The sequence below is a fragment of the Semicossyphus pulcher genome, unplaced genomic scaffold (assembly GCF_022749685.1).
Source record: "Semicossyphus pulcher isolate SPU_LCO1_2020_fin unplaced genomic scaffold, fSemPul1.0.p SCAF_3, whole genome shotgun sequence".
Taxonomy (NCBI): Eukaryota; Metazoa; Chordata; class Actinopteri; order Labriformes; family Labridae; genus Semicossyphus; species Semicossyphus pulcher.
Genome location: NW_027211704.1, coordinates 4,248,846 through 4,320,652, shown reverse-complemented (window position 1 = coordinate 4,320,652; position 71,807 = coordinate 4,248,846). Strand labels below are relative to the sequence as shown.

The following is a 71,807-nucleotide window of genomic DNA, read 5'->3' as shown; positions in this document are numbered from 1 at the left end:
GCTGATCCATACTTCCATGCAAACATCTGGCTTTTAACAATGTCCACCGCAAAACTCATGTAGTGTTATCAGCTCTGCAACACACAGCTCATGCTGTTGTGTAGCATCTGACGCAAGCAATATACCTCTAATGTGCTTCAGAATGCAAAATGCTGGGGCACCATGCGCATCTCTACTTACTTAAACTACATATTCTTTAGTTTATATTCTGCCTGTTACAGGTCTTTCTTGCCAAGAGAAAATAATTAAAGACCAGGGATCCCTGGACCAGCTGAACCCCTGTGATCAGCATTCAGTGAGGCCCCCTCGAGATTACTGTTGGTTAGTCCATATTGGTTTTCTCGGGGGTTTTGGGGACGTATGAAACACTTCAACCTGCATTGATGCGTCATTCTGAAGTCTTAAATAGTTTAAAGAGTTAACTAAGTAGGACTTGTATCATTTCAACCCAGACACACTCTGGAACAAGTGAGGACATTGTGTCCTCAAATTTTCTCTGTCTTGGGTGCTCAAAATGTTCACTGTGCTAGAGAATAAAACTGCCGTTACAATGCAGTTGTCAAATGTCATGACTATACAAAAGTAAAATATATTTCCTAGTTATATATTTATCATAAACAAAGTGCCTTGTTTCAAGTATACAGCTGCATTACAAATACAGGCCTTTCTTAAGCTTGAATCCAAGCGTCTCATAAAAGCAGAGAAGTAGAAACATGTAATCTTGTAATGTTTATCCAAAATAATTTATTTCTTTTAAAATAAACAGTGCTCTGTATGTATCGACTAAGCCAGAGATGAAACTTTGTGTCAACTACTATCTTAAAGAAACCACATTAAAGTTAAAGAGGACCTATTATGCTCGTCTTTGTTTACAGTCATACTGTTAACCGACAGTATTCTTGATACATGTTTGTGCACCTACTTTCAAAACAGTCAACTTGAGGAGTAGTAGGCATGTAATTTACTCAAAGCTACAAATAACCAATGAGGCAGCGTCAGAACATTTCCGCTCCAGTTGAAGATTTGGCCCCATAACAGGGGAAATATAGAAAACGTTTAAAAACAAAATCCACTGTTTTGTCACATATGTAGTTTTGATGTTTATTGTTAATGAATCACAGCAAATTCTGTTGAGTCTATAGTTGGTTTGTACCTCAGAAATCCTGGTACTGACCCTGACCAGCTCACAGATCACTAGTTAAGTTAATCCATAAACAGTTCCTGAAGAAGGCTGTGAAAATTAACCGGAATACCCGGAAGGGGTAATATTTGTGGGTTGCCAATAAACAAAATGATCCATACTTCAATTGCACAAAGAAAGAAAAAATGTTCTTCCCTTTCAGTCTGCAAACAGCATTAAAACGAGGATGACTTGAGGGGCTGCATTAAGAGCCAGTATAAGAGTCCCAGAATAAAGCTTGGAAACAGCATAATAGGTCCTCTTTCAATATGAATTGTCCAATATTCAAATTGGTATTAACCACTTATGTTTTCAACATGACATAAACATCAATGTTTATGTCAAGAGTTTTGGATTTATTACAACACAGACTATGAGCTTATCACGTCTGATACTTACGTTTATGAAGTCACTTGTGGGTGCATGTTCACATTGTTATTGAACTCTCAGTACTAATATCAAGAGGCCCATGAGGAGGGAAAGGATGTTCATAGATAACTTCTTTTACATACGTCTTCATTAAGAAAGTTGCTTCAAAATGTACTTCAAACACAGACTTTTGACCCTACAGCTGTTTCTACAGTACACTGCTCAGTGTGAACACCGCTGTGAGGGTTAAGTTTCCCAGCGAAACACGGGCGATGTAATCTGACTCGCCAGCATTTTGTTAGTGCAAGAAAAACAAACCTTTGGCAGGGTCAGATATGAGGTTGCAGGAAAGTTATGCTAATTTGGTTTAGAACTTTTGCAATTGCTTGTGTTATTCCAATTTGGATGTCACTCTTTGTACAGAATATGCTGCATATGCATAAATAATCACACATTTAATGGTGTAAGTTTTACTTTAGGTTGTTATTTTGTAAAAACATGTTGCTTATTACAGATATACACTTAAGTTAAGTCTAAGTTTCACTGACTTATTGGGTCCTTTGCCTTGGTTTAAGATGTGCAGACGTTTTAACTGAATCTGACGACTGTCTTAGTGAGCCCTTCAAGAAAGTCTTTTTTGCCATTTCATGTCTTCATGAGTATGTTGTGTCTTTAAGTTGTTCCCTTTATATGCTGGTCTAATTGTACATCTTTTCTCTTGATTTGATCAGGCATCAAGAAGAAGTCGAAGGTGCCCGGTGTCATGATAACACAGTTTAAGGAGGAACTTCCAGAGGGAATGTCAACCCCAGATTTCACCCGCAAACCCATCGCTCTGACTATTCAAGAGGGTAAGTCTTCTTGTCTTTGAGAGATGACTGTTTAAAAAAGAACTTTCTGTTTCACATTCATTTCACAATTCTCAGACAGTCACATAAATACCTTGACCTAAGTCACCAAATGCAATAAGCATGATGTAGAGCGGATGAGCAGCCGTCCATACCATAAACTGCATGTTGACAACATTATCATGATTATTATTTGACATGATATGCATGCTTACGTAGTGTAGTATGAGAGCAAGATTCGTCCTACACAAGTTCCACTTTCTAATTAAGGACAAGAGCTAAATAATTCACACAGTTAGTTAAAAACAAAAGAAGCAAAACGCAGGGGGACATACTTACTCATTAAGAATCATGGAAAACACATCATTATGCTTTTTCAATTATGTGCATTTTGGTTGAGTTTGAATGTAAATGCAACATTGCTGTCTTAACAAAAGATATTATCCTTTAATAAAGAAATACTATTTTTTTTTCCCATTCCAGGTAAATTGGCAGTCTTTAAAGCCATTGTGGTGGGCACCCCAACACCTGTCATAACATGGAGCAGAGCAAACGGAGAAATCCATTTTCACCCCGACATGTGTCTGCAAAAGTATGATGACGTAACCCACGAGCACACTATTGAGGTGAGCTTTACATGTAGTCATGCATGTATAAATTATGAATTATCTACAACAAAGGCTAAAGGCATGGTCACTTAACATTTATATTCAATGTAATTAAAGTCGAGGTAAAATGAAACATGTCTTTTTAATCCTTTTAGTTCACCCCGGTAATATTGAGCATCTATTTGACGATATAGGCCAAAAAAAAATACAGAAAATCCATTTCTTCATATTCTTATATCAAAATCCGATCATTTTTTCTTCTGGTAAAACTAAATTCCACGCGTGCTTACGTAAGTTAGCACCAAACAATTTCAACCAATCAATCTGCAACATTTAGCCGCAGAGCACCAAGAACGCTCGGTCAGTTAGCTAGCTACTGCGCTGTGGAGAACGTCTGTCTACGCCCACTTCTCAACGATCAAATCAAATCCCTCTAATGATATGTCCCGCCTGCACGTCCTGTTTCACTTGGAAATACGTCACGATACGGAAGCCAGATACTCTCGAAATGCCCTTTCAGCTCGACTTTAACATGCACATCCATTGGGCCAAAATAGAACAGAAACAGGAAACAGACACTTGTAATGTAACAGCTTGACTTAACATAACTCAAACTGCTCTCAGTGACAATAAAATGCCGTTAACCCTGTGTTTGCACTTCAATAGTTTCCTAAGGTGGCTCCGGAGGATGCTGACACCTACAAGTGTTTTGCAACAAATGAATATGGAAGGGCTATGTGCACTGTGGTCCTGAATGTTATTGAAGGTACCATTATTTTATTCACCATGTCTCTTAAGTGTGTTAAATACTGTAGCATTATTTACCCTCATGCTAAGTTGGCACATTTGTATTGAATTGTGAAACACGAAGAACTTAAATGAAGCTGCTTTTGTTTTTTACAGTTGGATTCTCAAAGACTAAGGAACTTCAAAAGAAACAAGGAGAAGGTGAGGTTTTGAATAAAGACCCTTTAAGAGTTTTTGAAGAGACCGCCTATTTTCAGGCCAAAGTTATCACAAAAAGAGATATAATATACACCGCCCTTGCCCCCGTCAGACACAATTAGCTCTCAATATCAGACGAGCGAAACTGCAATTAAAAACACATTTTTACAAAAGAACTCTTCAGGGAATCGGGCAACCAGCCGTGAACAAAGATAGACAGAGGTTGATGGTTTTCATCTCAGCTATCAATATTAGGGAAGATGCAGCAGCTCGGTTTCTGTGTGCTTTAATCTGGGGAATCTATTCTCATAGCAACATGACATTTTATTCATTAATTGGAATTATTAGGAAAAATCTGCCTGTTGTGGTGCATCTGTCACAACACAGCATTGCCACCGTGTGTTGACACTTGACACATAATTAGCTCTAAAAAAAATTGCCTGAAAAATGGGAACATGAGCAGCCAGAATCCTGTTAGGCAGTAAAAACCCAACACAACGTGCTCGGGCTGCATGGTTTGCATAATGGCTTCCTCTTGCCCAAGAATATCAAAGGAACTTCAGGCATTAGTAAAATCAGGCCGGTATGTAAGGTTTCTCTGGCCTGTTAATGAGACAGCTTAACATAATGTTTGATCATTCAGATAACGTGTGTGAGGAGCAGCACTTTTTTTTCTTGCTGCCTTCTTTGACTTTGCAGCAGCCTTAAATGGGATACTCTGTAGGGTGCCTATTAGATAAGATTGGACCCTTTCCTATTTTAGCCATTAAACAGAAGACATAGTTTGATATATAGAAAAAAGAAACCAACTCCTATGAAGCTTTGATAAAACTCTTAAAAAAAAAAAAAAGTTAGATTTTGTGGGGTCAGGATGGATTTTTGTTTAGCTTGTGAATGCTAGATGTCTTCATTTTAACAATCACAAGCATGAACTGTTTCTCTTGCAATACCATTTTTGTTTCTTTAAATTGTTTTAGTTGTATAATACATGTGCACTTTAAATAAAGTTAAATAGAACCTGCTCATTTGTATACTATGTTTAAAGACAAAGCATGACATTCAGTGATGGACTGCTGTTTATTATTATGGTTCCCAGATGTAACAGACTTCAGGAAAAAACTTAAAAAACGGTGAGTGAAATTTTGTAACTTTCACTTTTGTAAATATAAAATATATAAATATATAGTATAAGCCTTTTTTCATCATCAACACGTTGGTGTGGCTGAATACATTGACAGTAATGCTGATGGAACACGTGAGGAAAAGCCGATGGAGCCAGAGGAGAAGGTCTGGGAAATTCTCCTTAGTGCAGAGAAGAAAGACTACGAGCACATCTGTAGCGATTACGGTATCACAGACTTCCGCGGTATGCTGAAGAAACTCACGGAAATGAAAAAGGAGAGAGAGGAGGAAATTGCAGAGGTATGTGACATTCTGGTTCTTCTCTGATTCCAACAATGCTGCTCTCTTCATTTCTTTAAGTAGCCCATTTTTCGTAAGAGTTTGGTGTCTATTCTGTAGTATCATTAAGTATTAGAATTTCTTGTGTCTTTTGTCTACTGTAGTTTGTATCACATATCAGTACACTGAAGCATATTGAGGTCAATGACGATGACATGGCAACAATCGAGATAGACATGGACATCAAGGATCCTATGAGCAAAATCTTCTTGTACAAGGTGAGGCAAGAAAAACTGTCTTCAAATATCGTGCTTCGCTGTATTTTATCATCTTTTATTAAAAAAGTAACAATTTCTTAAAACTCTGCAGGATGGTGTCATGGTTCCCTTCACCCAAGAGTTAGGGGATGAACAGAAGCACAGTCTGAAACAAATTGGCAAGAAATATGTCTTCCAAATTAAAAAACTAGGTTCAGAAGATGCTGGACTTTACTCTGTGGATGTTGGGGGTGTCAATGTTTTCTCCACAAATTTTAAAGGTATGTCCTCTATGAAGTGATTATGATTGCATTAGGTTTAAGTATATTCATTTACCATCCAAGGACTGCTGATGTAATAGTGCTAGAAAAAACGAAGAAACAGATTTGTGTTATAAAAAGTCTGATTATCCCCCCCCCCCCCCCCCGCCCCCTTTTCTGTAACCCCACAGTACCGGAAGTTGACTTTGCGGTCAAAATACAAGAGGTCAAGGCAGAAGAAAGACAGGATGCCATCTTCCAATGCGTCCTTTCTGCACCTATGAATGAGCTCAAATGGTATGGCAAAAGCAGCCCTCTGTCAAATAGTGAGAAACATGAAATCACTGTATCTGAAGATATGCTTATCCACAAGTTGGTTGTGCGGGACTGTATGCCTCTGGATGGCGGTATATATGCTGCTGTAGCAGGAATCAAATCCTGCAATGCCTGGCTCGTAGTTGAAGGTGAGAAAATGATTCTCTCACTTCCTGTTTCGTATTTTCATTTTGTGGTACCAATTCAGATTGCATACATCAAAACAGATACATAAAATGATTACTTGAGGCTTAATGTAAGTTAAAACTTATGTAAACTTTTATATTCTTTTTTTAATAGTTGACAAAGATCCTGCCAACAAAGGCAAGAAGGCAGCCCGCAAAACTACAGTTGCGGGAGGCGGTAACGATGAAGATCTTTTAAAGATAGCGAAGGAACAGCAGGAAAAATATCAGAAAGAAATGGAAGAAAAATTGGAAATGGCCAAGAAGGCTCAAGCTGAGAAAGAAATTGCAGATGCAGCTGCCAAAGTAGAGGCTGAAGCTGCTAAAAAGGCTGCAGCAGAAGCTAAAGCTGCGGCTAAGGCTGCTGCAAGAGCAAAGAAGGCAGCAGCTGGCAAGGATGCAGCTGCAAGAAGAGCTAAAAAAGGTGCTGCTGGTGGTGCCGACTCAGCTGTAGATGGTGCTGGAGGCGCTGGTGGGGCTGGAGGCGCTGGAGGGGCTGGAGGTGCTGGAGGGGCTGGAGGCGCTGGAGGGGCTGGTGGTGCAGGTGCTGGAAAAGGAATTGGAGCTGGTGTAGGTGGGGTGGGAGCAGATGGAAGTGGAGCTGGAGCTAAAGGAGGAGCTGGCGGCAGAGCTGGGGGCGCTGAAGGTGAAGATTTTGAGGGAGAAGATGATTATGATTCATTTGAAGATTCCGATGAATACTCAGATGATGAAGAAGGAGGAGGAAAAGGAAGACGAAAGGGAAAAGGAAGACGAAGGGGAGAAGGAGGAGAAGGAGGAGAGGGTGGAGAAGGTGGAGAAGATGGAGAAGATGGAGAGGGAGGAGAAGGAGGGGAAGGAGGTGGAAAACGCAAGAAACGTGTCAGAGATGGTCCACTTGTTCCAGACAAAGTAGAAGGTAAGACATTCATTTCTGCTGCATTGTATGTTGCCCTCCTAACATGTAACTGTTGTTCTCTTCTTCTGAAGGCTTATTGGGTTGCAATATGTAGCTGTCTCAGTAAAAGCAGTTCATATGTTGTTGTTTATGTCTTCTGTGTTTTGACATTAGTCTCTTCAATTCTTTTGTCTACATTTTACATTTCTCTTAATGTCTATCATGTTATTGTTTTCTGTCTTTTCCATGTGCATTGAGTTTCACGTTCACCAAAGTCTTTAATCCATGAATTTTTACTTAAATTTCTTACTTTTGACGAATTTTGAATGAGTAAATACATCACATTTAAGTGAGATTCAAGTCATAATTAAGTACAATAGAAGTAAATGAAGACAATGAAGTATGCATCATTACAGTCTGTATAAAATGGCTATTTATTATCACTAATAGGAGATTATAGTGATGAGGAAACCACAAATCAACAAGATCAGAAATCTGGGAAAAAAGGAAAACGTGCCAAAAAGAAAATTGTGGAGGTTGAAGAAGCTGTTGTTGGTAAGAGATGTCAGAGGTTGCATGCTGCAGACAATCTACTGACTCGTAAAGTCATTTGGGAATGAAAATGACTTTGACATCACAGCTGTAGGAAATTGTAGATGCAGCTGTATTAACAACAAATGTATACGCTGCTCCTTTGACTGACAATTCACAGCTCTACACTGCATCGCTGTGTAAATCATGCAATTAGCAAAATGTCCTTAGTCAATTCAAAAATCTCAGAAATGTCTTGTCAAGCCACAACGACATAACTTACTTTATCCCAGAAGTGTATGACTGTAACAAGGCTTTAGAGTTATGTTTAGTAACAAAGCTTCAGAACTCTTTCTGCCCCTTATTTAGCCTACATTAACCCCCTAATCCTTTACCCACATCAATAGAGATTCATTCCAGATATTTCTTGTGTATAACATGTGTGCTTTTGTGTTTTGATATTAGTCTCTTCAATTCTTTTGTCTACATTTTACATTTCTCTTAATGTCTATCATGTTATTGTTTTCTGTCTTTTCCATGTGCATTGAGTTTCACGTTCACCAAAGTCTTTAATCCATGAATTTTTACTTAAATTTCTTACTTTTGACGAATTTTTAATGAGTAAATACATCACATTTAAGTGAGATTCAAGTCATAATTAATTACAATAGAAGTAAATGAAGACAATGAAGTATGCATCATTACAGTCTGTATAAAATGGCTATTTATTATCACTAATAGGAGATTATAGTGATGAGGAAGCCACAAATCAACAAGATCAGAAATCTGGGAAAAAAGGAAAACGTGCCAAAAAGAAAATTGTGGAGGTTGAAGAAGCTGTTGTTGGTAAGAGATGTCAGAGGTTGCATGCTGCAGACAATCTACTGACTCGTAAAGTCATTTGGGAATGAAAATGACTTTGACATCACAGCTGTAGGAAATTGTAGATGCAGCTGTATTAACAACAAATGTATACGCCGCTCCTTTGACTGACAATTTACAGCTCTACACTGCATCGCTGTGCAAATCATGCAATTAGCAAAATGTCCTTAGTCAATTCAAAAATCTCAGAAATGTCTTGTCAAGCCACAACGACATAACTTACTTTATCCCAGAAGTGTGTGACTGTAACGAGGCTTTAGAGTTATGTTTAGTAACAAAGCTTCAGAACTCTTTCTGCCCCTTATTTAGCCTACATTAACCCCCTAATCCTTTACCCACATCAATAGAGATTCATTCCAGATATTTCTTGTGTATAACATGTGTGCTTTTGTGTTTTGATATTAGTCTCTTCAATTCTTTTGTCTACATTTTACATTTCTCTTAATGTCTATCATGTTATTGTTTTCTGTCTTTTCCATGTGCATTGAGTTTCACGTTCACCAAAGTCTTTAATCCATGAATTCTTACTTTAAATTCTTACTTTTGACGAATTTTTAATGAGTAAATACATCACATTTAAGTGAGATTCAAGTCATAATTAATTACAATAGAAGTAAATGAAGACAATGAAGTATGCATCATTACAGTCTGTATAAAATGGCTATTTATTATCACTAATAGGAGATTATAGTGATGAGGAAACCACAAATCAACAAGATCAGAAATCTGGGAAAAAAGGAAAACGTGCCAAAAAGAAAATTGTGGAGGTTGAAGAAGCTGTTGTTGGTAAGAGATGTCAGAGGTTGCATGCTGCAGACAATCTACTGACTCGTAAAGTCATTTGGGAATGAAAATGACTTTGACATCACAGCTGTAGGAAATTCTAGATGCAGCTGTATTAACAACAAATGTATACGCCGCTCCTTTGACTGACAATTTACAGCTCTACACTGCATCGCTGTGCAAATCATGCAATTAGCAAAATGTCCTTAGTCAATTCAAAAATCTCAGAAATGTCTTGTCAAGCCACAACGACATAACTTACTTTATCCCAGAAGTGTATGACTGTAACAAGGCTTTAGAGTTATGTTTAGTAACAAAGCTTCAGAACTCTTTCTGCCCCTTATTTAGCCTACATTAACCCCCTAATCCTTTACCCACATCAATAGAGATTCATTCCATATATTTCTTGTGTATAACATGTGTGCTTTTGTGTTTTGATATTAGTCTCTTCAATTCTTTTGTCTACATTTTACATTTCTCTTAATGTCTATCATGTTATTGTTTTCTGTCTTTTCCATGTGCATTGAGTTTCACGTTCACCAAAGTCTTTAATCCATGAATTCTTACTTTAAATTCTTACTTTTGACGAATTTTGAATGAGTAAATACATCGCATTTAAGTGAGATTCAAGTCATAATTAATTACAATAGAAGTAAATGAAGACAATGAAGTATGCATCATTACAGTCTGTATAAAATGGCTATTTATTATCACTAATAGGAGATTATAGTGATGAGGAAACCACAAATCAACAAGATCAGAAATCTGGGAAAAAAGGAAAACGTGCCAAAAAGAAAATTGTGGAGGTTGAAGAAGCTGTTGTTGGTAAGAGATGTCAGAGGTTGCATGCTGCAGACAATCTACTGACTCGTAAAGTCATTTGGGAATGAAAATGACTTTGACATCACAGCTGTAGGAAATTCTAGATGCAGCTGTATTAACAACAAATGTATACGCTGCTCCTTTGACTGACAATTTGCAAAGCTCTACACTGCATCGCTGTGCAAATCATGCAATTAGCAAAATGTCCTTAGTCAATTCAAAAATCTCAGAAATGTCTTGTCAAGCCACAACGACATAACTTACTTTATCCCAGAAGTGTATGACTGTAACGAGGCTTTAGAGTTAGGTTTAGTAACAAAGCTTCAGAACTCTTTCTGCCCCTTATTTAGCCTACATTAACCCCCTAATCCTTTACCCACATCAATAGAGATTCATTCCAGATATTTCTTGTGTATAACATGTGTGCTTTTGTGTTTGTAGACATGTTTGTCATCCGTGGTTACGGATACCCTCTGCAGTTCATGTACAAGTTTGTCATGTTGGAGGGTTAAAAAGGTGAAAAGCAATGGATGCTGAAATCATGAAACACGTGCATATACTGTATGTATATGCATTTATATACATACATACAATACTGTATATAGTAAATATATATATACACATGTATATATATATATACATTTATACATGTGTTACTATAGTAAATATATATATACACACACATATATATATATATATATATACAGATATATATACACACACACACACTATAAGACTTCATTGTGTAGAATTCTAAAATGTAAAAGCATCAGCATCTTGGCAGTTTGTTACTGATGTTCCTCCTGCTACTGATGCATAATAGCAAAGTAGTCTTAATCCCTAAAGCCTTTAGGTTTCTTAAGTCACTTCACAGTGGGCCTCATTCACAAACAGTGTGTACGCACAAATCTGTGCTTTAACCGCACGAAAGATCAATATGCTCTTACTTGAGTTTGTTCGTACTCAGCGAACAAATTTAGAACTTCCTCAGAACATGATTATGCACAAAGGAAGGACCGGCTTTCTCAGAAAATGTCACCACACACCCTTATAACTTAATGCACGGCATATTAAAACTATTAATCTAAAAAAACAAGCCTTTAATAGACAACAACAAATAAAACCGTGAATTTACTAATTCATTGACCAAATTTAATTGTTAATTCTATGAGCATTGCTATTTTCATTTGAATACAATTTTTTTTTTTTTCCGGATTGACTTCCACTCATTAATTACAAAACAACACTTTACAGTTATGAAATTAATTTCCTTTAGGAGACGGTTCTTGTTTAATATCATCACTTTAGCCCTCAGTGCGTGGACAGATTCCAGATATGAATGAATGTCCAATTATTGCAGCCAGTCTCTCATCCTGCACTGTCAAATCAGGTGGTCGTTGTCCTCCACCTGTTTCCTTCCTTTTTTTATACTCAGCGATTCTTTTGTTTTTGCGCCCACCTTGATGTCGAACCACTTTTTATTTACCTCGGTCCGAACCTCAGGACACACAGCATTTACAGCCTCAGTTATTGAAGCCCAAGCTTGATTTTTTTTAACATGGTGTCCTCATGACTCCTGAGGACACGCTTCAGAAAAGTGTGTTTTTTCTTGCTTCCACCTCCGACACAATTGCCTCAATTTCCGCAGTGCTCACTTTTTTCTCTTTTAACACGTCTTCACCTCACCGCTCTCTTCCTGATACACAGAGAGGATGTCCTTACATAGAGAAATGGGGGCATGGTAGTGTACAGATTGCAGACTGTGGACGGGTGCTTGTCAATTTAGAATGATTCTGATTCACTAACAAACGCAAGGTGGTGAGAGCAAAATTGGCCGTTGCGCATGTGTCATGAATCCGCCGGTGATTTTGCGTATGCACTTATTTTGTGCGCAGAGTAAGAACATTTCTACACATATATTAGCGAATGAGGCCCAACGACACCATAATGACACCTAAATAGCGACTATGATATCACCTTTTCCACCACCCTCCTTTTTTGCATAAATGTTTGTTATTTATGTTGTTGCTGTTGATCTTGTTTCATGCTCTTTGTTGACTTTGTAATTGTTATTGTAACTGTTTCATTGATATCATTTGTAAGGCATATCCAACATCAAATGAGAAACATTGGATTGATGGTAATTAAGATGATATCCCCTAAAACTGACAAACAAAAAACACAGAAGCGAGTGGTGCCAGTGGTGATAATGGCACCAGGCCAACAGCTGAAAATGGTGAGAGTGCAGACGGCGGTGAGCCAGCAGCAGCTGGCAAGCGTTCAGGCCGTGCAAGGCAAGGCCCATTGATCGTGGAGACAGTTAGTGGTAAGATTACTGGCGCTGCATTAATTGCTGCATGGGAAGCACCGACACTGACCAAAGTCATTTGATGTGCAAATGACTTTCCATTGATTTAAGCGTTAACATTAAACGTGTGTGACCACTGAGTAGAATGCTTCATATGATCTCTAACTGGTTAAATGGGCTCTTAGAGGGATCGGGTACAGAGAGAGTGGATTTAACCTTGAGAGTTGCTTTATGCAATGCTGATCACATTCTTTGCACTAATGGCTTTTGTTTGAATCAAACAATTATTTCTTCAAATAAAAGTGATATTAATCAAATCACACTTTCTGTTTGACAATAAAACAGCATTTTCTATCCCTTTTAATTTATAGGTTGGATATCAGCAGGCAATTTTTTTGTTCAATATTTTTGTGTCTGCCTCCGTCTCTCCTGTATTGTGTTTGCAGACTGAGTGTGTGTGTGAGTGTGTGTGTCTAAGTAATGTTTAACTTGCTTTGCTTGCTGTGCTTAATGTAAACACTCTTGCTTGCCTTTTGTAATGTCAATTCAGGATGAGTCAGTGCATTGAGGTTAATTATTTAAATGACCACCTGGAAAAAGGGTCGTTTTCTTGATTTAACATCTGTACCACTGTGTAGACACACTCTTACTGTACAGCATTGGAGGATAGAAGACAACCAAAGCTGACTTTTGAGGATGACTTTGCTCTTCATGACTTTCTCCACATTGAAGACAGAGTTTTGTTCAAACAGAAAAAGCCAAGAGGGATATTTTATGTTTTAAGAACATCTATTTCTTTCAAGAGAAAGCTGAGTAAACATTGGCAAACAAGAGCCCTGATGATGTTATTCTTACGGACTGTGCCAAGATTTCAACTCTGCAATCTTTCAAGTTGAAGAAGGCCACTCCCAAACAAGACAGTCAAGCTTCTCGTTAATCAAGAAGACATCTTCGTCAAGTTTCATATAATTGAAATTTCTGCTCTTCTTAAATCCCCAAAATCTCTTCAATTATTTCTGACATCAAATCAAATCAATGAATTGCATTATCAAATACATGATATCAAAAGCAGAAAGAAAATGTGTGATATTTGACTGTTCAAAAAGAAAGGTAAGTTTGTACACATCCGAACATGGATGGTTAATTCTTTGTAATTGTGGATCCACAATTACAAAAACTTGAAACAACTGAACAACAACTTGCAAAGAGATTTCAGCATTTGATTTTGTTAATTGACTAATTAATTGGTTAATAAATCCTCAGACCCAGGAGTTCACTTCCATGCCGGGCTTTCTGACTGCAAAGCCATTATGGGAGAAGCAGCAGAGCTGGAGTGTAAAGTGAGCAGTGAAGACTGTGAGGGAATCTGGTACAGGGATGGAGAGGAGGTAAGCCCAGGTTCTAAATGTTGTCACTGTGTCGCATAAAGGCTTTTAAGTTATAACTGTGATATAGCCAATTGGAGATGTGGATGTGAGACAGGGTTGCCAGGTCTGTGTGACAAAACCAGCCCAACGGCCAATCAAAACCAGCCCAAAAACCAGCCCAATGCTAAAACTCAAAATGTACCCCTGTCAAACCATATACAATGCTTTTATAGTCTAACAGGATCGCTATCATTGCCAAATGCATTATAAAATACAGATTCATTTAACTCTGACGGTCATAGAGGTGGGTGAGAGGGGGAATCTATCAAAACTGGCATCCATCATGGACAACTCCTCTCACCCCCTGCGATCTTGGTTGTACAGTACCGACAAAAAGCTTTTGTATTATCTCCAGCCACACGTCCGATCCATTCTTTGATCCCATTTTCACTTTACCAGTCCCTTGTGTATTTCTTCCCGTATTTTTCCCACTTACCGGGCGTCATGTTTCTCGCCAGCCGTAGTTGCTAGCTTGAATTGTCCGGCGTGTTCACGGATTCCGCTGCAGGTGTCACTGCTGACAATAGCTGGCTAGCTGACAGCACACAGTGCACCGAATGGATACGGACTGTGTGCAGTTTAAGTTCGCTAACTGTGTGGCAAAGTAGAGTGTGTGGGTTTGTTATGTGGGCATGCAGGACCCATGCCCATTATGTGTAGTGCTGAATGATCTGGAGTCCGTTTGGTAGGATTTGGGTATAAATAAATTATTTAATCTAAAATAATACTAAAAGGATTTCTATTTATAGACAGCCTTTTATTCATGTAATTTGCATGCTAAACAGGTCTACCCAACCAGCTCGGAAAACCGCGGACCTGGCAACCCTAATGTGAGACATCACAGCTACAGTTGAGTCGTTAAATTGTTTTTGTGTTACAATGTTTTTTTTCATAGATTAAATCGTCTGACGGCATAACCATTTCAAAAGAAGGAAGCTTCCACAGGCTGAAAATTCACAAAGTCACAGAGGAATTTGGTGGAAAATATAAATTTGAAGCAGATGGAAGGAAGACAGAAGCCTTGATTCTTGTTGAAGGTAAAAACATTTACCTAAAATTAAAAAAAGGGGTTGCATTATTCAGTAGAAATTGCACACTGTTTTAATGGTTCTGCATATTACTCCAAAGTTTCTCTAAAGTACATAACTTGATAGCTTGACACTGCTTAAAATATCTGTCTGTATTGCTTTACCAATCATTGTAGATCCACCACGATTTGATGCTGAGGAACTGGAAGCCTTTAAAACCCCTGTAACAGTGAAAAAAGGACACAAAGCTACCTTTAAATTACCTTATGTTGGACGAGAGCCTTTTAAAATTCAGTGGTACCTTGAGGGTGAAGAGCTTTCAGACGAGTCAAACATCAAGCTGGAGCACACAGATGGTTGTACCCGCCTTCTTCTAACCAAGCTGCAACGCAAGGACAGTGGTGAAATCAAGATCAAACTGAAAAATGAGTTTGGCACTACTGAGGCCATCAGCCAGCTTCTTGTTCTCGGTGAGTACACATTCATTTTATACAGTTATTTGTATGTAGTTAGGCAGTTAGTAGCCTCAAAACTTTAATACACTTCCTGTAACATGATCTACTTTTCTTCTTCTCTCATCGACAGATAAACCCACTCCTCCAATGGGACCTTTGGAGATTGTTGAAGCCTCCTCCTCTACAATTGAATTCAAGTGGAGGCCTCCAAAAGACAATGGCGGCTGCAAGATAGGCAACTATATCCTTGAACGACAACAAGTTGGCCGCAACACCTGGAAGAAGTTGGGGCCAATTGGTCCAGATGCCACATATAAAGACTCTGATGTAGACCATGGCAGGAGGTACTGCTATCGCATCAGAGTGGAGACTGAAATGGGCACCAGTGAGCTGATGGAAACAGAGGACATCCAAGCGGGTACAAAAGGTAAACTCAGACTTGTGGTATTTCAAACACTGAAATTCAAAAGTAATAACAATGGAATTAACATAATGGGTAGTTAAACTTGCCATGGAATCAAGGGAAATTGTTACAGAGCTTTGAAATTAAGTAGCACTTTAGTTAGCAGAAAAAAATCTGTGTTGTTGTCGAATAGCAACTTGTGATGACCAAGTTGACCTTGGAAAGCGAGTGAAACGGAGTATCAGAGTACAACATTTAAGTCATTTGGCACCATCCAGTTTTATTATTTTGCCACTTTCTTTTGCAACTAGGTTTTGATTCTTTGGATCACAATTTTGTGACTCCTACATTATGATCAATTCACACACAAAAATAATCTACCTCTAATAGGAAATGATTTTCAAAGATTCCAATCTGTTGTACAGCATACCCTGGACCTCCATCAGCTCCAAAAGTTGTCACGGCCTTCAAGGACTGCATCAACCTCTCTTGGTCTCCTCCTTCCAACACCGGAGGAACCAATATTCTTGGATACAACCTTGAGAAACGCAAGAAGGGCAGCAACCTGTGGGGTCAAGTCAATCCACCCGAGGACATGATCAAAGGTTTTTTCTCATTTATACATTTAAAATCTTTGGCCTATTACCACACAAAGGTAAAGATCCCATGATGTATTAATGTGATTCCTATATTGCATATGTACTTAACTCATTCAGGAAAGGGACATGGAGTTAAAGATGTGGTTGAAGGCATGGAGTATGAATTCCGTGTGTCAGCCATCAATAATTCTGGAGCGGGTGAATTCAGTACGCCATCTGAGTTTGTGTTTGCGAGAGACCCTAAAAGTAGGTGGACATTTAAAAATATTATTGTAGTCATTGTTCTATCAATACTTAATACAGTCTATGAATTGTAGCACTGAATATGTATCATGTGTTTCAGAGCCTCCTGGTCAAGTCATAGACTTCAAAGTAACAGATTCCTCCTACACAACTCTGTCCCTGTCTTGGACCAAACCCAAGGACATTGAGGGGGTTGAGGATGAAGCCAAGGGATATTTTGTGGAGATCAGGCCTGCAGAAAACACAGAATGGGATCGCTGCAATACAAATGCAATAACCCTGAATTTCTATACTGTGAAAGGCATGAAGTCAATGGCAATGTACTGGGTGAGAGTCATTGCTACTAATGATGGAGGGGAGGGAGAGCCAAAGGACCTGGATAACTACATCCTTGCTATGCCCCCTCCTGGTAAGAATATTCCCTCTCAAGTTACTTTTGCTAAACAGTTTTATTTAATACTAGAGGGTCCAGTGAAACAATACTTGTTATTATAACACCAACTTATATTTTATTGTATACATTAAAGCTGTATTATTGATTATTTAAAATTACTGATGAAAAATAATTAACTTTTAAAAACTTCTAATCTGATAATGTAGATGTAGGGAGAAAAGAATAGCTAATCAGATTATTAGATTTTCCACAAAACCAACTAGGTGTTACTGATACCTACAAATAATATACAGAAATGCATTCGTAAATACATTCATGAACTTGATTACGTGGTGAACAAAAAGGGTGTTAAACACCCAGCAATCAACTTGGATTGTCCATCTTATTACATGTGATAGAAAAGGAGAGCAGTAACAGACTTTCATGGTCAGTATTGCGATTGAAAATAAAAATTAAGTCATTAAATGTTTTGAGTCTAAGTATCATGTCTAAAGATTTGCATCAATTAGATTTTATTATGGTGAAGCGGCTATGTTTAGATCAGTATGAATTGCAGTTTCACGATTAATAACACAAATGATACTTTCATGATTTGTCTGATTAAGCCTGTATCCCAAGTAGCAATTTTCAACATCAAATTAATGATAATAAACAATTTTCATTCTGCTTTTTACCTAGTGAGACCACGATTCACGGATGTCAAAATGAAGAGTTTCATGGTGGTGAGAGCAGGAAATTCAGCACGATTCAATATCAACTTTGAGGTACTTTATGAAGCTACGAGGATGTCTTACATTCTTGTCAATGCATACGATCTTATGATCTTATTCAGTCTACAAAATTTGATAATATATTTTTTCTTTGTAGGCCTCTCCTTGGCCTGATGTCATCTGGCTGAAAGATGGAGTGCCAGTGTCTAAAAAGGTGACAGTCAGCAATGCTGAGGGCACATCCCAGCTTCTGATTCCTTCATCTGAACGCTCCGATACCGGAATCTACACAATCGTTGTCAAGAATATTGTGGGTCAAGAAACATTTAGTATTGAAATTAGAGTCACAGGTGAGATCTGAACCTCCTCATATATAAATTATTTCCTTCTATTCCATGTACTCAAGATAAAAAAGATGTTTTATATTTGAACTTCAGATGAGCCTAAGCCACCAGGCCCTGTGGACATTGATGAAAACGTGCCCGGCACAGTGACCATCTCATGGGCGGCATCTGCAGATGAAAAGCGCGACGACAGGCTGCACTATATGGTGACAAAGCGTGATTCAAGTAAAAGAACCTGGCACACTGTTGCAGACCACATCTTCAACAATAAATTCACAGCCTGCAACATTATGCCTGGTAGAGAGTACCAGTTCAGAGTCTACGCTAAGAATGACATGGGCTTATCCAAACCCTCTGAATCACCAAAGTGGCTGATTTCTACCAAAAAAGGTAAATATTTATGACATTGGGTCTTACATTGAACGTGCTACTGTACTTAATTGTGTCTGTATGATTTTAATACTTTTTTTTTGTGCAATGCAATGTCTCTATTGAAGCCCTCATAAAACTGGTCAGTACAAAAAATGCAGGTATATATTTTGGATCAGTTACAACAGTCCTTGAATTCTAACTATCACTCTTAAAATCAGCTGGGTCGTGCCTGTAACACTTTAGTGCATCACCACATTTCCATTATCAGTCTCAAGAGTTTACTACTACAGTCCGTTGATATTCAGCTATCTTTTTGAATCTACCAGAATGTAGTTGGTTAAAATGTCCAATCAAAATTTACCTGTACCAATATCAGGCCAATGTTGAAACATGTTCTCTTGTTAGAAAATTACAATTCTATTTGATCCAATTTTTACCCTCTCTCTTCCAGAAAAGTTCACTTTGAACCTGCCAGAAGCAAAGGCCTGTGATCTACAGTGTCCTCCCAAGTTCCTTGTCCCATTGAAAATGCACACTGCCCCTCAAGGGTATGAATGCTACATGAGCTGTGCTGTAAAAGGGGATCCCACACCTCATGTGACATGGCTCCGCAACAACATCAGCCTGAACACCAACACTAACTACTTCATCTCTAACACCTGTGGCGTCTGTTCTCTGCTCATATTGCGGGTCGGACCTAAAGACACCGGGGAGTACAAGGTTGTTGTAGAAAATACTATGGGGAGGGCTGAGTGCTCCACCAAGCTGACAGTCAGAGGTAAATTTTTACCAGAGTTTGCCTGTATTTTAAACATGGTGCTACTGTGTTCTGCCTTTTTGATCTTTTTATCTGATTTCTGTTTTCTTTTTCCCCCAGAATAAATGAACACCCTGAAGATGGTAGAATTGCTCTAAAACCCAAACAAAAACCAAGTTGTTGCTTATTAACATCTTTAGAGTTAGGCAAACCCTTTCAGATATATAATGTGATGTTACTTAATATTGCCCTTGATACCATCCTTTTAGGTTTGCTTACTATTTGATGGACGATGGTCTGCATTTATTCACAGTAAAACTAACACTAGGATCTGTACACAAATATTAATAAAAATACAGCCATACATGTGTTTTGTTTGTCTCAAAAAATAAAGGTTGAAATACTAATGAAATGTATTTATTACACATTTTAAATGTAAAAAAAATGAGCATGAAGGATCTTGCTTATCAGCGCTTAATTAAACTAAATAGATTTTAATGTTTTTAACATGTTTTTATTTGGTTTGTGCAACTTTTTGCCTTTCACTTAATATTTAGATGCAGGTTATGAATTATGCTCATAGTGATTAAATTAAAACTGAGATAATTGGCTTACTGACATGAAACATTTAGGACACTGTCTGCTTTTTAAAGGCTGTTCTAAATATGCAAATGCATGTGGATTTGATGTAAATAAACATTTCATTCTTCTGTTGTGATGTGGAATTTTTAATCTGACCTGCATTTCACTTTGAAAACAGTCAACAAGTGTGTAAAGAAAATATTTGACTAAAAATGTCTGTTCGTATGGTGATAGAAGTGGACATATATTGTGACCCTGGGTCAAACCCCGACATAGCAAGCAGGTATCAAAATTCAAACCACTTGTCCACCTACATGAAGGTTTATGTGAATAATTTATGTCCTGTCTTCTTGTATTACCGCTCTGAACATATCTGTGGAGTCAGATTTTAGCCAAGTTTAGAGTCACTGAAGAAGAAAGGGTCAACAGTTGCTCCCAGGGCCTGAACATGACTGACTAGGGCAGAGTGACACTTCTCAGTTTCAAAGACAAGTACACAAGTTGGGATACAAGTATTACAATGCTAAAATAAATGCTACTCTAAAACTACTGTCTTTTCTCTTTAGCAAGACACTGTCATTATTGCTCATTGGTAATACTATTAGGTTTAGCTTGTTTTGTTTGACTTTGTCTGATATTTAAAGACTAGTGTAAATATGAGAAAGTAAACAGTCATGCAAATTGCCAAGGTTTTAGTAAAGGGTTGTAAACTTTGGGTCATACATTTTAGAATTTCAAGACACATTTTATAAAAAACTAACTAACAAATGAGAGGAGATGAGAAAAATCTTAATTTAATTTACACTTACCATTTTGTTAAATGTTGGTTGGAAGATCAGGCAGCTTACATGCACAATTAAGCTACTGGAGAGGCAGCTCGGTACTTGGCACTTCTGTGCCACTTCACGAGACTTTTTTTTAAAAGAGCAGTCAAAAGCCCCCTGCTGCCGGACTGTGGCTGAAATTCCAGTTTTGAGGGAGGGATTAGGGAGCTTCACGGCTGCATTTCCTCTGGTGCTCCCTTTTCAAGAACCTATAGCACTTTGGGGCCAAAGTGCATGTCAGTAAACCTATCCCCAAGAGCCCCAGTGAAAAAGCAGTGGGTAAGGTTGCTCTGAGTGTCTCTGAAAGGCTTTATTGCTTCTCAAAACCAAGAGCTCACACTCAAGAATCAGCAGCAACCTGCCTTGCAACAGACAGCAGAGAACCACAATTTACTTGACAGAAATAGTAAGTACTGTGGAAATTCCTAGTTCTGTTGATATTTCATGAAAAATGTCTGATTCTGAAATACTTATAAGTTATGTACTAATAAGACACTGGTTTGCATGTTATGGTATATTAGCCTTTGATTGAAGTGGTAAAGAGATCTAATTTATTACCCAGAATAATATGAATTGCTTGCAGAATTTCGCTGACAGCAATTTATATTACCTGAGTATGTCTTGAGGTTAATATGATAAAAAACCCAAACGTTAACATCATTCATTATATTGCATGTTTTCAGGCAAAGATAATTGTCCAAGCTAGAAGAGAAAAAAAACACAAAAGTTGGTAATTGTTAAAGAAGGGCAAATAATTGCGCAACACAGTCCTAAAACTGTACTATAGTGACATACTCTAATTACTCCTACACTTCCCTCATGTAAAGAGATAACAGTTGTAGTACCTTGCCAAACTTTAATGTAAAGTGTTATCAAATATTTTATGACTAAGAAGTGAAATTCTGCACTCTGTCACTGAATGCAGCTCTGAGATTTAGGTCACAGACCTGACAAGTTATTCATCAATAAGTTCACTCATATCACCCTTGGCAAAGCTATTTTCTCCCTCTGACAAATATAGCTTCCCAGTGGCAAACCAAGTGTGCAAACCTGCTTAATATACTGGTACTTCAACAACTGAGAGAATACAGCACAATTAATTTTAACTTAATCTAATATTAATCGTTTAAGTGGCTATAAACTGAAATCTGAGAACTAAGGGCCTGTTAAAGGAGGATTAACAGAAGCATTGTGAAGTGCCAGCAAAAGTTTTTACTTAAACAAGATATAATAAAACTTTTAAGTCACATATGTAACAATGATTTTAGAATAAGATTTAATGTAACTGAGATCCCAAACTCCATAATTAATTCCTAATTAAAAATATACTTTAAGTATGAGTGAAGCCCTCTGTGTTAAAAATATGATGCTAAATCATAATATAATTTATCGCTTTGTCAGTGTTACCAATTTTCATTTCTAGAGTCAGTATGTGATAATAATTAAATCGTGAATATAAAGTATCAGTGATTTTTTTTTTTACCATACTTACAGATTATTTCATTTTGTCACTTACACTGTTTTGACAAGTAGTGAAGTTTGCTCCTAAATATTACATATGAAGTCTCAAGGAATCTGACTAACTACTCACTTTTTAGAGGAGTTATTTGGATTGATTAATGTGGTCATGATAATACTTAATTGTCAAAATGATTCTCTTACAATTATATAGATTATTAGAAAATAATAAAGCAATTTTATTTTATTTTATTTAGCCTGCGTTTACCTTTTTTATATTTTATCTTTTCATCTATTTCTTTAGATTATTCAAGCCTTAAAAGTAGGCAATGTGTGTCAACCCCGTATGCCACTTCCTGAGTCATGATAGATAGTTTCATGAGGTATGTGACCTGCTGCCTGCAAAATTAGGCCAGTCACTCGCAGGAATCTTCAGAGGGCAAGAAAAGTATTTTGTGATCCCAGGAATTCCTCCATTCACTGCACGGATAGAGTTACTAACTCAAGGATCCTAACACTATTTGTGATATCGATGTTACCCACATTGTTTAACACTGAAAGCACAAAATGCAACAAATTAGTTATTATTTAGCTTTTTTTTGTAATTTGAGGGAGGGGAAAAAGTGTATAATTTGATTTAAACTGCCTCTCTAAGGAGAGGTTTTACTTAAGAATGCATAATCATAATGTAAAAGCGGGCATAGTGCCTTCAGCCATTACTTTAAACGATAAGTGATACCCAGTGCAAATTACGACCATCTGGTAGAGATGAACTGCATGACAGACAGGCATCTAGTGGTAAACAACAGTCAAACAATGCTAACAGCTCCAGACTACAGTGGAATAATAAGACATTTTGTGCATGGGAACAAATTCATCTATAATATAATCCAAATAAGTTTTACTTTAACAACTAATGATTAAGTAATTTGTTTCCTTTTTCGTGTGCGTCTTAATAATTTCATTTTCTGTAAAGCACATTTAGTTTACATTTTTATGAAATGTGCTATTCAAATACAATTGGTGACATATTTATAATATATCACTTTAATAACTCCATTTTAAACTGTGTCTTCTTAACAGAGAAGCTGTTTTCTCCATCAAGATGTTTAAAATACGTAAAGCAAAGGATGACGAGCCAACTGCTCCAGGCCAGGGTAAGTAGATAGAGTTTGAGTTCTTGCCTTCAAATGTTCATTACTGTGTGATAATAAAAGAAATCATCAAAACTATTTGCATAGTTTAACCCTTTCAGCGAAATTAGATATAGTCAAAGTTGTCAAATGTTCACAAGATGTGAAAAAAGTGTAAATAACGCAATTTTCTTTTTCAATTTTCTCAATTAATGACAGTGAAAATAAAAAAGCGGTCAAGGGTGCCAGGAGTTATGATTACTCAGTTTGTCGAAGAACTTCCTGAAGGCATGACCACCCCAGATTTCACTCGGAAACCCATTGCTCTAACTATTCAAGAAGGTAAGTTAAAAATCCGTCTCTCAAGTCAGTGCAATCTAATTTATATACATTTTTGTTTAAGAAAATAATATTAAGGTTCATTCCTGTTGCAATTCCTATAGGAAAATTGGCTATCTTCAGAGCGGTAGTTATTGGCAAACCAACACCAACCGTGACCTGGGAGAAAAATAATGGGGAAATTGACGAAGAAAGGTGCAAAATCATCCACGATAAAAGCGCTGGTGAATACCAACTACAGGTGAGTCAAAACAACTGCTCAATGGAAAAACCTGAAAAACACTTTAATGAATCAGAAAAACCATCTTGCACTATCTCTGTTTGCAAATACACTGACAATCATGTATTGATTGATAGCTGCCTGATGTAAGCGTGGATCAAGCCGACACCTACAAGTGTTTTGCCAGAAACGAGTATGGAAAAGCTGTTGTAACGGCTGCACTCAATGTTATTGAGGGTCAGTTACTTTCTTGTATCCATTTTACATCAAATCAGAAGTAATTGAAAAGAAAAAAAGTTTCACTCTACTTTTAATTCTTCCCTTTTAGTTGGCTATAAAAAGAACAGAGCCATGCAAGCATCAAGAACAGGTACATTTCATTTGTGATAATGCAGTGACAGTCATTCATTCAATGAAAGTAGTGACCATGCTGGTGGTTTTTTTTGTAGCTATCCGAGAGACACCTGAGGACTTCAAGAAGGCCTTGAAAAATAAGTATGTGGTAAATACATGAAACGGTAAAGTAGATGAGTGTTATTTTTGATAGTTGTTTCTTTAGCTATTAGTAGCAAGATTTAATATCCAGTGTTTCACAATATTATCTTCTTTTTGTAGGGTTGATCTTGACGCAAAAGATGACAAAAAAACAGAAATTGATGACCAGTTTTGGGACCTGTTGTTGAGCGCTGACAAGAAAGATTACGAAAGCATCTGTGCTCAATACGGTGTCACAGATTTCCGTGGGATGCTGAAAAAACTAAATGAGAAGAAGATCGAAAGAGAGCAAGAACAAGAAAGGGTACGCTTTAGATAAATCTACATGTAAAGGAAAATCAACAGACAGCAAATCATCTGTAATAACATGAATAAATGCTTTAATACAAGCAATAATATCTATGTTGCCCTAACATTTGCAAAGGGTCAAAGCTTCTCTTTTCTCATCCTAATTACTTTAGGTTGTTGAGCGACTTTGCAACCTAAAGCCCATTGAACTGAAAGCTGACGGTGCCGCAGAGTTTGAACTTGAAATGTCACTTAAAGACCCTCATTGCAAAATCTTCTTATTCAAGGTAAGATGTTTCATTTTAAACATTTCCTAAAAGCGCTGAAGCTGATATAACATAGACTCCAACATTTCTGGCTGCTTATTCTCAAACAGGATGGAGTCATGATTCCCTTTGATGCAGATACAGAGATAAAACATGGACTGAAGCAAGTGGGAAAGAAGTTTGTGTTTAGCATCAATGGTGTTGATGCCGATGATGCAGGATTATACCAAGTGGAGGTTGATGGAGTTAAGGTCTTCTCGACTGATTTCAAACGTAAGATGAAGCACCAAAGTCATGATCTTTGCACTTTGCTCCAGCATGTTTACAATGGCGTAGAGCAGCACAGAAACACAACAATTGCTACATGAGTTGTCCTTTGACAGGAAATAAGAAATACCACGTTAAGTTGTTTTATTTTTCCCTTTGTGTAGTTCCCCCTGTAGAATTCCTGGTAAAGATTCAAGATGTAAAAGCGGAAGAAAGGGAAGACGCTGTATTTGAGTGTGTTGTCTCAAATCCCTTGAAAAAGATAACTTGGATGGGAAAGAATATCGCACTGGAGCAAGGGGACAAATTCGACATTCTGGTGTCAGAGGACATGCTGATTCACACGCTGGTGGTGAAGGACTGCCTTCCTTTGGACAAAGGCATATATGCGGCGGTGACTGGAATGGTATCTTGCAGTGCCTGGCTTATAGTGGAAGGTACTCTTTATACATTTTGAAATGTATTTTTGTAATTGCTCAACATAAATTTAGAAAGTATAGAAAATGTCCATAAAGCCTTAAGAATGTTCTGGTACTGTGTATCTTTTATCAGCTGACAATGATCCAAACGCAAAAGGGAAGAAGAAAGCTCGCAAAACAACCAGGGCAGGAGGTGGTGGACCTGAGCTTTTAAAGATTGCTCAGGAGCAACAGGCTAAGGTACAGAAAGAGAGAGATGAGTTGCTTGCAAAAGTAAAGGCAGAGGCGGAAGCAGCAGCAGCAGCTGAAAAAGCAGAAGCTGATGCTAAAGCAAAAGCAGAAGCAGAGGCTAAAGCAGAAGCCCTAGCTAAAGCAAAAGCAAAGCCAAAGCCGAAGACAGGGGCAAAGACGGGGGCAAAGACAGGGGCAAAGACAAAGACAAAGGCAAAGGCAAAGGCAAAGGCAGAAGGGGCAGAAGCGAAAGAAGCGAAAGAAGGTGAAGATAAAGCAGAGGACGTCACTGCTGTAGATGAGGAGCAGGAGGAAGAGGATGAAGAAGAGGAATACGATGAAGAGGAGGAGGAAGGAGATGCACAGGAGGCTTCAGAAACCAAGAAAGAGGTAGAAGCAAAGGAGGGAGATGCTCCTGCTGAGGTTGCTGATAACGAGGAAGAGGAGCCTGTTGAAGGGAAAAGAAAGAAAGTGAGAGCAGGCCCACTTGTCCCTGATACAGTCATTGGTAAGATTCAATACAACATAGTAACAATAACATTCTATGCACTATATTGTTGTTGGATATCACTGTTCCAAGTTAACAATGGGGATGTGTTTCCTTTAGATCCAGGAGTATACTTCTCCAGCGGACTGTCGGATGTAACCGCCATCATTGCTACAGATGCAGAGCTGGTCTGCCGGTTGAGCAGTGAGGAATGTGATGCAGTCTGGTATAAAGATGGGGAAGAGGTGAAGAACTTTAGTGTTGAAAGAGTAAAAGCTTTCACCTTTAACCCTCTGAGACTTCAGCGTGTTTGTTTTGTGTTCATTCCAGGTCACAGCAACAGATGATATCTGTATTGTTAAAGACGGGACTTATCGTAAGTTAATTATCAAAAATTGCAAAGAAGACGATGCTGGAAAGTACCGATGTGAAGCTGATGGCCGTAAAACAGAAGCTTCGCTGAATGTTGAAGGTACTTTATTTTCATCAGAATCCATTTGAGGTTTTCTCTCTACCATAAGACAAAACGGGATCGACTGAATGTGTAAAACAATCTTCTCTTCAGCTCCAAAATAAAAGTCTCAATTAGTAAAAAAAAATGTTTTATTCTCTAGATCCACCGAGAATTAACCCTGATGACCTCCTTGAGTTCATAAAACCTGTCACAATCAAAGCCGGGAAAGATGCAGCCTTCAAGGTTTCCTTTGTTGGACGGGAACCCATGAAGATACAGTGGTACAATGAGGGTGAAGAGCAGCTGGAGGACACTCACATCAAGATCGAGAAGTCTGCCACACATAGCCGCCTGCTGCTAACCAAGTGCCATCGGAAAACCACAGGAGAAATTAAAATCAAGATTAAAAATGAATGTGGGACAACTGAGGCCGTTTCACAGCTTGTTGTATTAGGTAAGGTTCAACAACCGCGGATTTTAACTGGGCTTAAGGCTGGGGCAGCCACAAGCGCTCACCAATGCCGACCTACTGTGAATTGCCATGTTGGATTAGTGCATCACCGTTTTTATCATTCACTGGTCGCCCAGCCTATTGGCTAGGAAGTGAATTGCTTCCAGGCACAGGAGGCTCGCCACAGTACGCTGCATGCTAAGAACTAGGGCTGGGTGATATGGCTAAAATCCTATGTCACAATACAGGATTTTTTTTCTGGTAATTTTAGTCTATATGAAATAACCACATGGTAAAACCTATTTTTGGACTTTCCACTAACTGTAACAACTGTCACTGTATGTAGTTAATTTTTAAATCAGTAAATAGCAAAGCTGCCCATTTTATTACTCGATATGCTACAAATGTCAATTAGATAATAATCTGCAAGAGAAATAAAGAAGAGGAAAATAATGCTGTGAAAAAAGCATAAAACACGTCTTCACACGTTGTGATTGAGATGAGCCGGAGGTGATCCACTCGTCATTTATCAGTTATCATGCTGCGGGGGGAGGAGACAGACGGAGAAGAGAAGATATGACACAGACCTGTGTGTGTTTTGACACTCAACAACGTTGCGACCTGTTCATATTTTATATGGGCTGCCATATGCCCATATGCTGTGTAGTTCATATATTTCATGGATAAACACAGCGCTTTAGACGGCCATCTGGCTTCATGATCAAAGTTTCATGAGGCGCGAAGCCAGGGTTGCCAGGTCTGCACTTTTTCCAGCTGAATTAGGCTGCTTTTGAAGTGTCTTTAGACGGTTGCACAAGTCACACAGCCCATGTGACGGTTCTGACTCTGCGTATGTTTGAAATGTCAAAGACATCTGTTTGGGACCGGGGGCTGGGAACCCCTGCTCGAACACTCTCCACTGTAAAATCAACGAAAAGATTAGTATAAATAACAGTAGGCTGCAGCACTGCCTACTATTTGTAATCCATCTTAGAGAATCCTCTGCTTTGAAAGCAAAATATAGGCTATATAAAGGTTATTCATTAATTTGTTAATTCATTAAGCCCATAAACGTCTGCGTGGTGTATTGGGAAAACTTTTTAACGCTTACTGTGCAGGCGTCACTTTGCTGCCACCGATGTTTTACGCCAGCCGCTCTCTGTGCAGTAAAATGCAATTGTTTTTCTTTAAAATCTTTACACACTCCAAGCATGCAGGGGCGGGGTTTACACGGACAGACAGGCATCTCTCATGCTTGTAGGGATTTAAAGTGGAGGCGAGTGCGGCTGTTATTAATTGATAAGTCTGCTGTTTTGTCGGCAAGGCCGAGAACGTAAAGCATTGTCAAAATGACGTAATAATTCCCATAAAGCAGTGGTTTTGCGACATCACGATAGAGACAATATAGAAAAACACATACAATAGACATTTTCATATTCGTCATTTCGCCTAGCCTGACTTAGAACTGCATGTTTTTCATTTGTACTAAAGTATACTTTATTCCTTTGTCTTACTACAGATAAACCAACACCACCACTAGGCCCTGAGGATATCATTGAAAGTTCTTCAACCTGCATTGATTTCAAATGGAGGCCTCCCAAAGACAATGGAGGTTCTCCTATCACAGACTACATTATAGAGCGCCAGCAAATTGGCCGAAACAGCTGGAAGAAATTAGGCAAGATTGGCCCGGAGCCGAAATACAGGGACGCTGATGTGGATCATGGCAGAAAGTACTGCTACCACATTAGGGCAGAAACTGATCAAGGCATCAGTGAAATGATGGAGACTGATGACATTCAAGCAGGGACAAAGGGTGAGCTTTCTTCCAAGCAGAGCACCATTAACTCTTAACCGTTTCTCAAATACAGTAGGTGTCACAAAAAGTGTGAGCCAGTTAAAAAGTTAAATTTTCTAGTTTTTATCATTCTCTCAGCATACCCTGGACCTCCCTCTACACCAAAAATTGTTAGTGCCTTCAAAGACTGCATCAATCTTGCTTGGTCTGCGCCCACCAATACTGGAGGAACCAACCTTTTTGGATACATCGTTGAAAAACGCAAGAACGGCAGTAATCTCTGGAGCCAAGTCAACCTGCCAGATGAGCCCATCAAGGGTCAGGCAATTTTAGAACTGCTGAACATGTTTAAGTTAAACTTTCTTACATTCTTAAAATACAAAAGAAAGTAATTATTTCTTAGATTTTATAGTCTTAACTGTACTCTTTGGCATGTCAACAGAGAAAAAGTATGCAGTGAAGGATGTTGTTGAAGGCCTTGAGTATGAGTTCCGTGTATCAGCTATCAACATTTCTGGTGCTGGAGAGCCGAGTACACCTTCTGAATTTGTATTTGCAAGAGATCCAAAGAGTGAGTAATAAGCCAACAAAAGTTATAATGTTTATCCCAGTGCTTACTCGCTCATAAATGTGTAATTGTTTACACTTTCAGAGCCCCCAGGGAAAGTTATTGACCTGAAAGTGACAGACTCCACGTACACAACCTTATCACTGGGCTGGACCAAACCCATTGAGGAGGAAGGGGTCCAAGATGAGGCCAAAGGATACTTTGTGGAGCTCAGACCAGCAGAAAACCCAGAATGGGGTCGCTGTAACTCCAGTGCTATCATTATGAGCTCCTATACTATTATGGGTCTGAAGTCTATGGCCATGTACTGGGTAAGAGTTTTGGCTACCAATGAGGGTGGAGATAGTGAGCCTCAAGAGTTGGACAACTACATCATTGCAATGCCTCCTCCAGGTGAGTCAGTGGAAGCTGTCTACAGTAAGGTGGTTATTCATCTTACCTTCATTCAATCACTTTGTTCTTAATAATTTCGTCTAAAAATCTCTTCACCTTCTCACAGTAAGACCTCACTTCACTGACAAAAAAATGAAGAACTTCATGGTGATGAGAGCTGGAAACTCTGTTCGAATCAACTTTAACTTTAAGGTTAAGTATATTAAATATATTATGATAAATATAAATATTATAAATATAGAAAGTATTGTTATTTAATGTCCCTTCCATAGTGGTAGATTGGACCTCTCTCTGCTGCAGTATGTCCTACATCTTAACCCTGTTATTTCCTGTTTTGACAGGCCTCCCCCATACCAACTATTAACTGGCTCAAGGATGGTCTTCCTGTGGCCAAGCATGTGACAGTGGGCAACACAGACACATCATCGCAGCTAATGATTGGCGCATCAGAACGTCATGACACTGGGATCTACACAATCATCGTCAAGAATCTTGTTGGTCAGGAGACCTCCAGTGTTGAGATAAGAGTCACAGGTACAGTAAAGGAAAAAGTGTCTCAACTAATTCCTAACAAATAAATGTTTATGAGTGTCAAAGGATTTTAGATTTCTAATGTGATTTACATTTGCTATCTGTGGGTAAGAGTTATTATTATTATTATTATTGTTGCGCTATTTCTTTAAAATTTTATTTTAATTTATTGTTATAAATTACTGAAAATTTAAGCTTTAAAAATAGTTCAGTTTTTGAAAGCGTATCCATGATTTTGTGTACATTTTGAACTTGAGGTATGCGTGAGAAAGGTAACATCCAGACACGTATCATCTTTGTTTCTAGATGACCCCAAACCTCCAGGCCCTGTGGATCTCGATGAGAACGTGTCAGGAACAGTGACAGTCTCCTGGACTCCCTCTCCAGATGAGAAGAAAGATGACAGGCTGCACTACATGGTCACCAAGTGTGATTCTGTCAAGCGCACGTGGCAAACTGTGGCAGACCATCTCTTTAATAATAAGTTCACTGCCATCAATATCATGCCTGGAAGGCAATATAAGTTCCGGGTCTATGCGAGGAATGACATGGGGCTTTCTAAACCCTCCGAGTCAGCACCATGGGAAGTGAAGAGAACAAAAGGCAGGTGTAAAAGAACTGATCCAAAATTGTTGAGTATACAGTAGGTAATATGGTGAAATTGGATGGCAACAATTTCAAACTGATAAATGATTTCAGACGTTGATAAACCAATAATTTCTTTAATACTTTGACGTATTCCGCTTTACACACTGAAATAATTTATTTCAATCAAGTAAGCTAAAGAATATAGGAATAAAAAGTATCCATAATAATGTTTTTCACTCATTCTACTTCTCTTTCCTTTTTCATGTAACTTTCCAGGGACATTTACTCTGAACCTTCCTGACTCTAAGGACTGCAGCTTTGAGACGCCTCCCTCATTCACTGTTCCGCTAAAAATGCACAAAAGTCCAGAGAGCTATGAGTGCTACATGAGTTGTGCGGTGACAGGAAACCCCACACCCCACGTTACCTGGTACAGAAACAGAATCAGCCTCAATACCAACACCAACTACTACATCACTAACACATGCGGAGTTTGCTCCATGGTGATTCTCAAAGTCGGAGCCAAGGACAGTGGGGAATACACAGTCACTGCTGAAAACGATCTAGGCAGAGTGGAGGGTTCAACTAAACTAGTTGTTAAAGGTAAAACATATTAAAATAATATTAGTCACATCTTAAATCTACTCTCTTGGCTCTTTTAACAATTCTCTTTTCCGTCTCTTTCCTCAGATTAGGATGATGCAGTTGGACTTAGGTCCTCAAGATGACCTGCTGCCATCTGTGCTTTATTTTGAATCACTGTATTATTGTGTTAAAAAAATAAATATTGAGAATAAAGACAAAGAACACGAGCAAGAGCTCTTGATAATGTCAGTGAATGTTTTGAAAAGCCCCAGAAACAAAAGATTCTGTTGCTTTTGAGGTTAAATTCTACTCCATGTATCTGTTGAATGCAAATAGCACTTTTTCAGGGGACACCTGAGATAAAACATTAATTACATCCTTATTTTGCATCCCGATATGTTAACCTATTGACATGTTTTCACTATGCTTTGATTAGTTTGTCTCTGCTACTTCATAACGCAGAAAATAACCGAGCTTCTCTGAAATTTCTACTTCATAGAAAGTTCATTATATGACTGTTTTACTTTAACCAAGTATGTTTTAGTGTATGAAGAATTAAGTGTATTAAGTATTATAGTATCATTATGCCAACATGTGAATAAATTCAACCTTTTAAACAGTTAGCAGTCTTATTTGAAAATCTCCGACACAGTTTGATCATGGGTTAATGACTTATATACCAAACTAAGACTGACTCAGTGAGGCTGAACTCCGGCACTGCAGACCTTGAGATGGATGTTAACATCAGCTTGCTAATGCTCAGAATCACGCTTTTAAGCAGATGATTAGGAGGTAATGTTCACAGGTTCAACACTGTAGTAAAGCATGTCTGCACAAGGTAAAGGTGCCATTCATTTTGTCATCAATAAAATTATTAATTTATTTAATTGTAATCCATCCAATAGTTGCTGACACATTTTACACAGACACACAGATGTCAACCTTGTGGTGGTGCTAGAAGAATGATCAAGGGAATTCTTTTCTTCATTCTAAATTCTTTTTTTCTTTCATTTTTTTTTTTTGACCAAATTTCAGGACTATTAAAAAAAAAACTGTCAAGACATCTCAGGTTTGGGCATTGCTTCAGTCTGTGGAATTCATTCTTTCAGGACCACGGATGTCAAAATCGTACTTTAATCCATCCAGTAGTTGTTGAGGTATTTCAGTCTGGAGTGTGGTCAATGACTTTTAGGCCAGCACTACCATCCATGGAGCCCCTAGCATAGCAACAAAAAACATGTCCTGGCAGCAATTTCTGTGCTCCAAGACTACGGTCTTGTCCCAGCCCTTGCGTATTGTTGCACTCAGGGAAATCCAAACATTCATCATTCGGTAACACAAAAAGTGAACCCATGCTCACTCTTAAGTACCACATTCCACATTTCTTTATAAGGTGTTTTTTCTGGCATTTTAAAAATGATCAAGTAATTATGTTTATAATATCACTGGGTTATTGTTAACCATTTTTTGATTATTAAGTGTGTTCTTTGCGGCGATCACAATCATTTATAAGACATAGGCTAAGAATACTGTGAGGCATTTACTGTGACTTTCCATTTTGTAGCCTCACATGCACTGCTATTGCTTTGCCAACTGTCACATGGCTTCAAATTTCTCTTTTACTGCCAGCATGTGTTTGCACGCTTTCAGAGGATATTGCGAGGCTATTATGGAAAGTCATAAATGATACAATTTTATGTGCATGACTAAGTGCAACCTTGCAAACAACTGTGCATCTTCCTGTGTAAAGTCTTAGGACACACTAATATTATCAATAGCCGCATGGCATCTCGCTATAACAGACATTAATGTTTACTGGGAGTTTATTGTTCAAGGCTTTGACATTTAAAAGCCTCTAACCACATGCCAAGTAGTATTTACCAGTTCCCCGGCCTGATATGGGGCAAACAAAACATAAATATAGGCTGTTTATTTACAGTACAAAGCTTGTTTTCATTAATAAAGCAATAATTTGTTCTTTGGAATCAAAAAACATGGATGATTTTTCACAACTTGAAAGTCATTTTTGTGTAGTTTCATTAAAAAAATTAAATGTGTCATTGTAGTGTACATTCCCATGAAAATAAATATAACAATGAAAAAGCACAGTTGCCAAAACAGAGATGGGGCTACATATGTCCATGTTGCGTTTGGTTGTGTAATGTCAGGAGATTTTGTCATTGTTTTGCAGGGTAGAATTCAAAGCGCCTGACTTCAGTGACCTCTTGCAATAAATGCCTTGAAGAACATCAAGCCTCCATATCAGCTTCCCATGCCTGAGAACAGTCATAGTTCCTGAGCCACGCATCTGCTTTTATTACACAGCTTGAAATATCCACACACACACAATCGTGTCCTAACTGAGCATAACTCTGTTATTGCTAAGACCACAATAACTGGTAGACTCCATGAGGAATCTGAATGACTCTTCACATGTAAGTGAATATCCTTCAGGTGGTCAGCGTGCCCAGAAGATGACTGGTTGTGTTTATTTATAGAAACATGGCTGTGACTTTTACACTTACAATTAAATCAATGTTAATTATTTTGCAAAATAAATGCAAATCTTATTACAATCCAACCAGAATAACAAAGTGACAAAGTAACGATAACCAGTATTAGTGAAGTAACAACAACTTACCAAAATGACAAAGAACTGCAACTCCTAAAAAGACAGCCGTTTTAAAGGCATGATGTGTTCATATTCTGGCGTAAACAATTATCACAGAATAACATTTGGCCCACTTTCTCTATAAAACAGTGGTGACGTATTCAACATTTTTTCTTAATTTCATTTAAGCGATTTTTTTTGCTATCGGAAAACTATAATTATATTACCTTAATGAATGTCTGCTAACATCTGGTCATATCTGTCAGGCTAATAAAGTGGAGACTGCTCAGCCACATGGTAAGCCCAAATTAAATACTATTAGACCTGCAGCCTGTGAATATAAATAAATATAACGCATGATGAGAAGTGTATTTTTCATACAGTTTAATGTCAAATGTCTGCTGAACATTGAAATTAGTTTCTAATACACCCTTGTCTTTGTTCCTAATAACAACTATGAAAACATAATCAAATATATGAAGCACTTAGCTTTGAGTAGGTCATGGCTGCTCTACAACAGCATGGTCTTTATTATATTAGTGACTTGTTGTTGGCTGAACTACTGTATGAGAGTGATTGGTGAAGGCTCACAAAAATGCGGAGTGATATTCTTACAATGCTCACAGAGTCGGGCAGAACATAGTACGTACAGTTCTGATGAAAACAAACCAGCGCTGTTGTTTAAATGTATAAATATAAACAAACAACGGTTTGTTTCATTAAATATACATATTCAATTAGCTATTTTTTGGTTTGGTGATTTCAGGAGACTTTCCACTCCATGACCAAATCTGTATTTTGATGTAAACCCTGCAAAGACATTAAATGACATTAAAGAAAACAAACAAAAACAATTCAAATCTGAATGGCGTATTCTTAGAAATATACGATACCAGTCCTACAACTTCAAATCAGTGAGGCCTTAGTTAATACTTTAGGTTGGTCAGAAAATGTCTTACATTAAAAGAGCTCCTCTCCAAAGTTTGTGGGAAATGTGACGCTTTATGAGATTACACTTCAAGAAGGACCCTTGGATCCTTGCTATTCAAGACTGATTAAACATTCAATAAACACATTTTATTTTTGGCTGGTGTCAATAGTTAGTGCATCTAAACATGAATATGATATTTTGTTGTTCTCGTAATTTCTTAACAGTGTCAGCACAAGCATGCTTGGCTGTCAACACTTGGCTCTGACTACAAACTACAAAATTCAAGCATGACACGACTGATTGACAACTGACAAAGCCAACAGAAAGACGAAGCACATACAGCTAAATTATATCCAGCTTACTTCCACATTCTCTAGCACTGAATTGCCTGAGATAGCTAAAGTAATCTGCAAATCTTGTTTTTGATTGGCTGAAAGGTTCAGGATAGGATCAGGAAGAACTCTAACAAAACAAAGTACAATTTTACACAAGCAGAATAGCAGACAAAAGAGGCTCCACAGAAATCATTACAAGAATAGCTAAATTCCATTTTTTTTTACAGAAAATGCATATTACCCAGACCACCCCTGAAGAAGCTCATAAATTTGTTAACAAGAAGCCACAGTCATGGTTGTCCCACCGTCAGGCTTGAAGCCAACATTGGCTCACCCTCCTCCCCCTCGCTGGAGGTTGTGATTTATGCCAAAAACAAAAAAGCAATCCCCTTTCTTGGCAGGCACCATGTCTGACAACGTGGGTGCTTGTCGCATAGTCATTGGCATTCCTGTAAGGGCTTAATAGCTTGAAGACCAAGGAGGCAACACTCAAATATCAGACTGGGAAGCAGCACCACTCAAGAGGATCACAGGAGCACTGAGGTAAGTTCATCATTCATCTTACATGGAGCACTGCTCTTAGATGGAGGTGTTTATTGTGAAAGCTGGCGATGGTCTTTAACACTGCACTAATCATGTGGCTTATTCACTCTTAGAGATAACCCTGAGTTAATTTGGAAAACTGAAAAGTGTTTCCCTATAAACACAACTGAGCTGCATGTTTTAGTGCTCTCATACGCATACAGTTTTTTACTTTTCAATCATTCACACAAGTTAAAACGCAGGGAATGGTTTTCATATTTACTTCTCTAATATCTACTCTTGGCTTGTTTTGTTGGGTTGTATGACTTTAAGATTTGAAGTTTTTGCAGATTTAAATAAGTCATAAGGTTATCTACAGAAATATCTGGAGTGAGGAAATGCAAATATATGCTAATATTCATCATATATCATTTAACACTTCTAAATAGCAATAGAGGCTTCTTATAACAGTTCACATTAAAAGCTAAAGTTTGTCCAGTCAGCAGATCTTTCTTTTGCCAAAGCTTAGTTTTGGCCAGATGGCAAATCGAAATATGAAATATTTAAATAACCTTGCTTGCATTTTTATAATTACCTCAATGCTGCAAAGTTTCTTCTTCACCTCTGCTGTTTCTCAAGTTTTTACTGCTACAGAAAACTATACATTGCAAACCCTAAAATCTGTAACCTTGTAAGCTTGGTGATAATCCATATTAAGCAAGCCTACCACTCTCAGCCACTGTCCATGATCAGCATCAACGTCGAGTCTGTACATAGCCACTTGCTTCCTTAACATGCCCCGAGTGTTGCTTTTAATCATTTTTATGATGCTCTCAGTCGCTGAGTGTTCTGTCCCGTGCTGTATTTCAGTGGTGGTCACTTAAGCAGCTGGTTAAGCCTTAACAGCAACATGCAACCCAGGCCACATGAAACCCATAAAAACCAAATTTCACAGCAAGGACGCTTAGGTTTCCTAATGACCATGTCCAAATAAAAAGTCTTGGGTAGCCGTAAAACTAACTGAAAATGTTTGTTGAGGGCAAAAAAAATGACTTTTTACCATCAGCATTCAAGAGCATAGGATTTGGTGGCAAATAATAAATCAATGTCAATAGCATACAATTTGTAGTCATGTGAAGTGCCTATCATATTTAGAATATACAGTATACAGTTACGGCAAATTTAACCCAGCATGTTTTCTGTTACTATATACAGCACCACTTTCAAATGTTATATTATTGATACACTGATTTAGTTGTTGTATGTCAAACCAAGTTAGATACAGATTAAAAAACTATGACATGTCGAAAGTCCTCAGACCACCAGCATAAGGCGATCTCCAGTGTTTAACTTGCTATACCGAGCGGGTTCCACCATAGCGCAAGTCAACCATCATGTCAGCATTGATTTACAAGCATATCAAGATGTTCTAGATGGGATGTTCACGGTTTTATGTGGCATGTGACCTATCATATGACAATCCAGTTTTCTCATCTTCCAACAGCTATGGACCATCGACATCCTAGAATGTCAGCCGCCTTTACTGCGTGGTGCTAAGTCTGTGCAAATGTTTTACATGAGAGAGGTCATTAATGGTCAGACAGATCTAAAATAAAATCAATCATGTCCACTTTATCAGTAGCACTGTGGTTATAGTTTTGTATAACTTTTAGTTATGCTGATGAATCTCATGTAATTTTTCATTTGAATTCGTCTTTGACAGTATAAATGCCCATTTTGCAGTTAATTGGCCCTCTTTAGACAATGGCTCTTTTTATACTCATCATCTTTTATAAGTATTCTATAAATGTGTATGTCAAACTGAGTTGGAAGGTAGTACGGTTTAGTTGAGTACGTACTGTATAGTTCAGTATATATTGAAATCAGGATTATTTTGGAAATAACACTTTCAGGTAGTCAAGGCAGGAGGCATCAGTAGGTTATAAACAATTCTGTCAAAACCAAAGAAGTCAAACAACAATAAAGTCAGTTGGTCATTCGGTCAGCTAGTAAGAGTGCGTGTCTGCCTGTTCACCTTGACTGTATAAGGAGTTTTATACCTTTTTGTAACACCCTGCTCTACTTTAAGATCAGATATGTATAGCTCAGATCACGTACAAAGCACAACCCAGTCATGCATTACCTTTATTGTGAATGTGCAGACACATGCTGCATATAGCCTATATTTGCGAGCAGAGCTGTTAGTCATATTTCTAGCTGGACTTGTGATAAGGGAAATGTTTTCATAGCAAAGAGTTTCAGAGTTCAGACAGAATTAGTTATATTTGTTTTTTTTAAATGTTCCCTATCAATTACTTACATTTATTTTCCCGAAGAGCATACACAGACTGCGATAGGATTGCCTTGATCAATTTTCAAACAGTTACAAATAAACAGTACGTCTGTGTGGAAATCAATATTTGGGAACACAACCATATCTGTAGCACACTTATAAAACAAAGACCAAGGACATCGAACAGTACGGGCAACGGCAATCGAAGTAAGAATTTAGTCAAAACACTTTAGAGATCATTTATTCCTTGTATTTCTCATGTCAGTTTTCCATAATCATCATGTATCATAGTCGGTATTGGGAAAAAAAATGTTACTAGTATTGATATGATTGTGTCTTACAGAATAAATAAAAATCCTATTATCACTGTGCAAAAAGTATGTATTATATAGGAGGGGTTTTTTGAGAGTCACTACAATTAAGTGACACAGTGATTTGAGGTTAATACATGCATGCAACATAATTTTTGCATTGTAAAAATGTTCACAATAAAATTGTCAAACTGGAAAAAGTACATTTGCAAAATTGCCAAACACTGCAGATGTCACTGTGCCAGTCCAATTAAATCCCATCAACCAAAAAGCAACTAGAAAGTTACACAATTTTTGCACCTAAAGCCAATCTATGATTTTTTTGCAGTTGGAGAAAACTTGCTGAATCCATCCAGGAACCAAAGGACCCAAGATGTTTCGAAGATCAGTAGTGGCGGATGGGACAGCCACTGGCCAAGGTAAGCACTTAAGTGCGACCTCATTTTCTCCAGGAGTCATTAAAGAGAATCGTCTAATATCAAGAAAGTATGTCCACATTATACCTCAGTAGTTTGCTGCTGTTCTTTTATTCCAAACTCCCAAGGTCCATTTTTAATATACAAGTGACAAGTAACCAATAATCCAATAGTCTGAACCAAGAGGGAAAAATGAGGATCATCTGATAGGATTACTGTTTGAATTGGATACACTTTTATGCAACCTTTTTTTATCATCAAGGGAAGGCCTTCATATAGCACATATATAGCAACAAGGCAATTCAAAGTGCTTTACACAAGACAACAAAAGCAAAGACACACATTATAAAACAAGACATTAAAAAGCAAAGTGAAGCTAGAATGCAAACAGCGAAAACGGGGAAAAAAAATCAAGTAGATTTATGTTACAGCTGCTTCAATGGTTAAGGTGTACCAATAATGGAAAAAACATATTCCCCTCACAGCAAACAGGTTCTGGTATGAGAGGTGTACCATGTCTTTCATCTATAAGCAATTGGAATCAGCTCCAGCCGCCTGCGACACTGTCAGGATAAGCAGTAAAGCTAATGGATGGATGGATTGATATTTGATATAAAGCCATCTTCAGCTAAGTTTGATCCCCTTAACATAATCTGACATATCTGAAGTAATAGGATGGCACATTTACAGGTGAGACTCCAGCAGAATTGATAGAATGAGGTCAGCAAGGAGATCTATTTATACATCAATCTTAATGAAACTGTATTTATATACTTTCTGTAAGCATTGTGTCTACCTATATATGTTTGATGTCTAAAATGGTAACTTATTTGCTAATACTGAAAAATAAATCTGCATCTATACAGTCTATGCCAGGCCAGTAGGAGCGCTTTAAAAGGGTACATAAACACTGCAGATTAATCCCAACACTGCACTGAGAAGCAGTCTAACATGCAAACTGCATGCTTAATGAACCAATGCACTGCAAAATGAGGGTAATAATCAGACATTTTCCATATTCATATATATTGTTGTGCACAGATAACCTGCAAAACACATCTCATTGTATAGTCCTGCAACTTGGCAGGAAAGCAAAATAGAGAGAATATTCAGTTTAACCTGAACTGATGTGTCTAGTATTTAATTTTAATGACCCTGAGTTTAATCATTTAAGTCTCATCCATAATACAGTGTTATTACCATGTTGACATGTGCTATATGCTCTTTAACATGTGCCTTATCAGGTCCTGCTGATGACAATTGCTATGGTAAAGAAGGTAGGCTTAGGGGACAAGAGAGAAGCCATCATCAGCTGTCTTTGTTTCCCCGACTGCTCGCTAAGGCATGAAGAACTGATATGCAATTGATTTATTCATATACAGTATGAGCATATATAACGTTTATTCTGTGCGTGGATATGTAGGTGCACCTCTACATATCTGTTCCCAAGCTGAAATGTAGGCATGGATTCCCAAGGGAAACCGTTCAGAAGATAAAGTTATTGAAATGGAAATTAATTTAACATGTGACACAAGAGAGCTTCTACACCAGAGCCACTTACATACAGCTCTGAATGAAAAACACAGATAAAGCGAGTAACATTAAACATTCTAATATGTCATGTATTAGAATGGGTTTCAGCATGGTTTATGTGAGTGATAGTTTGAATACAGAACAACGACAGCTCTTGAGAGTTGGATAAAATCGTGGTCAGGTTTTATATTCTTTTAGTAATATTCATTGTCGCTGACATTTCATTTTCCAATGCTGACAGTGGGGATCAAGAAGAAATCTAAGGTCCCGGGGGTGATGATAACACAGTTTATGGAGACGCTGCCAGAGGGAAAGAGCCATCCAGACTTCACCCGCAAGCCAATTGCTTTGACCATCCAAGAGGGTAGGACTGATAGCAAAATAATTATTTAAACATTAATATAACAAAATATTCCAAGGAAGAATTTCCATGATTCTGCATAATGGATTAGATCCATGACTTTTTTGCAATGGGCCAGTGGGAGACGAGCTCTGCCATTCAACAGCCAGACTTCTGTGTCAGTAAGATAAAACTAAACACACACTGACTTTAATTTAAAACCAGAAAAAATGAAAAGATGACTATCAAAAGATGTGGTATCATTTTGCAGAAGACAAAGTCTCCCATTTGCATTTGCAGTGTACATAGCTGTTGTGAATACAGGCATCAAGTATTCTATTTAATTATGAGTATCTAATACATTAGGAGGAGATTATACATTCATTCCTTTTGCTGTTTCCACCAAGAATATGAAGTGACCTTGTCCATTTATTCCACAGGCAAATTTGCTTTTTTCAAAGCCATTGTCACTGGAGACCCAACGCCAACAGTAAAATGGAGCAGAAATAATGGAGATGTGTCTGATACAGCCAGATATCAGACTAAATATGATCCAAATTCCAATGAGCATACATTTGAGGCAAGTGATATGGGCTATCAAATCCCAGTGCTACGATGCAGCAACATGCTGATGTAAAGGAGTGGTAAAAATAGCACAGAGATAAATAGATAAACGAAAAGAGAAGCAGCCACTATTTGATTAGATCAATGTTGTCCTTCGGGTGGTTTGTCAATTTTTTTCCTACAATAAGGGGATTTCAATAATCTTGAGAAAATCACACTCAACAGGCATTTCGATTAAATGGGCTTGACACGTCTTCGTTTGAACTAACTGCTGTTTAAGATTGTAAATGAAAACCAAAAGGCATGAACATCAGGAGGCCATCTATTAATCAAGCAGTGTGCAGAGTCTGCAATTATGCTGGTCTGAACATGTCACTATTATTTGGTGATGGTATGATAGTGATTTCCAACCAGGGGTAGCAAACATCAGAGAACCTCTGCAGCTGCCAGTGGGTAGAGAGAAAGATTGTGGAGAAGTACGGCTGATATGGACATTAACTAAAGTAATGACCTAGTAAAAATACATCAGCATTGAGATGTGTGCAGTGTGTTGCGAAGAAGCGTCTTATTATAATAGTGTAAATACCTTCCAAATACGAGTTGATACAAGTAGCCACGTTTGAGAATGTGGTGGATGGTTTCTAATAGCGGGTACTTTAGCTGGTATAACATATATAACACAAAAAGACTAATTCGTAACTGGGTCAATTGTATTAAGAAATTCCTATATCTTCCAGATGCCAAATGTTATGCCAGATCAAGCTGATACCTATAAATGCTTTGCCACAAATGAGTTTGGACAAGCCATTGTCACAGTTGTTCTGAACATTATTGAAGGTAAGGACCGTTTGGTCACAATGAATATGACTGATTAATGTAATATTATGTATCCATCAGTGATTTCAGCAAATTGGATCCTAAGTTGATATCTGACTTTACCTTAAAATACATTTCACTCTGCAGTCAACCCTGTATATTAATAGCATGATTATATCTATAATGTGAGTACCCTCTTTTCTGCTTTCAGTTGGTTATAAAAAGAACAAGGCCCCACAACAAGCAGCTGAAGCCACAGGTGGGAATTTTAAGACAGTACTAAAAAGGAAAAGGTGGGTTTTTGTTACAAATGTCTGTTGACTTCTTGTATTAAATATCTATTTGGTACCTCAACTGAGTGCTCCCTAATCAAATTTACAGTAAGATCCGTCCAAAATCTGAGCAAAAAGATGGAGAGATCGATCCCAAATTTTGGGAGCTCTTACTTAGCGCTGACAAGAAAGACTATGAGAACATCTGTACAGAGTTTGGAGTGACTGACTTTCGCTGGATGCTAAAGAAACTAAATGAAATGAAGAAGGAAAGAGAGGAAGAACAAGCTGAGGTTTTTCATCTTTTTATATTGAGTTGTTCATTTGATCACAAAGAACATCTGTAGCCTAAATATGCTCATTTAATTAGTGCTTGATATTTACTGATCTTTTTCTGTTTTTGTTCTAGTTTGTCAAAAACATATCGAACCTGAGACCTATTCAGGTCAATGGAGATGGCACTGCATCCTTTGAGATTGACATGGACCTTATCGACCCAAGCAGCTCTGTATTCCTGTACAAGGTTAGCGTGATGACACAAAAATAACTCTCCTTACAGCCATACTGAACAAAGGAACATTAAGTTACCAGAATAAATAAAAAGGAGTCATTATCTATGGACCCTAAATTACAACATTTAACTTTGCTGCAATCCGGCTATTATCTTGCATTGAAATAAGTGCAGGATGTACTAGCAGATGACTCAACACCAAATCTATTTGTCAGCTTATTATTCTGAAACACCTTTCTTTGTCATGTAAAACACAACCTTTTATGTACACTGAACACAAGAGTTACTGGCATTAAGTTTGAGAATGTTTTGATAACGTCCTGGTGATTTCCAATTCATAGCAAATGAATGGCATATGTGCTGCTATTATCTTGCAACTATATTTACAAGCACAATTTGAAGGATCCAAAAGCAATTCAATTTATATTTCCTCCACAGGATGGTATAATGGTTCCATATACGAAGGAGTTGGGAGAATCAATGAAGCACAACCTTAAACAAGTGGGGAAAAAGTACATATTCAGTATGAGGGACCTTATGCCAGATGACGCTGGACTGTACCAGTTGGACGTAGAGGATGTGAATATGTTTTCCACTGATTTTAAAAGTAAGATTTTTATTTGCACACTTGACAGATTAGTAGCTCTGATTAAAGCAAAGGTTGATGGTGTGGTTAATACATGACACAAAATAAGCCTAATTCAAATAAATAACATCAACTGTGAATTGTTATTTTTGTAGATATAACAAACTATTTTAATCTGAAATAAATCGCTTGTTATATTTCAGTCCCCATGGTGGATTTCTTGGTGAAAATTCAGGAGGTGAAGGCAATCGAGAGAGAAGATGCTGTTTTTGAATGTGTCCTGTCAAATCCCTTCTCCAAGATTTTGTGGTTTGGCAAGAATTTACCACTGGAACAAGGGGATAAATATGATATCCAGGTTTCAGAGGACAAGCTCATTCACAGGCTGGTGGTCAAAGACTGCATGGTGGTGGATAAAGGAATTTATTCTGTCTGTGCAGGAATAAAATCATGCAATGCCTGGCTTGTCGTTGAAGGTAGGAAAATATGCTCTATTAAACCACTGCCTGATAATATTCAATAATTGATAATGATTTGTAATGGAATAAAACTGTGACTAATTATTGTTCTATCTGTTATAATATGGCATCTTTAAGTAAGCACTCACTGCAAATCTATTTCTTCAAATTTAGCTGATAAAGATGCACAAAAGGGCAAGAAAACTGCAAGGAAAACAACCAGGGCAGGAGGATCTGGTATGGATCTGCAGAAGGTTGCCCAAGAGCAACAAGCTAAATTAGAGAAGGTGAGGGAGGAAATCAAAGAACAGATTAAAGTTGTAAAAGAAGCTGAAGCAGCTGCACCTCCACCTGAAGCCCCTCCAGCTGCTGCACCAGCTAAGGCTCCAGCCAAACCTAAAGCACCGAAAGACCCCGAACCAGGTAAGAGAAACGGCGACTAAGTTTATGATAAACTGAGAAATGACATTGGCAAAACGTAACAAATCCAAACTTCTGAATTTTTTATAAGACGAGCACCGATGTGATAATCAAAACTATAATGAATATGAATATTGACTTGTGTGATTTCGAAGAATTTCACTATATTACTACTTACTATACTACTATTATATAAGCTAATTATTATTATTAATTATTATTAATTATAAGCAAGTATAAAATGCAGTTATGCAAAAAACACTGACTAGTTTTGATGATTTACAGTTGTAAGCAAACCAGCAGCAGTGGATCCACCACCAGTAAGAACTGGTAAGACAGCTGTGACATCCTCTGCATGTATTCATAAGTAAATATGACATCACATGAAATATTTTGGCTTCAGAAATATGTTTCTTAACTTTACTTTTATTGAATTCTGTGTTAAAATTTGATGTTGCTGCTGATGTCACTGTTTGGCTTTATATCATGTTTTGTGGTCAACTCATTGTGTAATTGTCTGCCTCTTTAAGGTGAGGAATACTCAGGTGTGTTTAGCCAAATTTACTGGTATAGTCAATATTTTTAGCATGGCTAGATATTCATGTTCTGTGTTCTGTGTCTTTGGGTTGGATTAAATGTCAGTTTTATGCTTGGTTCCTGATACATGTACATTGTCTGTATATGGCACCATACCAGTGCCTAGGGATGTCTCAGCCCACTATTATTATAATATGAAAGAAATCACATACGCCATTTTTCAAAGCATGCCTTGAAAAAGATTTCCTTGATTGCATTTCCCATCTTTGAATGAGAAGCCAAGTATTTATCTGCCTTTGGTTATTTAGAGTCATTTTCTTGAACACTTGACTTTTAACAATATTTCCTGTATGGCAAAGAAGTAACACATTTGAAATATCTATAACCAAAGGCCATAGATGGAAGTTTTCCCTTCTGTTGCCAAACGCTTTCTCACAGTGGATTAATCTTTGGTTTCTGTGATTTAGCAATATATAAATAAAAATGTCTTCATTGATTGAATGTACGAGAGAAAGAACATTCAAATAACTATGACCCTGTGGTATGCTTTGGAAAATGGGCGGGACAAAGCTGAAAAACATGAGCAGACATGAATTTAAAAACTTAAAATATAAAATATTCCAATGACCCTTTAGCTGACGAGGTTTCACATGGTATCAGCTCCATAAACAGATTAACAGGTGAAAATCTGAAATGTTTTAAACTGTCTGTAATCACTGATAGGTCTTTCAAACAAAACCCCAGCAGCAGCAACAATAACAACTGCTGGAGACTCGGGAAGTGGTAAGAGAGACAACAGGTGATCATATGAAATTGAGAAATTAAATAAATCAAGTGTAAATGACTTCATCGTGTTATTGCTGTTAGGCCACCCAACTGAGGAAGCCGTTGCCAGTGAAACGCTTGATCAACCACTTGCAGATACAGGAGGTGGTATTAAATACTTAAAGTATAATCAATAATAACAATAATTGAAGACTAATAAAAGACTAATAATAAAAAACGTAACTTTCTATTTGCATTAGTATCAAAGTTGTGAAATTAACAAATTAATCTCTTACCAAATAACGCTGTAGTTCGGTATATATATTGTAGTTTCTGCAGTGTGGAACTTTTATCTCCCCCTTCTGCCAGTGATGGTAATAACACAAACACTGTCAATGTGTGATTCCCCTCTCGTCTTCATAGAGGAACAGCTGCAGCAGCAGTTGTTTGGGTTTGCACTCGCAGTAAACTTTTCTTGGACACCGCTTCTAATGTGATACTTCTAGTTGCTAGAGGCTACTTCATCTCCAGTAGAAATCCTCTTTGCTCTCTCTTTGCAAATCCAACATTGCTTGTTGACTTCTAACCCATTAATGCTAATGCACCAGTGCAGGAGTGTTGTTACAGTCTCCAGATTGAAACATTTTTCTGTGTAAACTGTGGAAGACGGAAAGATACATCTGGTGGTGATAATCAGCATTATGTAAACTTGTTTACCTGGGGCTTGAGTGATACAAACATCTATTTATATGCAATGGACCCGCACTCCACCATTAGATAAAAAGCTAACTAAATAAAAAGGTGTGAAATAACAACAGGAATCGTTAGAAACCAACATTATTAATATATTACTACCGATCTAGAACCACTCACTGTTCACTCATTGTTGACTCACTGTTCACTCACTGTTCAAACATGTTCATGTTTTCTGTTCTGGTCTGAGAGCTTTATGTTTGGTGCTCGTCTTCTCATTTGCTTTTTATGTCATTAACTCCCTGTGTAAGTTATGTTTATTAGGTACTTTCAAACCAGGTAACACTTCTCTTAAATTTGAACCGTGGACTGTTAGTTATTGGAATATTCACTGCATTTATTTAAAACTTAATTCATATTAATAAGCAGTAGGGGCATACAGTTTGTGTGGGTAATTAATTAATCCTTTGATATACAGATTTCTTCAGTTTACACACAAATCTGGAAGCTTTTCTGAATATGCAAAATGGAGAGTAACTTTATTTTATGTTGTCCAGAGCCTGGAATCACCTGTGGGCTGTCTGATATTTATTGTCTTCGTGGAAAGCCAGCTGAATTAATTGTTAAAATGAACATGGACTGTGACGGCACCTGGTACAAAGATGGAGAGCAGGTATAGCCTATGAATTATCATAATAATTAGACTGGTGTTTATATTTTTTGTTTTGCAAATTGGCAATGTAATTCCAACATAAAATTAAGATCATTTTGGATTTGCTAGTTGAACTCAGGCGCTGGGATCACCATAACCAAAGATGCAACGTCCCACAAGCTGACAATTCAAAGCTGCAAAGATGATGATTCTGGAGTTTATCGTTTTGCATCAGGGGATCAAGTTACACAAGGGAAAGTCACTGTTGGAGGTATAGCATTTTCCTGTCTATTGAAAAAACATCTACAACACATGACACAGCAGTTGCTGAGCATTAAACTGAATTACTTATATCACAGATGTTCCTGAATTTGACCCTGATGACCTTCACAAGTTCTCCAAACCTGTGATCATAAGAGTGGGCCAGAATGCTACCTTCAAGATGCCCTTTCCTCCTCAGGAGTCTTTGGTGGTCAGTTGGTTCAAGGATTGCAATGAGCTCAAAGACGGAGGAGGAGTTAAGATCGTAAGGGAGCCCAATCACAGCCGGCTGCTGCTCAGAGACTGTCTCCGGACAGACGCAGGGGAAATAAAGATCCAACTCAAAAACCCCTTTGGGTCTGTGGAGGCCACATCTCAGCTTATTGTGCTTGGTACGGAGACAGAGAAGTCTAATGAGAAAAGCAAGAAATACTGAGACATAAGATAATTGTTCACACCTGTATTTAATGGGCACTTTTACACATAAACTTTCATTTTACGAAGAATCATATTTTTGTCACTACATTTAAAATGTAACACCTTTAATAACAGATCGGCCAGGTCCACCAGAAGGTCCAGTGGAGGCTGTCGAATCCACCTCATCTATCATTGAGATTAAATGGAAACCTCCCAAAGACGACGGAGGCTCCGCTGTCACCAACTATATCATAGAACGGCAGCAGACAGGACAGAGTCTGTGGACAAAACTCGGGGATGTCTCAGCTGACAAGACCTCTTTCAGAGACAGGAATGTGATGCATGGAAAGAAATACAACTACCGCATCTACGCAGAAAACCCTGAGGGTCTGAGTGACGCCCTGGAGACAGCTGATAGCATTATGGCTGGCATAATGAGTGAGTGTTAAAAAAAGAAGTCTCATTTAGCATTCCTCAGCAATTCCTGTGTTAATCTCCCTTAGGTTGTAATAAATGAAAATGCCTCTGGATAGGTTTTGTGATGGCTTTAAATCGTTTATCACTGGAGAAAGCCAACCTTTTATTTGTGCTGTAATAGTTGCCCTATCTCCAAGAGGAAAGGTTTAAACTATCCTGTAGTGATGAAATGTAGATGTCCTTAATTTATTCCACGTTTTTATTACATCTTAATAATTAATAATGAGCTTACTCGATTAATAAGACTACTTGTCATTCCTAAGTACTCGCCGGTCCACCTGGTGCCCCCAAAGTGGAGAGTGCCTCAAAGACCTGCATCAACTTGACCTGGACACCTCCAGAGGACGACAGAGGAGTACCAATCATTGGTTACCAATTGGAGAAACGAAAGAAGGACACAAATCAGTGGATCGCCTTGAATGCACTTAACGAACCTATTGAAGGTTAAACATAATACTTGCACATGCTATTATGTTATATAGTATATATATATGTTTTCATTACTGCGATCATATTTTCAGACGTGAAGTACGCAGTTAAAGACGTAACTGAGGGAGCAGAGTACGAGTTCAGAGTTTCAGCTATAAATGAGTCAGGATCAGGAGATCTTAGCCCTCCCTCTGCAATGGTGTGTGCAAAGAATCCCAACAGTAAGTAGTGAACTTCCATCTTAGTGCATAATAAAAACGTGTTCCCTTTCTGCATCTTATGTTTATGTTTTTTTTCATACAGTGAGACCTTGTTTTAAAGACCCAGAGGACTTCATTGTTATCAGAGCAGGAAATTCTGCACGTGTCAAAATTTGCTATGAGGTAAGAGTACGGTATGTAAACTGAGGCTTCCATCGCTTGTGGAAATCCTAAATCTATCTTTTCAATATTGTGTTGTTATTCCCCCATTGCAGACATGTCATATTATTCAGTGATAATGTCACTACAATGTGATTTGAGTCTTATAATTCGTTTTATGAAGTGATATTGATATCCCCAGGGTGAACCTCCACCTGAGATCACTTGGCTGAAGGATGATGAGCCAATATCCCCATGGATTAATGTGATCAATACAGAGGGAATGTCTCAGCTTGTTATTCCCTCATCAAAGCGCTCAGACTCAGCCATTTACACGATCAAAGCCAAAAACTCTGTTGGTGAGGCTTCATTCGACATTGAGGTTAGAGTCACAGGTAAGGCCTGATTAAGAACACTGATTAGGACTATCATTATTACAGAGAAGTTGTTTAAAGAGTGATGATGATTTTTTGAACAAAAACTACATGAGGAGTTGAGTTGCTGGAATAGAGTAATTAATTAAATCGACTTTGTTTTGTTTCTGTGACAAGAGGAGATCATCATTGAAATCAACACAGGACAATATTCATTTTGATAATATTTTGCCAATTAAATGCAGATGAAAAAACAATATGTTGGAAACCCAATGTCATACCCTAGGTAACATTGAGCAACCTGTAAATGGAAAGTGAAACATAATTCTTATAGAGTAACATGCATGCAGAGATAATGACATATAAGAGCTGTCAAATGCAAATACAATTGACGTAACCCACATTGGAGTGAGTTGCCTCTCAAGTAAGGTAAAATTGCATTAGGCTTCATTACACATTTTTGGAAAGGAATAGCACATATCATCAGCAACTGATGTTTTTCCTTTGTTAGAAATACTCTGCATCTTATTGTATTCGTTGCTAGATGAACCCAAGACTCCAGGGCCAGTGGAGTTGGAGCAAACAGTCCATGGAAGAGTGGTGGTATCATGGGCTCCCTCTCCAGACCAGGAGCTTGATGACCGCCTGTACTATCTGGTGTCTCAACATGACTCCAACACGAGAGTGTGGAAGACTGTAGCAGACCGTCTCTTCGCTAACACATATACCGTCAACAACATCCTTCCAGGAATAGAGTATCATTTCCGAATCTATGCCAAGAATGATATGGGTCTTTCTGATCCATCTAACTCACCAACATGGGGTGTCAACAGCAACAGAGGTGGGCTATTTTAGTTGTTTAACATTTAAGCTTGATTTTTAAACTACAGTGAACCAAACCCTACACAGGTATTCATATACATTCCCATAATATACCTACTTCAGTGACCATAAAACTCACCAGACTTCTTAATCACTCAAAACAACAAAACTTCTTCTGCTGTTCAGAAACTGAAAGCCTGATCCTTTACAGAACAAATTCTAAGTAGAATCTATAAATCATCACATACTGTACTAGTTGGCAAGAGACTGAAGGTTACAGTACAGTTTTTTAAACCAAGATCAGGTTGTATTGTACAAAGCCTCAACACCAATATTTGCCCATGCTATCATAGCAAAGCTATGTTAAAGGGCTCTATGGATATAGATGTCGGAGGGTTTTTCTATTTTTGTTAAATATATGTATCCAAAGTTCAACATGGATTAGAATATGATTTGGTGAAGACTCAATTTACGTGTTTGTGCCCTGATTTTTTATTTTTTTACCTAGCTCTGTATTCAGTACAAAATGTAATTTCATCCAATGGTTTGATATACAGTATAAAAATATGCTTTAAATTTAAGACATTTCAAGCAGCCTCAGACGTAATTATACTATAAATCTTAGCATACTGAGTCGGTGATCAGGCTAAATACTTTACCAGCTAAACATAAGCATGTTAGCATTGTCACAGTAAACATATTGCTATGCTGACATAGGATTAAATACATCCTCACAAACGCACTAAAATGATTGTAGATCATAATCCTGGGAAGTCTCACATAGATTCATTGTGCATAATCATTTTAGACTTGGGTAATTTGACTGCATATCTGAAACATTTTTGGATTCTTGTGGATATGATCATCATTCTACCTAAATGACAATTTCAATCCTTTCCCTCTTTTCTGATTTTCCTAACAAGTTCAACTTAGCTCAAATGGAGTTAATTTAACAGAGGTCTCCTTCGAAAGGCCTCCATCCATCCTTGTCCCTCTGAAAGTCCACACACCGCCAAAAGGTTACCAACTGTACATGACGTGTGCTGTCCGAGGATGCCCTACGCCCACTGTGTCCTGGTACCTGAACGACACCTGCATCAACTTAGACAACAACTACTACATAACCAACTCATTTGGTGTTTGCTCCATGTACATTCTAAGAGTGCGATCAAATGACAGTGGGGAATATAAAGTTGTTGCAGTCAACTCTCTTGGAAAGGCAGAGTGTTCTACTAAACTTATTGTCAAAGGTGAGGTTTAACAGAAGATTTGGATCTATTTAATAAAATAAACTGTTTTGGTTTATTCTAACAATGATTATTTTATTTCTCCCTTTTCTCCACAGAATAAATGGCATGAAGGCTTTCAGAAGATTTTCCTCTTAGTGAGCTATTCTGGAAAATAAGCAAGTGGAAGACTTTGATTCACTTCAAGAACTGGATTAAAAGTGTGTGACACTGTTATGTAAGGTGCTTGTAAAACCATCCAAAATGGTCTAAATACTAAATTAATTTATTTAAAATGTGACAGATTGACAATTGTAACCCTGCTAACCAAAATAATTACGACAACAACATGAGTGAAATTAAAAAATATAGTACAAAGACATCTGTCAAATTTTTGTAGCTCTTGTAACAATTTAAATAAATCAAGAATCTGACAAATGTGTGTATTGTTCTTTCTGGTGTTGTTTTGTCACATACTTTTTACCAAGATTTTTCACTTACTTTCCAGACAGAAACAAACTCAGTGACCTTTGTTTGAGCAACACATGTTTCTTTTATGTATTGACAGTTGCATATGGCCCCGATATCTTAGCCAATGGCACCATGCACATTGCAGTAGTGAACACAGTGCGCATTTCCCATACCTGAGCTCAAGAATAAATGGTCAATAAAAAGATCGCAAAATAAATTAGTCCCACTTCCTCAACAGTGTAATAATCAATATAGAAAGAGCCATCAGCAAGACAACAATGTTTACCAGCTAGTCATTGTAGATATGGAAAAAAGACGCGTTCAAAAAGTTCATTCACAACATACTTGAACTGACTGACAGGGCCAACACAAGTCAATACCATACAGTGAATATAATGAGCATACCGCAATCTTTTCTTAAAAATAAATCTTGATTGAACACAGAGTAAAAATGCCTGTTTTATCTGATTTCATTAAACTATTGGAAAAGACTTAAATAATGCAGCATTGTTCTTCCTACAACATTCAGCACAGTTGTCAATGTCCTTAGTTTATATAACAGTCATTACCCCATTTCCTGTGGTAGGTCAGAGGTGATAGTTGTGTTTATTCTCAAGGCATGTCATCACGCTTTTTTTACACTTATGAAACAGTCACTTTTATGAGGTCGGGGGGACTATTTAAAACGTCCGGAAGAACCGTCACGCTTGTTTAACCTTTGACAATGTGAACCCAAAAACCCACTCAGTGCAATGAGCCCAACAAAACCACCACAGCGTGCGCAATCATCTTTTTATAATTCCACCACGGTCCAGTGTGACTCACTGAACCCCACAGTCATCATGCTTTAAGATTTTCCATTGATACTTTTGGAGGCAAATTGTAACAGCCAATTCATTTATACCAAGCAGATATTATTTTACCAAATAAAATATCTCATGTTAATGTTTATTGACCTATAAAGTCCATAGTGCAGTCATCATATTACTAGAGACCTTGTGAAGCTGCCAGTCAAAACCTTTGGGTTAGATGCTTTGACTTGTGCATATTAGAATTTACTTATCATGGCTATTGTAAATCCATAGCTAATAAAGCCTTAACCATGACCATCAAATACAATAAAATCTATCACTTAATAACAGTTTGAAAATATGGTCAAGTCTTTATAGTTCATATTTGACAGATTGAGAATGTGAACACCAGATTGAATGAAAAGTCATATTGTATTTCCAGTGCCAGCTGCAAAGTGATCGCTTTCATAGGGATGGGTAAGACGAACCTCACCCCTTTACCACTGCTGTAATATGGATTTTTTAGCAACCACATTTCACCCATGTATGGGTTTTTATGTGCCCCAAACTTTTATTACCGAACAAAAAGGGGTGCCACCTTTGAAATATTGTTTAGTGAGAGGATTTCAACCTGAAGAGGAGAGTAGACAACGAAGAACTAAGGGTAAGTCCAAGTTCTTTGTTTTAAAAGAACATTTCCTGTGTCAGTCATGTTCATCAAATTACTCTACTGAGCAAAAGTAACATTTTAAATGGCCTGATAACGGCATGCCGTATGGGTGAGACAAGTCTTACATACCAGGTTAACTGTAAGTATATCTATACGGGACAACAGAAAGATAAGATAAGATAATCCTTTATTGATTCCCAGGGGGGAAATTCGGAAAAGGCACCATTGGTTACGACTCCCCAATATAAGAACTGACCAACAGCACAGCCTAGCTCTAGTCCGTTCACCTATTCCGTCAAGGGTTAATATACGACACAAATTAACTACCAATAATATCACTGTGAAGGATAAGCTTTGTTTTTAAATGTATTATTTTTTTGTATTTGATTAAGGTAACTAATTGGATTTGTTTTCTATAGATGCATAAGTTGGATTTAAAAGCTGTCAAAGCATCCCTTACAAACCAAAAATGAAAAATATACTATCAGATTTTTTACACATTATGACCAGCAGAGATGTTGTTATTTCATATACTTGTGTAAAATAATGTTACTGACCAGGGCCATGGAAAGAAGACAAGCCTGCACACTGACTCAATGCCACTCCATAACAATAACAGCCAGGATATTATATGCTCTGCCATATTCACAGGAGTGTCGACAAAAGTATCTTATTTCAAGATTAAATTCAGTAAAGTCAAAAACAAAGAAAAGAGAAGAATACAAATGTACCTCTTGAGATCCTCTAATACCACACTGAACTGTGTGCAATATTTCAGTAAGGAATGTGACCTTCCCAACCGGCTCGGAAGTATGATTCGTTTGCACAACAGAATGTGTGACACATAAAGGCATTAATATAAGACCCTTTTTAGCCTGTCCATGATCAAGGTCAATTATCCTTTTACACATTTTTACGCAAGATTATGATGCTTTAGATTAAAGATCCATGTCTCATAGCCATTATCTTACTATACAGCCGAATTTGTTCTGATTATAAGTTGTACTTTTTTTAAGTAACTCAAGTTTTTTGGTCATTGCTGTTTACTGCGAGGTCTTGCGGTTGACAGTTAAAGTAGGTCAAACTCTCCTGTTTGCTGCCTTTTAAGCTGCGTGCCTGGTTAAAACCAGTTCTGTATTAGCTTTCTGAACACACTTTGTTTTTTCAAATATGTAAATCAAAACACAATCTGTGCTTTTTCACACAAATTAAATTGACATGCAGTTTTAGTCTAAAGTTACTTCCAGTCATTGGCTGGTAGTTAACGACTAGGCACCTAAAGTGAATCACTGTGCAAAACATAAATTTTAAGAGATAGTGGCATAAAAAAGATTTGCAGATATGTGCATCGGCTTAACAGTTTGAATTGAAGACATTCTGCTCCAATCTATGTTTGGACCCTGAGCAGTTAAATCGCTGGCACAGCCACTTGACCCCACAGGCAGTTGGGCAGAGTCAGCCACTAGGTGGGATTTCACATTCCAAATTTACTGTGTCCCAGCAAGTCTCAAAATGTCTGCACGAGTCACACAGGAGTCACGGCACTCCCGCTTTGACAGGCTGATGTCATACGGTAACATAGATGATACATAAGGAGAACCTCCCAGGCAGGAGGCTCTCAACCTTTTCTGGCCAGCATACCCATTTTTAGGTCTCACTGGTTCTCATGACCCCAGCTGTTACAGCATGGTCAAGTTGAGTCACATGACTGAGTATATTTTTGACTACCGAGGGAGCTCCAAACGAAATATGTAAAAATGTGTATGTTAGAGATGACAGTTAATTGAACTGCTCTCATTATTGATTATTTATTTGCGATACTTTATGAGCAAAATGCACAAAATCCCCTGATTGTAGCTCCTCAAATGTCAAATGTTCAGCCTTGTATAGTTTTATACTAAACACGTTTGGGTTTATGGGGAACTTTACAGCACATTTTTGTGAATCACACAAAGTTTGGTGTCACATCAACATAAAATGTTTTTCCATTTTGAATCAATGTAAGCCTTCAGAAGATGAAAAGATATGATCAATTGTGAATACAAACAATTGGACAGTTATTCTTTGTTTTACAGGCAAAGAGTGACCCAAACTCTTAACAGTCAGTCAACAACGCTGCTATGAGTTCAGACACGAACCCAAAAGCCCCCTCAGGTAAGTTTGGAAAATGTAAGTGGCTTTATGATGTAAACTGTTTATCCATATCAGCAGACACAGCTTGCAATGCTGTTTTTTAGCTGCATGTTGTACTCAGACAAGACAGACTGCAAACTTTACAGAGTCTCAAAATGACCACAACCACATAACTAACTTTTAGTGGGTAGAGTGATAGAAATGAAGGGCAGCATAATGTTGGATAGTGTGAGACAGAACAGCCTGACAGTCTGTTGGCTGCTCTGACGCTCTCTGCTCCACTGATGACTGTCAGTAAAGTCGAATAAACCTCTACTGAACCAGAAGGTGGTCACTTTATGTTACTTTGAAAAAGGATGTAAGCTTTGACTTTCTCTGACTGTGTGGTAATACGAGATGAAGAAAGGCAATATAAAGTATATAGTTGGGGAGGCGGGCGGCATTTTAAAACAATGTTTGGATTGGTAAAAGGCTCTGTGGTTACAGACTGTCAGGACAAGAAGTGTACAAATTTCATATCCTTCCTCCGCAAAAACGTAATCCACAACTGTGTCACATTCCATTCACATCCATTCCAGAGGCCTAGTGTCGGTGGCTCTGAGTGGTTCTTAAAAGGATATCAGCTTTAAACAGTCAACAAATGATTACGTAATGTTTACTGAAGCCTGCTGGTATCCAAATTTGACAGTTCTTCTGGGAATGTTTGATATGCTGAAGCATTTAGCCGGCTTGCTGTCCTACCAGACTTGAATTTTGTGTGTAAATATGCTTGAGGGACAAGTTACAAATTTCCTGCCAGTATTCAAATGATAGAGGAGCATAAACCAACCCCTTGAAAAATGACAGAGTTTGATGAATATTCAATATATGCCCTCTAACTGGAGTAAGGCTACTGACAAAAAGTGATGAAGAATGGGTGATCTAAAAGTAATTCAAATTGCAAGTAGGAAAATAATAAGCCAGCACAGTGTGCTGCTCGCGAGTGCAAGTGATTTGTTTTCAGTTAAAGGAAGACCTAATTTACTTTGCAGTTGCATTCTAACATTGTTACAAAAAGTCATTGCAGGTTATGCTTTTGAATAAGAGAAATTTTGTGCTTGTTTTTTTTCTATTAGATCTTTTGTTTTGTCCTTGTTTACATACGTTTGTGACAATTATCACCTGGTCACTCGCGTGTCTATGATTTTATGCAACTACAGTACATGATAAAGGTAAAGGTAAGACAATGGGGAGTAAAGCTTTTTCTAACACAATACATTATAACTTCCAAAATGCATGGTTACTATGATTTACCATTTTTTGTTTCTGGGAAATCAAATCAGTTGTTGCAAGTAAGGCTTCAGAATTGATTTTTCTTCCATGATTGCTGGACACGTATGATGCTGCACACAGTTGTAGAGTGATACGTTATGTTGCACTACATATATTATGCAGCAGTAAAGGTTGTAGCCTGGGGTGAAAGAAGCTGCTCTGAGTCACAGTGCTGTGCTGGAAAAGGAGTAGCAGTTGCCGGTCATGATTTCAGCAGCTGCTGTATGAACTTAGTGTTGTGTGCCGAGTCATCCTACAGGTGAAATCCTACAGAGGTGAAAAGGCTGACAAAAAGTGTCACCAATCTCTCTTTTGCTGTCTCCATCACCACAGCAGGGGTTTTTGAATTGGTCCAAAGTCTGGACAAAAGAAATGGAGTTAGTGTGGTCTCCAAAGTGGCTCTTCAACCGAGTCTTCCTCAAAGCCAGAGAGATGAAGACTTGTCAGAGGATGTTAAAAAACAATATTATTATAAAGACAGCATATCAGAAATATTAGCAAAACAAAACTTTTTTACATTCTTTCCCAGATTAATTTGATTTATTTTATTCAAATCAATCAAACACAAACCTACACTACTTTCATTGTTGTTTTTTGTTCTCCTTTAGACAAAATGTGATGAATAAATAATCCAAAATAGATCATCACCACACAAAATAATGGTCTTGCCATGATGTAGCACTTCTAAGGGTTGACATAGAGAAAGGAAATACTGACATCTTGTGAAATTCTTGAATAACTGCAAGCAAAAGAGAAAGCACTGGTGATCTTCAAAAAAACAAAAAAAATACTATTACCCTTTTTAACACTTACAAAACTGTAAGTCTAAAATATTGTGATCACTTTATATGTATCTGAAAGAAAAATTCTGCAGCTCAGCTTTTGTTAAATATTTTAAACCATATGGAATCCAATGGTTTTGTTTTAACAGTGTGAATAATAATGAATATAACTCACTCAAAGCGTTTATAACCTTTGTGTTTCTTTTAATGTATTGTTGCCTAAATAACTTCTCATAGCTGAGTTTGATTGTTACTTTCTGGTCTTCACAGTGGCTATAAAGAAAAGGTCCAGAGTTCCTGGAGTTATAATCACCCAGTATGTTGAGCAGCTGCCTTTGGGAAAGTCAACACCTGACTTCACTCGGAAGCCGATGGCTATGACTGTTCAAGAGGGTAAATAATAAACCCCCAAATTAAAACTTTTATTACAACATCACTGTTGAACACTTTCTGCAATTGTATCACTGTATTCATTAATGTTTGTTGATGTTTCAGGTAAAAAAGGACTTTTCAAAGCTATGGTCAGTGGAGACCCAACACCAACTGTAACTTGGGTGCGTAATAAGAGCGAAGTTAATGACCCCGAGAAATACAAAATCCGATATGATGAAAGAGCTCAAGAGCACATTCTAGAGGTGAGAAAGCAGCATTTAATTCCAATGCTCCACATTATAAAACTAATATACTATACTAATATATCTGAATCAATACTAATCAACCATACTAATCAATCAAAACCGGTCTTTTCTCCCACACCTGCTGATCTGTATTAAATCAGGGTGCATGAAATGAAAGAGCTTTACAATAAATTTACAAGGTACACTTTCAGAAATCCCCAGTCTTCACGTCAATAGGATACAAAAGGTAACATTCAGCACTCAAAAGGCAATCTTTGACAATATTTCTCCATCAGTTGATCAGTGTAACACCAGATCAAGCTGGCCCCTTCAAATGCTTCGCCACCAATGAGTATGGAAAGGCTGCCTGCACTGCCACTCTCAGTGTCATCGACGGTAAAAGACGAATATTACATTGAAAGTTGATCATTGTACATTTATCAAATTCAGTTCATTTTACTCAGAATTCTGACTATTAACTTATGAGCACCTGTTGTGCTTTTGTTTTTATGTTTTTCAGGTGGCTTGAGGAAAAAAGGCAAGACAGGTAAACAATTTACTACATTAAGTGAACTTAGATTTTCTCCTTTTGACATGCATCAACCCATACATTTCTTAAGCCTTAAAGAGATTTCATGATGGTGCTTTTACCCTATCTAATACGTCCCTACTCTATCTTTACGTTGTCTTCTAGACAATGGAGAGCAAAATTTCAGATCTATGCTTAAGAAAACGTAAGTTCAATTCAATTATATTAAATTATAAATATCTATATAAAACACATTTAACTTCTCTCCTCCTTTTTCCAGTGTTGTCGTCACCAGAAAAAAACAACTCCCACCAAAAAAAGAGGGAGAAATTGACCCTAAGCTCTTGGAACTGCTGATCTGTGCACCAAAGAAAGACTATGAAAAAATCTGTTTGGACTTTGGTGTTACTGACTTTCGCTGGTTGCTGAAGAGACTCAATCAGTTGAAAAAAGAAAGGGAAGACGAGCAGGCAAAGGTACCATACAGCTGACAGTGTTTAACTGCACGTGACCTGGATCATCAAAACTGAGTTATTCGAGTGTGTTTGTTTATGCTGACTATAAAGAATAAGTAAACACCTGTTTGTAAAGTTGCGTTTCACTGCCCTCTGCGGCTGTAAAGTTTAAGCCTGTTTCACCCTTGGGTGTGATAGTCAGTGCTTTGTTGCACCCATAACCACACCCATTGGGGATATCACAGGTACACTTGTATTTCACTGCTGTGCAAATGAGAAGTAGGGTTAAAATATTTTTTTGATTTTGAAAACCAATGGAAAGTTTTTTGTTTTTCCTTCCACTACATGAGCTCTAATTATGGGGCTTAACTATCCTAGTGCATCTTAACAGATAGCCTAAACGTTCAAGGCTTCTTAAGTTAAATATGTAATCAGTTCAGCTGCGAGATTCAGAGCTAAATTTGGATACATAACAAGATGGTGTCTACATTTTCACTTTTTAGGTTGTAGAGAAAGTGGACAAAGTAAAACAAATAGAAGTAAAACCCAATGGGAGGGCTGAATTTAGCCTGGACATGAAACTACTGGATCCCAATAGCACGATTAATTTATACAAGGTAAGTTAATATGGCTGCCAAGATAAACTATGTGAAACTAATCAAATAAGAAAGAAATCCAAAATCCTCATTTAAGCGATTTTCTTTAAAAGGATGGGTCAAGTGTTCCATATGGCGATGATGACAATTCAAAGCACAGCCTTAAGAAAAATGGGACAAATTATGTTTTCAGCATTAAAGATCCTCAGCCAGAGGATGCTGGATTTTACCAGGTTGACGTTGAAGAGGCAAATGTCCTAACAACCGACTTTCAAGGTAGGTAACTACTGCAACTGTGATGAAAACATGTCGATTGTAAAACTATTCAAGGTATATTTAGGAATGAGAAATCAGCTCATGCTTCCACTTCTGACTCTTCTCCTTTCCGCAGTGCCTGCTGTGGAGTTCATAGCAAAGATTAAGGATGTGAAAGCCTTTGAAAATGAGGATGCCATCTTTCAGTGTGTCTTGTCAACACCCCTGAACAGAATTACCTGGTCAAAACAGGACTCGTCAGTCGAACATGGGGACAAATATGAGATCATTGTCTCAGAGGACAAACTAATTCACACACTGAAGGTAAAAGACTGTGGAATGGCAGATAAGGGAGTATATTATGCTATTGCTGGGATAACTTCCAGCAGTGCCTCGCTTACAGTGGAAGGTGGGTTTAATATGATATATGTAAAAAAACCAAATATAAGTCTAATCTGGATTGTGTGATACCTGGATTATTTACTTAATTGAAAATGTTTTAGAGAAAGGAAATGATTTATTCTCCTTACTTGTTTCTGTTCACTGTAATTCAGCGGATCCAAATGGAAGTAAAGGCCGTAAAGCCACCGAAACTGGGGATCAAGATGACCTAACTAAACTAGCTTTGGAACAGCAGGCAAAGCTACAAAGAGAGAAAGACAACTTGAAAGTAGCTCAGGCTGGAGACGATGCAGCTGCTGAAGGAGATGGTTCTGGTGATGGGACTGGTGGCAAGACTGATGGAGATGATGAAAACAAAAAGGATGGCGCAGATGATAAAAAGAAGCGATTACGAACGGGCCCTTTGGTTCCTGATAGTGTCATAGGTAAAATCACTGCATTGTTTCAATACAGAATGACGTGTCGCTGCAATACAGAGGGACTGATATAATGTCATAGTTTATGTTGCATGTGTCTCTACTAATGCACACTGAATATCATCAGCTTCTCGCTGAGTAAATTGTGGAGAAATGTCTTAGAATTAATTCCAGGTTTTGCACTGGAAGTCTGAAAACAAAAAAATGTTGGTCTAAACCCAGAGTAAAATATTTACTGTAGGTAGCTCTCTACTCAAGAGTCCACAGTGGGTCGATCAGATTTATAAAAATTAATAAACAAATACTATGATCAGAATATTTCAGACCATTTGGACAGAACTTCAGAAAGCAGTAGTATACCAATATACATTTTTCTGCAGTCCTCCATAATGACCACTAGAGGGAGACATACTCTAAAGGAAAAAACAATGGCAGGACAGCAGGATTAGACTGCATGCTTATGTGCTCTCTGCATTGTCTACGTGGAACTCTATTCATTTGCATGAAATTAAACATTGGCACCCTGATTCGGGTTGGAGGCGCATCACAAGAGAAAATAATACATTTGTTTTTTAAGCTTCCTGGTCAAGTTTTCAAAGGATACTGTCATTAACAATGTGAAACAACTTCACTTCAACAACTTCAAAATATGGAATAGTAAATGCTTATTAGTGAAATAGTCCCTTCCGTACCTCACAACACCTTTTTGTAAATTATAACATCGACTTATCAGATGATGTATATGGCCAAATACAATGTATAGTTATTCTGATTACCTCTAAATGTCCTGTCCTTTATGTTACAGATCGTGGCGTTCAGTTTGTCAGTGGGCTGTCAGATACTATTGCTAGAACTGGGGAACGGGCAGAGCTGTCTTGCAAACTAAGCAGTGAGACCTCCGAGGGACGCTGGTATAAAAATGGGAAGCTGGTAAGTCAATTATTCCAGGAGAATAAGGAGTACCAAGGCCTACTGCCATGAACATTGCTGCTCATAAGCTTATCAAACACTCCCACACTTTCCCAGTTTGGGATCAATAAAGTATCAATCAAATTATATAACATCTTGCATGCTGAAGTTCATAACAGTGTTTGTCTCATGAATATTAAATCTTTTTATCTTGTAAGCTAACTAGTGCAGATGGGGTAACAATAATCAAAGATGGAGCCTGTCACAAGTTGATAATCGATTGCTGTAACAAAGACGATGCAGCCGTGTACCGCTTCGAAGCCGAAGGCCGTAAATCCGAAGCAACACTTGCTATTCAAGGTCAGAATAAAAATCAAAAACATGGATTGTAACCAATTGATCAACTCCTTCGTAGTTAAAAACATCTTCTGTTTCCAACAACATTTTTTTCTAACATTGAAGACCCACCCACATTTGACGCTGAGGCACTGGGAGAATTCACAAAGCCAGTCATCATAAAGGCTGGTGAAAATGCAGAATGGAAGTTGCCTTTCTCAGGTGGGGCACCGATGAATATACAGTGGTTTAAGGATGATGATGAGCTTTTGCCTGGCCTCAATGTGAAGATTGAAACATCAGCTACTCAGAGCCACCTACGCCTTAGCAAGTGCCAGAGGAAGGACAGTGGAGAGATCAGAATCAAAATAAAAAATGAATTTGGTACATTAGAGGCCGTTTCCAAACTTATTGTTCTGGGTGAGTAAAAGGCAACGTTTGCAGTTTAGTCCACCCTTTACAACATAAAGGAGTTAAATGCTTATTGTTGTTATTTTGATTTGTTTTCTATTTGTCAACAGACAAGCCAACACCTCCACAAGGACCTGTTGACATTATGGAAAGTGCTGTGACATCTGTGGAGTACAAATGGAAGCCACCAAAAGATAATGGTGGATGCCCAGTCACAAACTATATCATCGAACGCCAACAGGTAGGGCGCAATAAATGGTCAAATCTTGGTGAGATACCTGGCAGTAACCCAAGTTACAAAGACTCAGATGTGAACCCAGGCAGGAGATACTGCTATCGTATCAGAGCCAAAAATGCAGAGGGCATCAGTGATTACCTGCAGACAGAGGACATACCAGCTGGTGTATTACGTAAGTCTGTCACTGGAGAATAATTAAGGCTTTGTAGTGTAAAGATAGTTTTGCTCTTTACTTCATGAAAAGCAGATAAATAACCATAGAGTGAAACAAGCAAACACAAGTTTGTTTTAGTATGAACTCACACACAGCAAGGTGCAGACACGTGAGATTTCAAGTTCATCAAATATACAACTAATATCTACTAAAATGTAATTGGCCGATAAAGCATTGTGTAATGGAGTTATGTTAATTGTTTTGAGTTTGTAGGTAATAAAAAGAACGCTAGCTTGCAAAAAATATTAATATAAAGAAAGAAAACATTATTTAATGTGTTTCCCCGCAGGTTATCCTGGAGCCCCAGCAGCACCAAAAGTGGTCAGTGCCTATAAAGACTGCATTAATCTGGCATGGTCTCCTCCATGTGACACTGGAGGTACTAAAATAGTCGGTTACAATTTGGAAAAGAACAAGAAAGGCACAAATTACTGGAGCCTTGTAAACCAAGGAGGGCCTATTACAGGTATTCAACAAATACTACAAGTTGCAAGAATACAATGAGATTGGATACAGTGTGAAACTAAATGCCTGCTACGTATCAAACAACATCATGAACATTTTAGCAATATGAAAACCATGTCTTCCTTTTTCCACAGATACAAAGTATGCAGTGAAAGATGTTTTTGAAGGAGCTGCATATGAATTTAGGGTGTCTGCTATCAATCTATCTGGTGCTGGAGATCCGAGTATTCCAAGTGAGACAGTTATCGCCAGAGATCCAATGAGTAAGTAAGCTAGTTACAACTAATTCTTATGTTCTACTGAAGCTGAAAGTTTGGCTCAAGGATGAATGAAACAAAATGTTGTACGACATGACGTTTTGTAATATAAAAGCAATGCTGGGCTAATAACCCCATACTGTAATTCCAGAACCTCCAGGCAAAGTCACAGACCTGAAGTTAACATCCTCCAATTACACCACACTTTCGCTGGCTTGGACTAAACCTAAGGAAATTAAGGGGGTAGAGGATGAAGCCCACGGGTACTACGTGGAGATCAGACCAATAGAAAACCTTGAATGGACCCGCTGTAATGCCATCCCAATTACTCTAACTTCCTACACCGTGCTTGGCCTGAAAGCAATGGCCGCATACTGGGTGAGAGTAATTGCTACCAATTATGGAGGTGATGGAGAACCTCAGGGCTTTGACAATTACCTCATTGCCATGCCTCCTCCTGGTGAGAAAACTTTACATCTAAATCAAGAACTTGAAAGTTTTTCTTAATTATATGAAATAATAGAATGCTCTTATTCCTTTAACCGTCACATAAAGTCAGACCAAATATATAGTGTTTCTTCTATAACAAATTTGCACAGCTCTGCACCAAAAAATGTAGCTCTTTTTCTTTAGTTTTGAACAGTGTTTTACAAAACTTTATCTATTATCCATGGCTTTTTAAGTTAAAGGTGAGAATTATTGTTATGACGGTAAAGGGTCAGCTCAGCATGAAAAACGGCTAAATTTAGCTTTCAACCAACTGTAGTAATTTAAATAAAATAGTCGGACATAAAAACACTACTGAAAAGGGGCCGAGTGACTGTTCATGCACATCACTGGTACAGGCTGTCTGCATTGAAATACTTGATACTGGTTCAAACATTTGCATTATTGTTAGATAGAAAGAGGTCCCAGTAATGGACTACTGAAGTAGTACAGTTGGTGTACCTAGATTACAATGCATCACAATAAAGGAAGGTTCCTATAAGGAACTAAATTCTACAAATAATGTTCAATCTTCACTTGTATCCCTGCTTATTTCCAAAGTGTTGGAAAGATGAATGATAAACTACAAGACAGTATGATGAGTAGTATAAAAACAAGAATCTAAACATTTTATTTAAAATTTTAACTTTACAGTAAGGCCAAAGTTTAAAGATCGCAACATGAAGACCTTTGTGGTGGTAAAATCTGGGAACACAGTTCGTCTGAACATCAACTTTGAGGTAATTGCCAAAATCGTCCTTGTATTTGGTTAACTGAAGAATGTATGTTAATGTGTGAGAATGTGGGCCTTTAAGCTCCAAAATTTAGTTAATAAACTTATCAGAAATGTCTCTTTTTGTCCACAGGCCTCCCCACTGCCAGAAATCTCTTGGCTAAAAGATGGTGTTCCGGTGCCCAAACATGTAACAATTACAAACTCTGATAAGGGCTCTCAGCTGTTAATCCCCACATCTGAGCGGTCCGACTCTGGCATCTACACCATAACTGTCAAGAACATTGTCGGCCAAGAGAGCTTCAATGTTGAAATCAGAGTAACAGGTAAATCTCAATGCTCAAGAACACACACTGAGACTACTGTTTGATATATATTACAAACACAGTTAGGTTGCAAAGACTATGTACACATTTTTTTTCTGGCCTCATTAAGATGTTCCTTCTTAATTCTTAATTAAAGAGTAACATATGAGACAGATTGCTTGAAAAAAACTCACTAGCCTCAAGTTTTTTTCCCATCACAGTTGTTGGCAACTGGTTTTGGAGCGCTAATGAAAGGACATCACTGTTCCAATCAAAACTTTCATGTTTTTGTTTTGTTTTTATATTAAAATAGTGGCGTTAAGATTGAAAATCAACAAACTAACCATGGATGATCTGGGTCCCTGTCTCTGTCTCTAAATGTGGCTCTAGATGATCCCAAGCCTCCAGGTCCAGTGGAGCTGGATCAGAATATCCCAGGAACAGTGACTCTGTCCTGGACCCCTTCTCCAGATGAGAAAAGGGATGACAGATTACACTACATGGTGTCGAAGCGGGACTCCTTCAAACGCACTTGGAGGACCGCGGCAGACAACCTCTTCAACAATAAGTTCACAGTTGTCAACATCTTGCCCGGACGAGAGTATAACTTCAGGGTGTTTGCAAAAAATGATATGGGTCTTTCACCACCTTCTGAATCTCCTGTGTTTGAAACCAAAAAGGAGAAAGGTTTGTCTCTTCTTTTTATCTAAAAGATATTAGTATCATTTCTCACTTTCCTTGACACAAAGAAACTGTGGACCACATGGTAGCATGATTAATGATACGTACAGGTTCATTTTTCTCCAAAAGACACCTCAGTATATCAATTGTATACCTAACCCTAACCCTCTTTTCAAATTGAAAATCACTGCTTATCAAACCAGATCTCAGGAGGGCAGATTTCAGTTAACACCTTAGGTAAATACCAAACTTAGAAAGACTGCCTTTTACTACTATGTACCTCCTAAATGAAAAGAATCACCCAGGATTACAAGTTGATTGTGCCATCCAACTGGCTGATTCTCTACCTATACCCCAGAATCTATTTAGGAATTATTTTGGATGTCATCCACGTTAATGAATGTTAGAGTAGGTGTGCCCAGGAAATGGTCCTAATCCTTCCAGGAACTCCTGGCCTGGGATGAAACAAGACTTTTCAAAATCAGTAAAAAACAATATATATAGTATGGAGTGAACTTAATCGATATTAAATTTCTCAACTATTCATCTTGTGTACCTGCATGGCTACAAGAAGGGAAGTCTTTTAGAGCCAATCTAAAACCATCTATAGCGCAATCAACCTAAAAGAGAAGGTTTAGGTCTCTCAGGTATTGAAAGTTTCCAAATGAAGGTGGGCAATTAGGACCATCTTGTACTGTTTCAGACTTCTCTGATCAGAGGCAACCAGATGGCTCTGGCTGTTGGCATTCAGCGGCGTGACCATTTTTTCCATGTAGTAAACAGGTAGCCAATCGTCCACAAAGGTGAAAATGATGATCTCTTGATCCTGCATGACCTAGTCAACAGAGCGTTCTAAAAAAAAAAGATGCAAGTCTCCTAATTTGGGGTGTTTTGTGAATAGGTTCTCTTCCTTCGCCACATAGGCTATATCGCACAACTTCAGCAGATTCTCTTTAAGACCTCAGTCTCACTCCTTAGAGACAGATAGGGCGAGGTGCAAGTTCAGGATTGACCTCTACGTCGAGAATCTTTTCATAAGCAATAAGAGCTGCGGTCATTACATGATTTTGTTCTCATGCTTGTTTCTGTGTCCCTTCACACAGATGAGCACTGTGTTGTCGTTTGCCACCGATCTGGATATGGAGCAGTACACTATCTTAACATCAGCATTATATTCTGTGAAATGACGTTTCCATTCAGAAAGCAATTTTTGTTTTCAAGTCACGTTGTACTTCTTGGACATTAGAGTACACTCCTAAAATTTAAAGAGACAAACAGAATGCATCATTTAATTAACAATAAAGCAATATCAATAAAATAAAGCAAAATCTTATACTACAATAAATAGTCAAGCCATGAAGCCATTTGTAAAGTCGATTTCAATATGTGTACTTTAAATGAGTCATTCATCATCCTTCTGATGTTTAACACTGCAGCAATGGTTTAGGTGTGATAGATTAATGTTAGGAAGCTAGAAATACTCACAGCATTGGGCACATAGACAGCTGTTCTCCTGCTGTCCAATGATGTCAAACAATCGATGAAACTGCACGTCCTTGCCATTCTCCTCATTTACAGACGTGACACAACATTAATAAGTGGTGGAAAAGGCGATATACAATCTTATGTTTAAAGGTGCTTCTATATCATTTAGCGGCAACTTTGGGGTAGGAATTAGGTTTCTCCGTACTCTAACACACCGGATTCAAATATTTTGCTCATTATCAATCTCCCAAGACACTTCAGTTGCTTGATAACGAGCAGATCACTTAAATCAGGTGTGTTAGAGTACAGAGAAACCTGGTAGCTCTCCAGGAGCAGGGCTGCAGACCCATGATCTAGAGTGATATAAGCAAACGATAAACTAATTCAAAATTATATTACACGTAGCCACGTGAAACCTTGTCCTTTGACTTACTCTGAAGGGCTATTGGCATTCAGCCTGAGCTGCCTGCTGTCCGCCATGGCCTGTTATGTTATCATCGTCACTCTACTAAGTGCATTGCAATGGTTTTATATTCCATGATGAGAGCCCCACTGTGGTAAACACAGTCTGACAGGGGAACAGACTTTGACACAACACCAGCAACATCAGTGCTTGCATACTGTATATATTCACTGAAATCATGTCATTACGACACAGCATAATTATGACAGTGATAACGATAACAATAACAGGAGGAGAATTAGAGACATTATTTTATATCGCTAATCAAGACATCACAACCATATTTACAGTTAAATGTGAACTAGCTATCAAGCACTTGATTCTAGAAATGTCTAATAAACTGGCTTACTTACCTGCGTGTTGGATAAAATGTGTGAAGTAAATGGATGGGACTGGGGGCTGGGGAGAAATTCCACCAACAACTCATCGTTCAGGCTATCACTGAAGCTTTCATACGGCCTCCTTGCTTTGCCATTTGCAGGCAATTGAGTTTAGCCGGATTTTTATGACCATGGATGTTGATTTTGTGTCTGTAAGAGAGCGTGTGATGTAGCGTACAGCTCCTAATGGTGCTACATCACATTTTACAGATCGTTAGACACCTAACAATTAAAACAATTTACATTTCTATTCATATACTGTAGATGTTAGGGCTTTTTCAAAAAGTCAAAAGAAAATAAATACTGAACACAAGATTGCATTGACTGACAGACATAGGAGGAAGATCTGTTTGCACTGATTGGGTGTCAAGATTTGGCTTTTTTTTAATTCATCCATCCTCTGTTTGTAGGACTAAATGTATTACATGGCCGCTAATAAATACTTTATGATTCATTCTGTAGAACCCTAAACTTTCTGCATTTCTTTGTGTTTCAGTTCAATTTAAGGTTAAAATGCCGGACAACAAATGCTTGGACTTCCAGTCACCTCCATCATTTATTATTCCCCTCAAGAGGCGCACAGCTCCACAGGGTTACGAGTGCTACATGACCTGCGCGGTTAAGGGTGATCCTACTCCACGTGTGACATGGTATTGCAACAATATAAGCCTGAACACAAACACCAATTACCACATTACCAACGTTTGTGGAGTCTGCTCCATGCTCATACTAAGGGTGGCACCCAAAGACGACGGGGAATACAAAGTCGTCCTGGAGAGCAAACTCGGGACAGCTGAGTCCTCAATGACCCTTAATGTCAAAGGTAACACTTTTAAAAGGTTTAAGAATTATACATAATGACTAATTTAACATTTCATTGAGCAATCTGTAGATCATTGTGTACACTGATCAATATGTTTCTTTACAGAGTGAAGAAAAGCTGCAGCTGCTGGACAAAGGCTGAAAAAGTCTCTTTTTGGAAAATTCAATATGCTGTGCTATTAAACTTTAAAGATATGTTTTGCAGGAATGCATGTAACACATACGCACTATTATTAGTTTAATGCTGTTGCACTAGGTTTAGTACAGTGCATTTTAATTGTATGTCTTCAATGCAGAGATTGAACTGTTTATCTTATACTTGTTTCCTTTCATTCACATTTCTCCATTAAAAAAGTGGAAGAGACTTAGCATGGAGGGTAAAGAATGAAAATGAACATGCATCCTGCTCTATCCCTGTTCATGAGCTTTAATACATTTCTGTTGGAGAACATAGATTTCTTTTTTATGTAGCAATCTGGCGGCTTTCTATAAAAAGGGAGGGATTTGTGAATGTAAGTGATCGCCTTTTAAATGGTGTAGTAGCACTTCTAGCTTTGCTGACTGTTCTCATGTAGACTGAAGTGGCTATACAATTACAGAGCTGTTGCCATGTCTAGTGCCTTGCAATAAATGTCTTAAAGAGCTCTGGGAACTGTGATTCTTAAATGCAAGCGTCCGTCAGTTACATGCTAAGACAATGATGTGCATTACTGTGAATTGTTCCATGCAGTTGCAAAAAAGACTACAGTTACATTCACACTGCAAGACTTAGATTTACAGACTGAATTATGAGATCGGATTTTTTTTTTGTCACATTATTTTTGGAACTGGGCCATGAACAGATTCCAGTGTAAACTGGTATCTGGCCCTTTTTTTGTTGGTACATTTCCATGTATGCTTTCTAATACAAGATGAAATTAGATAAACTTTAAACTTTGATGCATTACGACAAAAAAATAAAAAACAGAGAGCAGCTTTAAATGTATCATTTAGCTTGCTCATCTTTGTTATTCATTATATTTTATTATATTTTGATACCTAAATACATGTTGTTGCTAATACTTTTGAACTGTAACTTAGTTAAAGTTATGAATGAAGGACTTTATGGAGTATTCTGACACTCACTGTAGTGGTGGATCTGAGCTCTTCTTCCACAACTGCAGTTACATAATAAGCTGTCACGCCCCCCATCCCCCCCAACAGTTGCTGTGAATGTTATGGGGGTCCAATGACTGTCTAGGTCAAAGGGTCTAGCAGAATACACAACGTGATATATTAGCAAAACCAGAAGAGAAGTCACACTTTGCTCTGAATGCAACTCACTGAAGCCACATACCTCCTCCTGAAGTCCGTCCAGACCCTCTCCTGCATCTGCAACCATGCCCAGGCGTAAGGCGAAGAAGCCGCAGCTCGACGACACTTCCATTTTGTTGGAGACATCAGCACCACAGTCCAGGAGAAGGCTGAACTCATACACTTCTCCAGCTTTGTTGTTCGTGATTATATTCACGGTTGGGGTTTCCATAATGGGATGGTTTTGTGTTCAACAGCAGCAAAGTCTCGACCAACTGTCAGAGTCTTTCACAACAATGCAAAAGAGAATCACAAACTTCCAGCAGGTGATGGACACAACGGATGAACAGGTAAGTCAACATAGTTAGCTAGCTAACTTTTAACCGTTGTTTCTACTGGGCTGTATGACAATATTGTTAATTAAAACAGTTAAATTCCTATTTACTATTTTACCGTTTTAGAGTAAAATTTCATCATCAACTGGCTCTCTTGAACGTATTTTTGGCGTTGCGGGGGGGTTATCAATCACTTCATGCTGTGTTACGGGGGAAACGGCTGCGTTGAGCTAGCTAAAAAGAACAGAAGGTACCGGAAATTAACGGCTTTCCTTCAAAGTAAGGAAATAGCGCTTATAATTTTTTAACGACTGACTTACAGTGAAAAGATGAATATATTAAAATGAATCTATACGACAAAGACTCTTTCAGTCTTTTGACGTGTATGTCATTTATAGGATAATAAGAATAAAAATGTCGCTCAGTGAGATTTATTTTGAAAAACTACGGTTGTGAGACATTTTAAAATGCCTGACTTGATACTTACAGTAGCACCTGTTGTTATTTTTAGCTCGTCCTGACAGTGTGCAGCTTCGTGGTCACGTTTCAGTAACATTCACAGCCTCAAAGGTTATTGTGAAATGTATATATTTAAAATGTTCAGCACTAATAATATGATAATAATTGTAACAGTGCGTCTCATTGCTCTGTTATAAGTTTGTATCACAATTTAATGTTTTTTTCTGACAAATCAATTGAGAAGTGGTATGAATTGGCTGTGTCTAAACCAGGGAACTACACCTCACAAATCAACTGAACTCAACACACTAAAGCAGACAAAATATGGCCTAATACACTCAAGGAGAAATTAAAAGAATAGCTCCCATGGTATATTTTACAGACAGCTGAGAAATATGATCTCATAGTAGCGCACATATTGTCATATTGAACAACCCTGCCTGGCACAGCAAAAGGAGAGCTCAATGTGACATAAAGCAGAGACAAGACTAGATTT

General features: G+C 37.9%; 4 protein-coding genes across 4 annotated transcripts in view; all 4 read left to right on the top strand.

The window, feature by feature from the left end:
* Positions 1–20,013, top strand: part of LOC138605566 (immunoglobulin-like and fibronectin type III domain-containing protein 1) — a 28,006-nt gene extending 7,993 nt beyond the window's left edge. The window contains 24 exon segments of the mRNA XM_069677915.1: positions 2,281–2,400; positions 2,881–3,023; positions 3,672–3,771; positions 3,909–3,953; positions 5,047–5,080; positions 5,189–5,372; positions 5,516–5,629; positions 5,721–5,889; positions 6,060–6,332; positions 6,484–6,731; positions 7,057–7,212; positions 7,215–7,266; positions 13,835–13,959; positions 14,894–15,035; positions 15,203–15,496; positions 15,612–15,908; positions 16,310–16,489; positions 16,601–16,729; positions 16,827–17,135; positions 17,799–17,884; positions 17,988–18,180; positions 18,268–18,564; positions 18,998–19,324; positions 19,424–20,013. Of these exon segments, the coding sequence (XP_069534016.1) occupies positions 2,281–2,400; positions 2,881–3,023; positions 3,672–3,771; positions 3,909–3,953; positions 5,047–5,080; positions 5,189–5,372; positions 5,516–5,629; positions 5,721–5,889; positions 6,060–6,332; positions 6,484–6,731; positions 7,057–7,212; positions 7,215–7,266; positions 13,835–13,959; positions 14,894–15,035; positions 15,203–15,496; positions 15,612–15,908; positions 16,310–16,489; positions 16,601–16,729; positions 16,827–17,135; positions 17,799–17,884; positions 17,988–18,180; positions 18,268–18,564; positions 18,998–19,324; positions 19,424–19,428 (4,022 nt within the window). The 3' untranslated portion in view covers positions 19,429–20,013.
* Positions 20,014–23,272: 3,259 nt separating this feature from the next.
* Positions 23,273–31,790, top strand: LOC138605829 (immunoglobulin-like and fibronectin type III domain-containing protein 1). The gene is made up of 23 exons (XM_069678276.1): positions 23,273–23,324; positions 23,520–23,642; positions 23,744–23,880; positions 23,997–24,096; positions 24,188–24,229; positions 24,309–24,354; positions 24,475–24,658; positions 24,816–24,929; positions 25,019–25,181; positions 25,340–25,612; positions 25,728–26,333; positions 26,433–26,557; positions 26,643–26,784; positions 26,927–27,220; positions 28,737–29,033; positions 29,154–29,333; positions 29,458–29,586; positions 29,668–29,976; positions 30,083–30,168; positions 30,318–30,510; positions 30,814–31,110; positions 31,372–31,698; positions 31,786–31,790. The coding sequence occupies exons 1-23, from the start codon at positions 23,273–23,275 to the stop codon at positions 31,788–31,790; spliced, it is 4,224 nt and encodes a 1,407-aa protein (XP_069534377.1).
* Positions 31,791–39,056: 7,266 nt separating this feature from the next.
* LOC138605827 (immunoglobulin-like and fibronectin type III domain-containing protein 1) lies at positions 39,057–51,735 on the top strand. Its single transcript, XM_069678272.1, has 21 exons — positions 39,057–39,102; positions 40,874–40,996; positions 41,413–41,552; positions 42,274–42,373; positions 42,564–42,645; positions 42,734–42,917; positions 43,034–43,147; positions 43,574–43,742; positions 43,925–44,197; positions 44,354–44,602; positions 47,152–47,267; positions 47,376–47,517; positions 47,606–47,899; positions 48,060–48,362; positions 48,665–48,844; positions 48,923–49,051; positions 49,134–49,213; positions 49,392–49,584; positions 50,108–50,404; positions 51,309–51,635; positions 51,731–51,735. Exons 1-21 carry the CDS (start codon positions 39,057–39,059, stop codon positions 51,733–51,735), a joined length of 3,546 nt encoding a protein of 1,181 aa, XP_069534373.1.
* Positions 51,736–55,663: 3,928 nt separating this feature from the next.
* LOC138605822 (immunoglobulin-like and fibronectin type III domain-containing protein 1) lies at positions 55,664–69,335 on the top strand. The gene is made up of 23 exons (XM_069678268.1): positions 55,664–55,697; positions 58,007–58,162; positions 58,265–58,404; positions 58,683–58,782; positions 58,907–58,933; positions 59,081–59,120; positions 59,196–59,391; positions 59,874–59,987; positions 60,080–60,242; positions 60,358–60,630; positions 60,776–61,048; positions 61,845–61,969; positions 62,167–62,308; positions 62,411–62,704; positions 62,806–63,105; positions 63,437–63,613; positions 63,747–63,875; positions 64,021–64,329; positions 65,010–65,095; positions 65,222–65,414; positions 65,784–66,080; positions 68,899–69,225; positions 69,331–69,335. Exons 1-23 carry the CDS (start codon positions 55,664–55,666, stop codon positions 69,333–69,335), a joined length of 3,900 nt encoding a protein of 1,299 aa, XP_069534369.1.
* Positions 69,336–71,807: the final 2,472 nt, after the last annotated feature.

Excerpts from the sequence above, each read along its gene's own strand:
- LOC138605829 (XM_069678276.1), top strand. The coding sequence starts at position 23,273 with ATGTTTAAAATACGTAAAGCAAAGGATGACGAGCCAACTGCTCCAGGC. Across the intron at positions 24,355-24,474 it reads AAGAAGGCCTTGAAAAATAA|GGTTGATCTTGACGCAAAAG; the intron begins GTATGTGGTAAA and ends TTCTTTTTGTAG. Across the intron at positions 29,334-29,457 it reads GCCAGATGAGCCCATCAAGG|AGAAAAAGTATGCAGTGAAG; the intron begins GTCAGGCAATTT and ends GCATGTCAACAG.
- LOC138605827 (XM_069678272.1), top strand. The coding sequence starts at position 39,057 with ATGTTTCGAAGATCAGTAGTGGCGGATGGGACAGCCACTGGCCAAG. Across the intron at positions 40,997-41,412 it reads TGCTTTGACCATCCAAGAGG|GCAAATTTGCTTTTTTCAAA; the intron begins GTAGGACTGATA and ends TTTATTCCACAG. Across the intron at positions 49,052-49,133 it reads GTGTGCAAAGAATCCCAACA|TGAGACCTTGTTTTAAAGAC; the intron begins GTAAGTAGTGAA and ends TTTTTCATACAG.
- LOC138605822 (XM_069678268.1), top strand. The coding sequence starts at position 55,664 with ATGAGTTCAGACACGAACCCAAAAGCCCCCTCAG. Across the intron at positions 60,243-60,357 it reads CCTAACAACCGACTTTCAAG|TGCCTGCTGTGGAGTTCATA; the intron begins GTAGGTAACTAC and ends TCCTTTCCGCAG. Across the intron at positions 63,614-63,746 it reads CCAAGGAGGGCCTATTACAG|ATACAAAGTATGCAGTGAAA; the intron begins GTATTCAACAAA and ends CTTTTTCCACAG.